This window comes from Micrasema longulum, unplaced genomic scaffold, assembly GCF_059751315.1.
Source record: "Micrasema longulum isolate JH-2025_06_02 unplaced genomic scaffold, ASM5975131v1 h1tg001888l, whole genome shotgun sequence".
Classification (NCBI taxonomy): domain Eukaryota; kingdom Metazoa; phylum Arthropoda; class Insecta; order Trichoptera; family Brachycentridae; genus Micrasema; species Micrasema longulum.
The window spans coordinates 1-71,207 of record NW_028279062.1 but is presented as its reverse complement, the minus strand read 5'-3'; the positions used below and the strand labels follow the sequence as shown (position 1 = coordinate 71,207).

General features: G+C 36.1%; 8 protein-coding genes across 10 annotated transcripts in view; 5 read left to right on the top strand and 3 right to left on the bottom strand.

Annotated features, from left to right (window-relative positions):
- LOC148273650 (transferrin-like) overlaps positions 1-15,184 on the bottom strand; it is a 37,701-nt gene extending 22,517 nt beyond the window's left edge. Inside the window, exons 1-8 of the mRNA XM_088238406.1 lie at positions 14,828-15,184; positions 11,516-11,606; positions 9,663-9,802; positions 8,281-8,432; positions 6,489-6,627; positions 4,431-4,624; positions 3,096-3,232; positions 1,162-1,331 (exon numbers count right to left, since the gene is read on the bottom strand). Of these exons, the coding sequence (XP_088094532.1) occupies positions 1,162-1,331; positions 3,096-3,232; positions 4,431-4,624; positions 6,489-6,627; positions 8,281-8,432; positions 9,663-9,802; positions 11,516-11,606; positions 14,828-14,906 (1,102 nt within the window). The 5' untranslated portion in view covers positions 14,907-15,184. The remainder of the gene's footprint in view (positions 1-1,161; positions 1,332-3,095; positions 3,233-4,430; positions 4,625-6,488; positions 6,628-8,280; positions 8,433-9,662; positions 9,803-11,515; positions 11,607-14,827) is intronic.
- An 8,475-nt stretch (positions 15,185-23,659) lies between these two features.
- On the top strand, positions 23,660-28,231 carry LOC148273649 (uncharacterized). Its single transcript, XM_088238398.1, has 2 exons — positions 23,660-24,527; positions 26,999-28,231. Exons 1-2 carry the CDS (start codon positions 23,867-23,869, stop codon positions 27,490-27,492), a joined length of 1,155 nt encoding a protein of 384 aa, XP_088094524.1. The 5' UTR covers positions 23,660-23,866; the 3' UTR covers positions 27,493-28,231.
- A 6,940-nt stretch (positions 28,232-35,171) lies between these two features.
- On the bottom strand, positions 35,172-39,677 carry LOC148273648 (uncharacterized). The gene is made up of 4 exons (XM_088238405.1): positions 39,543-39,677; positions 38,372-38,675; positions 35,656-36,003; positions 35,172-35,353 (listed from the first exon to the last, which is right to left on the bottom strand). Exons 2-4 carry the CDS (start codon positions 38,631-38,633, stop codon positions 35,331-35,333), a joined length of 633 nt encoding a protein of 210 aa, XP_088094531.1. The 5' UTR covers positions 38,634-38,675; positions 39,543-39,677; the 3' UTR covers positions 35,172-35,330.
- A 1,226-nt stretch (positions 39,678-40,903) lies between these two features.
- Positions 40,904-45,455, top strand: LOC148273647 (zinc finger BED domain-containing protein 4-like). Its single transcript, XM_088238399.1, has one exon. The coding sequence runs from the start codon at positions 41,365-41,367 to the stop codon at positions 43,894-43,896; it is 2,532 nt and encodes an 843-aa protein (XP_088094525.1). The 5' UTR covers positions 40,904-41,364; the 3' UTR covers positions 43,897-45,455.
- Positions 45,456-47,110: 1,655 nt separating this feature from the next.
- LOC148273646 (uncharacterized) lies at positions 47,111-51,414 on the top strand. Its single transcript, XM_088238404.1, has 3 exons — positions 47,111-47,225; positions 49,544-49,836; positions 50,183-51,414. Exons 2-3 carry the CDS (start codon positions 49,584-49,586, stop codon positions 50,887-50,889), a joined length of 960 nt encoding a protein of 319 aa, XP_088094530.1. The 5' UTR covers positions 47,111-47,225; positions 49,544-49,583; the 3' UTR covers positions 50,890-51,414.
- Positions 51,415-53,644: 2,230 nt separating this feature from the next.
- Positions 53,645-57,972, top strand: LOC148273645 (uncharacterized). The gene is made up of 4 exons (XM_088238402.1): positions 53,645-54,593; positions 55,268-55,463; positions 56,654-56,896; positions 57,776-57,972. The coding sequence occupies exons 1-4, from the start codon at positions 53,773-53,775 to the stop codon at positions 57,932-57,934; spliced, it is 1,419 nt and encodes a 472-aa protein (XP_088094528.1). The 5' UTR covers positions 53,645-53,772; the 3' UTR covers positions 57,935-57,972.
- A 1,903-nt stretch (positions 57,973-59,875) lies between these two features.
- LOC148273644 (uncharacterized) lies at positions 59,876-62,577 on the top strand. The gene is made up of 3 exons (XM_088238403.1): positions 59,876-59,890; positions 60,271-60,759; positions 61,222-62,577. Exons 2-3 carry the CDS (start codon positions 60,315-60,317, stop codon positions 62,091-62,093), a joined length of 1,317 nt encoding a protein of 438 aa, XP_088094529.1. The 5' UTR covers positions 59,876-59,890; positions 60,271-60,314; the 3' UTR covers positions 62,094-62,577.
- An 85-nt stretch (positions 62,578-62,662) lies between these two features.
- On the bottom strand, positions 62,663-70,001 carry LOC148273643 (uncharacterized). 3 transcript variants are annotated; one of them, XM_088238401.1, is made up of 5 exons: positions 69,915-70,001; positions 69,662-69,804; positions 65,379-65,698; positions 64,313-64,459; positions 62,663-62,955 (listed from the first exon to the last, which is right to left on the bottom strand). In XM_088238401.1, exons 3-5 carry the CDS (start codon positions 65,638-65,640, stop codon positions 62,939-62,941), a joined length of 426 nt encoding a protein of 141 aa, XP_088094527.1. In that variant the 5' UTR covers positions 65,641-65,698; positions 69,662-69,804; positions 69,915-70,001; the 3' UTR covers positions 62,663-62,938. The 3 variants fall into 3 exon arrangements, 1 of the variants encoding a protein (XP_088094527.1); XR_015824517.1 differs by lacking the exons at positions 62,663-62,955; positions 69,662-69,804 and having other exon boundaries at positions 63,593-64,459; positions 69,915-69,984; XR_015824516.1 differs by lacking the exons at positions 62,663-62,955; positions 69,662-69,804; positions 69,915-70,001 and adding an exon at positions 69,559-69,605 and having other exon boundaries at positions 63,593-64,459.
- Between the last annotated feature and the right edge of the window lie 1,206 nt (positions 70,002-71,207).

Here is a 71,207-nt window from a genome sequence, read left to right as displayed (position 1 = left end):
TATTCACATACACATTTTAAGAGATTCAAAGAAACAAACAAAAAACAAAACAAACAAACCATCACGCCGTTTCCCCGTAAGGGTAGGCAGAGAGGATAGAACGCCACAACACTCTATCTTTGCATACAGATCTCGCTTCCTCTACATTCATACATCTTCTCATGCACGCGCGCTGATTATTCCGACTTTTGACATGTCCATCTTTAAGTATTTGTTGGATTTGGTCATGCCATGTCTTTCTCGGTCTTCCTCTATTTCTGCATCCATCAACATTCGCATTGTAAATATTCTTAGCCGTTCTCTCGCTGTCCATTCGTTCTACATGTCCAAACCAGCGCAGAGCTCCTTTCTTGATTTTGTCGATAATGCTTGTCTCAGCCTTACATAATGTACCGATCTCAACATTTGCGCATCTATCGTACATAGTTTTACCACACATTTGCCTGAGAGATCGCATTTCGACAGCATTCAGCCTACTTTCATCCCTGTTTTTTCAAGTCCATACTTAGCTCCCATACATCAGGGATGGGACCAGGACTCCGTTGTGAACTGCCAATTTTGCCTCTTGTGACAAGCATTTATTTGCCAAGGTCGATTTAAGATAATTTTTTTTTTTTTTTTTAATTTAAAATAAAGCTAATAAATCTAGGCGGTAGATAATGCGTTGCTAGCGCGTAATTTACATACTGACTATGACGATACAATATTTTTATATAATGTAATAATGAAAATGAAAGTGGAATTTTACAATCTCAGCACTAGCGCAGACAACATTAAGAATCCAAAGCACATTCATTTGAGAGAAAGAGATATAATCTAATTAGGTCACTGAGCAAGATACACATATAATTTTAATAAGATGAAAACAGCCAGTGATGATGATATGTTGCGGAGGGCACCAACAGCCGTGAGTTTGGCAGAGCCGAACACCGCTCTGGCCCGCAACGCGTAATCCAATGCAACGTCAGCTCGGACAAGTTATTAAACGTCGTGCATCGGAAGAAATCAAAATCAATCCACGTGCACCCATCTATACAATGTTAAAGGTTTAAAAGGAAAAAAAAGTTAAATGAATGTAATAATCCGTAAGGGTTTATTAAAAGAGGCTGATTGCAAAAGAGACGAGAGACCACTGATAGCATTACCATAAACTGTACTTACCAGCGGTGATGTAGGTATTCAGATCCTTGGGTATAGTTTCGTAGGTCATCAAATCTGACGCTTCACGGAACATGATGGCGTCCAGACTCTCCGTCCACGTCCCGGTAGAGTCGTCTCGTCCGGTAGGCATCCATTTGCGGAATCCGTCTAACAGCGGAGCCGCAATGTCCCTGATACAGATATATTATAGTTATTAGAGCGAAAATTTGCTTAGGCGCACTGCGTCTAACCATGCTTCGTGAATGAGAGGTTCAATGAGAGGTTCAATCGCCTAAACTCGGAAAAGCCGAGTGAAGCGTAAAATAATGACTAAGCGCGTACCCATATTTTAATATGCGGTAGTGAGGGGCTCATAGTTTATTGATCGATGACACACAGACGTGCAATCGTTTCACCTGAAATATAGATCAACGATCGGTGAAGCAAGTCATCATTTTAAATTAAATACAACAAATTATATTTTGCAAGACAACAGAAGAGTGCAATCCTGCAGTGCATTCGCGCCATAAAGACATGAAGAACAAAACCTATAAAGAGAGAACAGGGCGCAGTCAATGCCCAGTCAGTCCAACAAGTCAGTGCAAACCAGTCACTCAGTTCCAGCATGAAGTCCAAGTGCGGTCAGTTCGACTCCTCACCGCCGTAACATAATCCAATTTATTGTTCAACAATGTTTTGAGTATGTCCAAATATTTGTAGTAAAAAGCTAGCAGATGGAAGAGTTGGGGAAATTCGGATGTTTAAAATATGGTCAGAATGGTGAATGTTTAATGTGTATTGTATTTATTACATTGCAAATTTGATACAGCACTTGGTTAACGTAGCGCGAGCACAGCGGCGATGATGGGTTAAAGAGACTGCACTTGAACTACATGCTGGAACTGAGTGACTGCGCTGAGCTGAGTCTTCGGACTGGCTGAGCTGACTGATGCTGAACTGAGCTGGGCGTTGACTGCGCTCTGTGGTCTTTTTATAGGCCACATTCCTTTGTTGTTCATTTATCCATGGTAGGGACGATGTTAATGAAATACAAGACGATACTCTCGTCTTTCTGTGCAATACTGTTAGAGTTGCATAATTCGTTGTATTGGATTCTATAGATAACGCTGATTTGCTTCATCAATCGTTGCTATGACAGATCACAAGCCCTGTAAATACCTAGACTTCACGCTTCCCGGTAGCATATTCGTATCTATCCGAAGCATTATCCGTTGGGGATGTTTCGGAATCCACCCAAAGTGACTTCGTAAATAGCATACGCGACGGATGGAGATTTCTGATGCGTTATTCGACAAAAATGAATGTTAAAAAAATAGAAGAAATGAATTAATTAATTTATTTAACTTTTTAAATGGCAATTTCTTCCAACCAACCAATAAAATAGTAGTTTTATTTTTATAATTCAAGTTACAGAACATCAATAGAAAATAAAGATTAAAAAGCTAAAGATATATAAAAATAGAAATGAACGTATTTGTTTATAAATTACCTTAAACTAAAACTATGGAAAAAAGGAAAAAGAGGAAAGAGGAAAGGAGGAGATAGAGGAAATGTGTTTTCGGACATGATTTAAACAGAGATAATGTAGTAACATCTTTGATGGTGGATGGGAGATGATTCCAAAGTGGAGCCGCATGGACCATATGAGTTAGAGAAGAAAGAGGAATTGCGGATGGGTATTAAGAGAGTGCCTTGAGAATTAGAACGAAGAGGTAAACCATGAACTGATAAGCGTTGAAAATTTTCACGCAGGTATATAGGAGCGTTAGGACTATGAAGTACATTGAACAGAAGTGAGAGGGAGTGATAGTCTCTCCGCTGTCTAATTTTGAGGCATTTCAGTTGCCTACGATATTCAGAAATGTAGTCATATTATCTTACAACATCAATAATCATCAAACATCAACATCAATCTTACGACACGAAAGACTTACTTTCTCGCCACAAGCGCGGCCCAGGGCTGCCTGACCCAGGCGCAGGGGGCGCTGGAGGGGGCGAACTTCCCCCCGAGGGGGATCGTCGTGCCGTTTTCGCAAAGCAGCGCGTAGTCGGCAATCTCCGTCACATTATTCTAGAAACAACAACGACGCTCGAGTAATACTCCATACTAAGTCCATGCAAAGGTTGTGATTCTGCCGTGTGTTCGTTGTGAAGAGAATGTGATTCGCACATGCTCATCACATAATATTGCTAAATTCAAATTCAAATAAATTCTTTTTTCCAAAATAACATTACAAATAACATAATATTTAAGGCGTTATATTGGGACAAAATATCAAACCAGGAGTCCTCGAGCAATGGTTCAACATTATTAACTCTTAAAAGACCGTGGTAAATAATCCCTTTGCGCGCAGTAATGTAACATCGTGTCACCAAAAACAAAAGACGGAATATTCTAAAGTTCAGACATTTGAAAAAAAAGGTGGAGACATAACGTTTAATAATTCCTTTTTCATAATTTATAAAAATAAACACATAATTTAGCCCTGTTATAGCAAAAAAAACATCATTTCGCCGCTCATAATTCACTCGCGCGTCCCCCATCACTGTCAACAACCGACTGAATTTGTTTCACACAACACCGGCTACGGCGGTTATAGAACGTCTCTGCCTTCCTTGTTTCGTGTTCTATCTCCGTTCTCTCTCTAATACGGATGTATTGCTGTATTTGCGGACATCATTTTTCGGGTAGTAAGGTTAAATATTTTTTGCATCAAAATCCAGCATAATTATACAAATTTTACTTTCCGAATCTGGTGTGAACCCATCCCTTCTTAGTTGCAAACTATTGGTCCCAATGACGTCACTGCGACCTGTGAAGATACATTATGATGGGTCTCCGTGAATAGTTATCTCCCTCCACGCCCAGGTCTTTAAAGAGCCTGGCTACTGTGTGGAGGACGAGAGGTTACATTTTGCTAAATCTCCACCTCCAAACCCAGAACCGTAAAGTATTGGGCTATTAGGTAGGGGACGAGCTTTTTAACATCCTCAGGATTAACCAGCGGTCCCCCGAGGGTGAGGCTCTTTTTATGATGTAAAGTATCACATTCACATAGAACACATATAGGTGTTTCCTCATCTGCACTGCAGAACCTACATCAAGAACTTTGGGAAAGGTTCATTCTAGCGCGGTGTTTGTTCAATTTGCAGTGCCCCGGGCGGGTTCTAGTGATTACCCTCACTCGACGAGGCTATGCTTTATCAGGTCAAAAGCAAAACTTTGCGAGTACCAATAGGAGGATGCTGAATTTATTAAATCTTTTTACCTTGAAGAAGTCCTGGAAGTGGTTGTAGGCCATGTAGGCTACGGAGCCTTTGCCCATCCTCAGGCACGCCATGGCGGACAGGTGAGGATTGGCGGCGCCGCCGTAGAAGGCCCTCGGCTCGAAGTAGCTATATCCTTCACAGTTTGAAGTCCCATCCATCGTGCACAAGGAACACAGCTTGGGGTATTTCATTTCTGTTAGGACATAAATGATTAAAGGTCAGATATTTTTATTATTTTTTATATATATTTGGACCCCTGTATTTAGTAGCCTAACGTATCGTGTACAAGGCTAAGGTACTTGGAAAAAAATGTTTTTGTTTGTCTTGGAAATGGGATGTTCCATCACTGATTTTGGTTTATTACCTTTATGAGTCCAATCACCATTGTTGCAAAGTCCAAGAACAATGGCGCGTGATAACTACTTTTAACGACAGTGTGGATATCAGTTAAGGATATTCCATCTTTCCTGCATTCTGCTTCAAGATTATGGCGTTGTAAATTTAAAAAAGGGCACAAAAATAAAAGATGTTCGATACTCTGAAGAAATATCATCGCATGGACAATAGTCATCTTTAGAATATTTTGATTTTACCTGTAGAAGAAGCGCGGTAATGATCCTCCCGACGTTTAGCAAAATAAGGGGAAATTCTAAGAAGAAAGGTGTCGTTCTTTTACAAGTGGCGGCTCTTGCTCGTTCACCCGCTCTCTCATTTCCTACGATACCAGCATGTCCTCTTATCCAGCATATTTGAATAATCATCCTTCTGATTTTTAGATGCTTAATTTTACTCTGAATATCTACAATTAATGGATTTACCGACCGATTTACGATTTTTTTAAGGTCAGATATTAGAAACACCGCTTCGTCTCATTCCAACAGAAGACAAATTCCTAATGATTGAACTGTTAATTCTAACATTTTTAACCACAGATAACTGATTCACGAAAAGTTGGACTATTGATCGACATCGATAGGTCTTCCGTTACACTTTTCCATATTCCCTTAAAAAATGCTGTCCATCTTGTTGTGATTCGGTATTTTGACGTCTTGAATCGCGCAAATTGTATATTCAAATGCGGCCCGGAATTTCTAATTCAAAAGAACTGGAGATTTTAAATCTACGAAAACGGGACATGCCATTCAATTGTGACGCCAAGATTCATGACGATGTCCTATTTTCTAAATTTAAACAGTCACAAACGAAGTTCAAAATTTAACTGAATCGTGGAGTGTTGGGGGCGTAGCCAATGCAATGAACCGTTTTCGCGGGAATTGAAAATTATAAATTAAAAATCATTTTTTATGCTACTAATTGGTATAAAAAAATAATTATTTTTACTCGTCAGTATTTCATAGAACCTTTTTAATTCCCGCAAAAACGGTCATTGCATTAGCGTCCCGATTCATGTTAATTTTCAACTTAGTTCCTAACGGTTCAAATTTTTAATAGAACATCTTCACGAATCTTGACGTCACAACTATCAATGCCAAACTTGTCGCGATTTTCTAGTGGCATATTTTTTATAATTAAAAAAAAAGTTATACATGAAAACATTTTTCCACAATATCCATATTGATTTTGAAAATATAATTAATTATTCTAAATCCATTTCATGTTGTGGAGGTCATCACCATCAAGCCGTAAAGTTGGCAGGGCCGAACACAGTTCTGGCCCGCAACGCGCAACCCGACGCAACGTCAACTCGGACAAGTATTTAACGGCGTGCAGCGGAAGAATATGCACATTACATCTTGGCATTTCGTGTCGCCCGTCCACCAGATCCACTGAGTTGACGTTGCGTCGGGTTACGCGTCGCGGGCCAGAACGGTGTTCGGCCCTACCAACTTGGCGGCTTGAGTGCGATGACCTCCAAAATGTATTTTTATCGGTATTCGTAATATGTGATGTTTCCCAACTGTCAAACAAAAATAAATATGAAGCGAAGTGTAAACGCATACAAAAAATCAAAATCCCCAAATGAATCACTCTCTACGGAGTAGAGATTCAGAATAGGGATAAAACCAATTTTAGGGATTTGTATTCGACTGACTCACTGAGTTTTCTGTCTTCTTCAGGGTCTAAGAGCCAGGGTCCCGGGCGGCAGGCCGCCGAGTAGAAGGCGCTCAGAGCCGCGGCCTCATCCTCGGCGGAGGATTTAGAAGTGGCTGAGCACTTTTGCGAACTCGCCACGGTCTAAAAAGGGAAACAGCTTGATGTATAAAAAAACACCAAGGCGGCACTTTTTAAAACAAATCTTTGGCAAAAAGAAATCTTTAAATATACCTAACTAGTGGGCCCGACAGACGTTGTCCTGCCTGAACGTTGGCTTGCCTGCTATTACCTTGGAATAAGACTTTTCATTGATAAGTAGGTACCCAGGTAATTGTTTGTGATTAAATTCCAAAACTAAAAATTTATAATATTCAAATATTGAATTTAAGTAGGTACTTGTTTATGGTTGAATTCCAAAACATAAAATGATTATTTTTTCAAATATGGCATTCTTTTTGCAAACGTTAAACACCGGTCTTCTCACCAACAGAGGGGTGTACTTATGTGGAATACCATTTTTTAAATTGTATCGAATTAATATTATTTTAGTATAACCAAAAATCCAGTAAAAATAAAATAAATGGATAGAAATTATAAGGAATTTAAGGAAATAATCTGATTGAAGTCCACAAAAACAAATGCTGTTTGTAAACATAAAAAAACTTTTTTTATACACAAAAAAAACATCATTTTTCAATTTTTCGTAAAACCCTGGTAGATCGATTAATAAAACATTTTTGCTCCTAACTTATTTTTTACAAATTAGATTGAAGATTTAAATGTCTACAAACACGCACAGCGCAATGATCTACATTTCGCAGAAAATTGCACGTAAATCGGTTAAGCCGTCTAGGAGGAATTCAGTGACATCACACGTACAGAGGAATTATAAATATAAAGATTCTTCTTTACGTGTGATGTCACCGAACTTCTCCTAAACGGCTTAACCGATTTACGTGCGGCTTTCAGCAAAATGTAGATTTTTATGTTTTTTTTGTTGTATAAAATTTTCAATCGAAATCGTAAAAAAAAAGTTAGAAGCATAAATCGTTTTTTCATCGACCTACCATTCGACGAGAATGCATATACAAAAAATGGAAGGATGTGGTTTTTTTGTGTTTGCAAAAACTTTGTATTTCAATGTTTACAAACAACATTAGCTTTTGTGGATCACAATCAGATTTTTTCTTTACATTCCTTAAAAAATTTTCCCAACGATTTCTAGTCGATTTTTTGCGGTACACCGGCTATCATTTCGTACTTAAGTAAGAAAATCAGCAAAACTAAATTTCATAATGAGCATTAAACCTTATTAAATAAGCACCTAAGGGCGTGAGTCGCACTTTAATTTGTAATAAATTTGAAGCATTGTTTTAACGAGCCATTGTTTTTGTCAATATTAGCCAGGCGCTCAACGGAATCAGTTCCGCGGAGTGTAAACTTTTTGCATTTCGGTAGTTTCAAAACGTGTTCGAATTTGTAATGTGATTAAGTTATATCTTTACCAACAAAAAAATAATTTCATCAATATAGATAATTAACAAAATGTTCAGACAGTTATAAACTTCAAACCTCGGTTGAGGGCCAATAGTAGTATGGAATATTTTTTTAAATATTTTTTACGTTCAATGTGATTCATAATGCAACTGTTTATACCCTTTTCACTTTGATATCTGAAAAAAAAAAACATGCATCATCTGCCTACTCTATTGTTAAGAGTATAAAGCATATTATAGCTGTATTAGAAATTTAGTAACAAAATCACCACCGACACATTTATTCATATTTACTAACCGCTTTCTCAAAGTGCTTGAGGACCCTGTTGGACCAGAGCTGTTCCTTGCTCTTCCCATAGCCCGGGTGGCACAGCCCCCCCTTGGACAGTCCCTGGAGGCCCCCTTTGTGGTCCGCCTTCACTACGGCGACAGCCTCGAAGGCGAAGTTTTCTACAACAAAAGTGCAAAGCTGTAACTCAATCAAAATATGAGTTTTTTCCTCAGAGTAATGATGCGTAACCCAGAGAGAAGCCTTATCACTATGTTTCATAGAACGCAAGCGATGTTGGTTTGTCAGTTAGCAACAAATTGGTGGCTATTTTGTTTTATTTTACAACATAAACATTATGGTTCGATCAGATGCTTTTGTAGCTGTGCTTGGCTTTATTTGTAAATAACTTGGATATATACGTTGTAATAAATTAAAATCTACTATGGTGAATTGCAGTATGTTTGGTTGCAGCAGTAGGAGCGTCAAAGCTGTTAAAGGAGTCAGTTTTCACAGGTAATTGATTCCTAATATTTTCCCATGATTTACATTGATTTTTGTCATTTATTGTCCCGACACGTGTATTTTGTTGCTTAAAAACTTTCCTTATATCAACATATTTATTGTTGATAATGATAGTTGATTACGGGCAATAAGTCGGGGCCGCGCACTAGGCATCCATATAAAATTAAGTCTTTATCGAGTAGAGGTCGATTAAAATTTTACTCGAAATTAGCAATGTTAACCTTGAAATCGCATCTTAAATGACGTGTCCAAATTTTAGGCTGCCGTTTCGGAGATGTGACGGACAAACAGACAAACTCAACACAGGACTTTGGTTCCACGGAGTTGGGATTTATGTCTCAATAAATGTAACATAAGTATATTGTGAATAAAATGAATAAATAAATAAAAAAATAAACACACACATGTATTTTCAGTTTTATAAAATAAATATAGGCGAATTATAGAAAAATAAATTGGAATAACCCTACTCAGGTACATATTTAAAAGTATTTATAATGCAAATTAATATCCATTTGGAAATTCTGGACCTGAGTTTTGCTGCGAACTGTTGCTAACTTAATACCCAATAGTCATAGAATGGTTTTCCTACGTTTGGGCTCCTCTCTAGGTTACGCATTATTATTCTGAGGTTTTTTCGTGTAAATCTTTATTTTTATAAAATAGGAAAATACTCGAGTTCTTATTATTTGCAGAAACATTTAAATTTTCAGAAAAAAATTGAAATCGAGTTGTGGAAGAGTGGGAACAACAATTTGCAACTCCGCGCCGGTTAAATCACAAGAACGGACGGGTTAAGAGTGAATAGTAAATTCGCATAAATTTTTCCTGTTCTTCAAAAGAGTACCAACTAGGAGCGGACACTGAATAGCGAACACCAAACTCACGGTAAGTTCTGTCCTGGTGCCTGACGCTGGCCAGCACGCTATACTTCTCCGGCTGGGCGGCCGCGGCCAGGAGAGCCTCCTCCGCAGTCAGCACCACGAAGTCAGCCTCCTGCTTCTCCATCTTCAGCAAGCAATTGACCCTAGGAACACATTCGCAAAAATTTAATAAATAAACTAACACCACTTTCGAACAAAGGGATTTTGAGTATTATTTAATTAAAATCTTGAACGTACTTCCACTATCTATTAAAACAATTAGTAACGAGAAAATGTTTAAAAAGGCTATAAAAAACCGGATAGTGGAGCTAGGTAGAAGTAAAATAGATTGTCTCATTCGCCCAAACCAATATTGAATCAACTGCTCCACAATTGTATAGCTTATGTTAGGTTTTTGTTATTTTCATTGTGCGTTTTGTAATATAAATAATATAGATGTCGGCACGGGTAACCATCACTCTGCATCACGCCTCTATGTTATGTCTTTTGACACTTAAAAAGGGGCAATGTATCAAAATGTGGAAAGCATCTTGATGTATTTTGACATCAGGTGAACAGATTATAATGGCGTTTGAACTTTTGGGCCGCAATAATAAACGCTCCCTTTATCGTTACATATCGAGACGGTATCTATAACTTTTCTACTGTTTCTACATTCTTCAGCATGACGAATTCTGATCTACCGACATGTCGATAAGTGTTTTCATTACGTCATCTTAGACGTCATATGATCGAATTCAAACAATAGGTTACGCTGAAACTTTACTCCGCGTTCAATGCTAAATAAAAAGTATTTTTCTTTCGTAAATCGGTTTGTGGTCCCGTGCCTAGCATCCAGGGCTGGTATTCCGAACGCGTTTACAGCGCGCTATAACGCGTATTTAGTACGTAAAAACGCGCTATACCGCGCTATAATTTCGTTTGGAATACCAGCCCAGGACTCGGATAAAATACTTATAGTCCATAAAATATAGCTTAATTAGAATGACAGTTGTCAAACAAATGTCATTAGCGATGGAAATTATAGATCACTGATCAAATCAATTTTATCAGTTATTTCATGCAATCATGAAACTCTGTTTCCAAAAATTGATATAAAAAACGCAAAAACAAGCCTATTATATTGTGTTTAAGACAATTATTCACCAAAAAATAAGACATTTATACTTTTTTCATGAACAACTTAAAAATGATTATTTTTTTATTCGATCAATTGACATTGATCAATTTGTCCATCTCTAACGTTTTTGAAAATGATGTAACCTTGTAAGAACGTCGTTAATAATGAGGTTTATTTTAGGTTTTTTCAGTTTTAAAGCTGATTATATATATTTATGTTGATTTATGTGTCAAGTATTGTATTAAAAAAATAAATTAACACGCCAGATACAAATGATTTTTCGTGTGTCAATATAAATTACTCCTTTGACGTTACTACAAAGTCATGTCGTCACTTTTTCTGACAAATGTCATTCTAAGAAAGCTATGTTTAAGGACTTTAGTTTTGAGAATAGATGTTTCCGAAGAATCTCGGATGTGCGGTGGTTTGATATTGTGAGGAATGGAGTAATAAGAGAACGGACGCAGCAGATAACTGCAATCAAGCGGAGGTGATCCTGTCGGATGGATCATATACTGCTGATGCCTCTCGAGAGCCTTAACCACGCTTGCCTATAGGTTATCAGGTTCTCGACGTCCTGAACGTTCGCCGCTGACTGTCCGTCGGCAGATTACACCAGGACTACGGACGCGAACCTGACTTGGGAGGGTGCGCAGGAGCCGGGAGCCGACAGAGATGCCCGGAGGCTCTCTGTGGACACCGCATTCGGACACGGAACGATGATGATCAGACTCACGTATCGGACACGGTGACGCACTCCACGGGACTGTCTCCCGTCTCCACAGCTTGGCATAGTTCAGCGTAGCTGGGGCTTGAGCACACCCTATCTGAAAACAACGAAATCAAATATTTATGTAACTATGGAGCATAGAGTTAAGAATAGTCCAGAAGGAGCGTAGAATAATATTTGAATACATCGGACTGTGTCCAATAATTCCCCCACTATGCCTCACTTTCACCGCGCGCATTCGTGATGCCGCCGCGTAATGTTGCACGATGGGAAAAAATATAATTATAACATAAATGTAAGTAAAAAAAAATATTTGTTAATTTCTCTAAAATTTGAATGTGCACGCGGAAACATTGATTGACACAACAGACTAGATAAGTAAAGGGTCATTTAATAAGAGTAATTTAATTATTTAAGTTCATATAATATTTTAAGTTCAAAGTTCATCTTTGAACTTAAAATATAAAACAAATTTTATTTTACATAAAACGGATATTTTTATATCGTGTTAAATAATATTTGACGTTTTAAAAATAATGTCGGTCCACGATAGAGTTGTTTTAGCGAGAATCCAATTTTCATTAATTCTCTCATTATATGAGAAAAGTAGGGTAAAAAAAATTACTACCCTGGCAACACTAACGAAATGTTCATTTTGTTTCTTCGACAATTTGACGGATGGAAAAATAATTCAATTTTTAGGTAATGCATTTGTTAAATACACATTCATTTGCTAATTACAGATGAAATGTAATTGCATCCTGTTTCTTTAGGATCCTAGCATTCAACACTTTAAAAGGACACAACACGGCATAGTTGAATTCAAATCAGGAGTAGCGTACTGAGCGACGTCTACAAAGAAACTAATGGGTCAAAACGTAAACCTACTCATTTATGAGTAGTTTAGTCGCCTTCTGTTTGATGTGCGTATGCGGTTTCTGGACTATTCTTAATTCTATGCTATGGAGTAATATCAGGGTTTAAAAATATCATAATGTATATGCAATTATTAAAATCTATATTCAAATGGTTGTCCTCGATGGACCGATTTACGTACGGTTTTCAGATAAATGTACATCTCTGTCAATGCCTCGAGAAGGTTTATAGCTCATAAAATCTTCAATTTATAAAAAAATGTATATAAATTATACGAATTTAAGGAAATAATCTAATTGAGATCCACAAAAAACAAATTCTGTTTGTAAACATTCAAAAACATTTTTTTACACACAAAAAAACAACATCTTTCAATTTTTCGTAAAACCCTGGCAGATCGATGAATAAAACATTTGTGTTTCTTTCTTATTTTTTACATATTGGCTTGAAGATTTTAATATCTACGAACACGCACAGCGCAAATATCTACATTTCGCAGAAAATCGCACGTAATTCGGTCAAGCCATTTAAAAGGAATTCAGTGACATCACACGTACAGAGGAATTATATATATAAAAATATACCGTTTACATACGCATAAGGGCGCACATATTGCCTTAAGGCAATTTCTTCTTACCTACCCAAACCGTTCAATTTTAGAAAATCAGTGGTATAGGAGTATGAACATATTGTTGGTTAATTAAAAAAAATATTTTTTTTAGTAGTAAAAATTGACTTAACATCTACACTATACTATGAAGGGAAGAGGTGGTAGGAAAAAGGAGAAACTTAAATATTCAGGAAGTGATATTTTATACGCGATTTAAAAAAATAATATTTACAATTTTAAAAAACCCGTTAGGGTTACATTAGAAATTTAATATCGTCTAGTCATTTTATGTCTCGTCTAGTCTAGTTAGTTCAGTCATCACGTGCTTATTCAGATTGATTTTAAATTTGTCTCCAGTAAAAGTTTTCAAGTAGTAAGGTAAGTCGTTGTAGTGTTTAAGTCCATTATGTAGTATTTTTGACTGTGCTGTGTTTGTCTTTGCTTTTTCAATATGATAGTGTTGTTGTTGTCTGGTGTTATATTTGTGTATGTCAGCATTTTTGGCTAATATTATGTCGTCGTCTTGTATGTTTCCCGGTGTTATTTTGTGCACAATTTTTAAGGTCTCAATTTTAGTCAAGTAGTTTATGTCAAACTGGTGTGTTTTTTTGTACAGTTCAGTCGTAGAGGTCAGGTGGGGTAGGAAAAGAGGGTAGGGTTTAAATGTAAATAAAGAAAAGCCGTCTCTGACATAAGGTTATGAGATTTTTTCGTCTGGAAAATCCAATCATATACGACTACTCACTGAAAGATGAAATATTATCATCTGTGTCTAGTATACGAGATTTGGTTATTATACTTGACACTAAACTTTCTTTTAAAATTCATATTGAACATGTCATCAATGAATCCTTAAAACTCCTTGGATTTATTAGAAGCACAGCTGACTTCAAAAATATCAATACCCTTAAAGCTCTCCTCTGTTCCCTAGTTCGCCCGCACCTAGACTATTCCTCTGTTATCTGGTCTCCGTATTATGATGTTCACATCAAGAATATTGAATCAGTTCAACGTCGATTTTGAAGAAAGATAGGCTGGAGGTTGGGCCCATCCGGAAACCAATATACGTATAATGAGCTAGAAACTAGCTTAAATATAATTTCTCTTCAAGACCTCTGATGCGCCTGAACTACTGAGCTCGATAAAAATTAAAATATCCCAACTAGAAACCTCAGACAAAACTTACTCTTTCATACCGATAGCCATAGAACTAACTATGGTTTCCATTCCCCTATGCCCAGAATTCTCCGGTCTGCCAACAAACATACCAGTCTTGATTTTTTTGATAACAAGTTGTCTTTTTTCAAACGATCACTGAATCAAATTCAATTATAAACACCTCTCTCCCGCTTCCACTTCCACCGAGTCTACTATATACCATTGTCTTTCTACTATCCTTTATAATAATTTTCTACGTATAAATGTGTCCTTAAAAATGCCCATTGGGCGTATATATAAATAAGTTGGTAGATTATTCCATAATCGAGCAGCTACTACTGTGAAAGAGAAGGCAAATAAATTAAAGCGGAGAATGAGTATTGAAAGGGTCTCTCGTTACTATAACGAAGAGTTAGCCCGTGCTGTGATAGAGGTTGGAAAAGCTCTCTCAGATAAACTTTTTGTAGATTTAGTAGATTGGCTGTGGGTAGATTATGGGGCATCCCTGAGAATCTCCCATTTCTTAGCCCTGAGTAGATAATCTGAAATTCCTACTGTCGTGTCAGGTGACATTCATTACACCAACCAATACTATTTCTCTTTCTTCATCAATACTATTTTTCTTTCTTCATTCAGAAATGCAGTGCCCTAAAACTGTTTTAAAAAATACTTACAAACTGATGATTGTCCGTTCGCGCCATCGCAAAACAGAACAAAAAATATCGACGCAATGCACGCTTTTAAATAACCCATTTTTGAATCGACAAAAAAACGTTTAGTTCATAAAATCACGCAAACATTACAGCGCGGGCCACGCCCAAAAACCAAACGATCGCGAATTAGACGAAAACGTGGAAAAAAAACAATTGAACGTCGAAACGCGGCGCCGAATTGAAACTTCTGCACGAGTTGCGAATTCAAAATGGTGGTTTTTGAATTTGAACGGGGCGCGTTCTGACGTCCGGTGATTTCCAAAACGGCAGACTTTGTACGGGAGTCGTGGAGGGCCGTTATCTGGTCTATTTCGCGCTATCTTATCTGCGTCGATAAGGACGTGTTTGAGGCGTCACATCTGAGAAGCGCGCTATCTTATATCGATCAATCCGCACCCCGCGGGCGGCGCGGGGCAGATCGATGCAATTTTTAAATATTTTTTTATTATTGTTATATTTTTTGTTGTATTTTTTTATTATTTTTTATTATTTTATTATTTGGTCTCCATTCTGCAGGACTCATATTGACCATATCGAGTCTGTCCAACACCGTTTTCGAAGAAAAGTGGCATGGTTGCTCGGATTACAAAGGGGTAATTATTCCAATTTTGAAATAGAGCAATCTCTTAATCTGTCTTCATTGGAGAGACGTAGAACTGAGATGGACCTTATATGCATTTTCAAAATACTTAATGCTTTAAGTGATGTCCCATCTCTGTTGCAATCAATTTCTTTTCATGTTCCCAACCGTGTCACCAGAAGTCAAAATCTGCTATTTATAAAATCTTCTAAGGGCAACTTTGGTTTGTATGCCCCAATGTCCAGAATTTATCACCCGACTTGGATTTTTTTGTTTGTTGATAGTTTGGAATCAATTCGCAGAGTCTGAGGGGTTAATGGTGGCTGTTAGATGGCCAACACATCTTTAAATTTAAATTGTTTGTATATATTTTTAGTTTTTTACTGATTTAATATTTAAGATCCTCATGACTTTTTAATTTGTTTTAACTATGTATTTTTTTCTTTATTACATCTTTTACTTTATTTTTTAATGTGTTTTTTTTCTCTTTCAACTCGGTATTTCGCTGTTTTTTTTTCTTTCTTTAAATATGCTTTTTGCTATACACGTACATAATTTTTTTTATTTTGACAAGTCATAAGCCCTGTAAATGCCTAGACGTCCATGTACCCTTCTCAAAAATGTTTTCCCTCTATTGAAATAAATTTAAATTATGAATAACTCCCTAGGGAGGAAATCCAACCAGTCTGCAAGCATTTGGACATACTCAAACATTGTAGGTTTTTGTTGTTTTTTTTTAGTTTTAAAGCTGCTTTTATATGTTTATGTTAGTTTATATGTCAAGCATTGTATAAAAAAAATAAATTAACATCCCAAATACGAATAATTTTTCGTGTGTCAATATAAATCACTCCTTAGACGTTACTACAAAGTTATATCGTTACTTTCTTTAAATATGCTTTTTGCTATACACGTACATAATTTTTTTTATTTTGACTTTAAATTTATTTCTGACCATGTATTCTGTTCTTATTCCGCATTCGACTGAGTTTCAAAATATTTTTATAGACATATTTATATATTTTAATGGTTTTTACTATGTTTTCACTGCATTCATTACTTTGTTTTTATTATGTTTTTGCTACGTTTTTTTAAACTACATTTTTACAATGTTTTTTCTACGTTTTTATTTTGTTTTTACTACAATTTTACTTTTTTTTTCACTTTGTCCTGTATCTTTATAACTGTTTCTATATATTGATTACTGTTTTCTATATTTTTTTGACTGTCTTAGAACGGGGTAAATAATCCTAGTTAGACAGTCAAAGCAACTTTGCATAAATGATAATTTTGTGTATGTAATATAATGATAATTAAATTATTTTTTTTTAAATTGATATGTTTTCAATTAAATTGAATTAAAAATTTTAGGCCTATAAAATATGCATGTCTCTGTGCTAGCTTCGTTTTACAATGCGGTATTTCTAACACACGATTCCTTCTTTGACTTATTCTATTTAAATTGCTTGTAAATAAATTTTGGTTCTTAAATATATATTTAAACATTGAAAACAATATATTTGTCTAATTTCCAAAAGTTTGGCTTCTCGTAAGAATTGGAAAGAGGAAAAAGTGAGATTTTTGTGAAGCATGAAGCAAATTTTTTTCAGTTTATAATGGTTTAATATGGTTGTTAAAAGCTCCCCCCCATCCAATTATTCCATAGGAAAGCGATGGAAATAATAAAATCGTAACGAAAATAAAAAAATCGTTAATCCAACCAAGGGTTTATCGATACAATTATAAATATTGAAAAAAAAATACTTTCATTATTGGTGTATCGCTGTGCCCCACTCCGCCCTACCAAATTAGCACCAGGTAAATGCGTAATTATTACTATTAGCAATTTAAATGAAATGAATTATCAAACTATGAAACGACCTGCGAGGCGTGACAAGCAAACGCGCCGACCACTAGACCAGGACGCAGACTATCCGTGCTGGTTTTTTTTAAATGTTTAATGTTCAAATAAATGCAATGCGATACAAAAAAGCCATTTGCGAATGAATGTTGGTGAAATGCAAGCAATGGTTTTTGAAAGGGATGAATTAACATCATCATTCCATGCCCGCTCCCTAGTTGGAGCATATGGTGTCCACAAAGAGCCTCCTCCCTCATTCTAATCAAGCTATATTTTAACCTGTTTTAAGGCAGACATTTTTATGCAAAATAAACAACAACATGACAACCTACTAGTTCATTTATTATACAGTTAAACTAACTAACTAACCATCACGCCATTTCCCCAGAGGGGTAGGCAGAGAGGATAGAACGCCACACCACTCTGTCCTGGCACACTTCCTTTGCTTCCTTCACATTCATACATCTTCTCATGCACGCACGTCGATTATTCCGACTTTTCACATGACCACTTTCAAGAATTTGTTGTACTTGATCATGCCATGTCTTTCTCGGCCTTCCTCGACTTCTACAACCAGACACATTCGCATCATAAATCTTTTTAGCCGTTCTTTCATCATTCATTCGCTCCACATGACCGAACCATCGCAAAAGACCTTTCTTAATTTTGTCGATAATGCTTAACTCAGTTTTGCATTCTGCTCTAATTTCGACATTAGGGCACCTATCATACATTGTTTTTCCGCACATTCGCCTGAGGGATCGCATTTCAACAGCATTCAGTCTACTTTCGTCCCTTTTTTTCCAACTCCATGCTTCGCTTCCATACATTATAATTTATACCATTTAATATTTAAGAGTTTTTTGAGTAAATTTTCCGATTTTTCTCAACCTAAACCCAGAAACCATTTTTTACAAATTTATTCATTTAAATTTGGGTCAAGGTTTTGCAATCTTTGGGTCACATATTAAATATTTTGGGGCCCAGAAACCAGTAGCTCAATCACAAATAACTATCGACGTGCTTAAAAACATGCTAAGCATTTGAGCGATCACAACGAACAATAATGAACATGCTTAAGCTATCGCAGTCATAAGTCAACGCTCGTGTCGGTTAGTTTTTTGTATTCCTCGTAAATAAATACGGTTCACTGGCGAAAAATCGGCGTTTACTATAAAAAATAATATAATATGTTGCATTTGCAAAATAGTAAGGAGTATTTATTTATTTAACTTTTTGTACATAATGTTATTTGTACATTGGCGGGCTTATTGCCAAATGGCAATTTCTTCCAACCAACCAATAAAATAAAAGTTTTATTTTTATAATTCAAGTTACAGAACATATTCAATAGAAAAAAAAAAGATTAAAAAGTGAAAAATATATAAAAATAGAAATAAACGTATTTGTTTATAAATTACCTTAAATCAAAACTATTACTCAATGGGAAAAAGGAAAAAAGCGGAAAGAGGAAAAAGGAAAGGAGGAGAGATTAAGGAAGAGAGAGGAGATGTTTCTTCAGACGTGATTTAAACAGAGATAATGTAGTAACATCTTTGATGGTGGATGGGAGATGATTCCACAGTGGAGCCGCATGGACACTATATGAGTTAGAGAAGAAAGAGGAATTGTGTATGGGTATTAAGAGAGTGCCTTGAGAATGAGAACGAAGAGGTAAACCATGAACTGATAAGCGTTGAAATTTATATACAGTATCTAATACAAAAAAGTGAAAATGTAATTACAATTACTATGGCGACTGCTTTTCTCGACATTTGGCTCGCCAGCCGCCGGCTAAATGCAATGATAAAAAAATAAATTTAGTTATTATGTTTTTTCCATCTATTTTACTATTTTCTTGAGTGTACGTATCGAGACATAAGAGGAACCGGCTTTGTAATCGCTCGGTAGTTATCTATCGAGATTTATATACAGACTATCGCTAAGCATACCATCTTGGTAATTGTCAAAAGTCATATAAAAAAAACACAATAAAATTTTTGAGCATTTTTTTATTGAATTGGGATTTATTGGAGTTTATAATGGCTTTGAAGTGGGCACGTTTATATTTATGTTTATTGTTATATTTATTGTTATATTTTTGTTTATATTTATGTTCATGTTTATATGTTTATATGGTAGAATTGGCTCTGCACGTTATTGCCATTTTACTGGAATAAAAATTAAAAAAAAAAAAAAATGAATATCGTTATAATAAATAAATAAAAATAGCAGTTTTGGAATATTTTCCATATTTACACCGGCGAAATTCAAATATGTGATTGCCCGGCAGGATTATACGTCGCTAAACGTAAATATTTTGTCATTTAATATTCGATGTTCGCGGATGTTCCACTGTGATCTCGAATACGATAAACAACCATGGTAAGAAATTGTTATCACGTCGCTTATTAGCACGTCGATAGTTATTTGTGATTGAAAAACTAAATATTCACATTTTTTATGTTCAAAGCATGAACTTTGTGGTGGTTTAATTAATGTTAATATATATTGTCGGCCCCGTGGTGTAATGGTCAGCGCGTTAGCCTGCCATGCAAGAAGTCTCGGGTTCGATTCCCGACATGGTTGACATGAAATATTCATTTAAAAGGGTGTTTTCACACTAGAATATTTCATAGCCCCTGAAGCGTAAGACTGATCATCTCACCTTCATGTAACAAAAATGATCAAGATACGCCGCGATCGGTGTACCAATACAGTGCCCTATGCACCATTGGGTGCGGAAAGAGACCGATGATGATGATATATTAGAATCGTCTACCGGTTTCAAGACGTACCCGTCTCTTCGTCAGGACACTCGCTACACCAACACGCAAATACTAAATGCACTAATTTTACCGCCCGTAAAAATGTTTTTTAAAACACAATTTCCATAGTACTGAATTTCTTCATTGCAAAATTGCTACTCAGATTTTGAAACTGAATTTAGCATGGAAATTCGCAAAATAATTTCACACGTTACGTTGAATTATTTCGCAGACTAATTCAGTGAAGCGGAAATAATATTAATTTTTATTATCTAGTGATGATTAAGTTCCCTGTAGGGATTATTTCTTCTGGGAAATAAATGACTGTGTGCACAGAATTTAATTCTATGACTGTGTATTACTCATATTGATATGCTTATCCAAACCACGTACCGTAAAAGCACACAAGTTATTTGTCAGTTTCCACACAGTTTTCAACTTCAATTGACTATATCTTTTTATATTAACACTTGTATCTTGGAGCCGTGTAAACACGTGATTATATAACCATGCGTTGTGTCCCGGTCCCGTGTTTTCACGTGGTTTACCAGCTGTCTAAAAATGTGCATTTTATTGACATCTACTGACTTTTATTAGTATTCTTTTGCTGCTGGTAAACCACGTGAAAACACGGGACCGGGACACAACGCATGCTCATTAATTTCACGTGTTTACGCGGCTCCGGGATACAAAGCACAAAAAAAGAAGTGACGCCTGTATATGTTCGAACATTGCAATGCACAATGTGGCTCTCCATAAAGGCCAATGTTGGCAAAACTCTCATACAAAAATGACTTATTTAATTTTTATTTATATCACTACAGAGATGGGTAGAATTTTTGTTTCAAGATTATGGATATTCGAGCGTTTACAGGGCTTATGACCTGTCATAGGTTGGGTTCAAGTGGCCACTTTTATGTAGATACTACAACATTCCCCATTCCGCTTATTAGCGAATATCCATATCGGTGACATTTTTGGTTTTTGTACATATGTCATGAAACAAGGAAAGCTTTCGCTAGCGCGTTTGGAGCGCCATCTATGTATTTGATTAAAGTTCAGACTTTAATCTCCAACTATGACGTCATACTGAAGCTATGTCATTTTAGAGCGTTTATATGTGTACCGTGACGTACGCTTCCACTTGTTTCATATCGATGTACCTACCCAAAACTTAAAGGCGGGGGGTCGGCAGTATATCTTTATAATCGCTAGAGAGAATTTATCTTTGACTATACCGTCAAGGTGAAGGTATGACGTCTTTCTCTTCCCATCATAATCGTGGCCCTGGGCGATTCTGCGACTGCCAACATTTCGGTCTATCTCGATAGTTCCCCGATTTTATCGACATTTTCGACGACAGGCCTGCCAGAGCCATGCGTGGTGCATCATTCACCTCCACTACACCAGAACAAAATCACTCGAACCACTGTTGTCAAGCACGAACCAAAAGAGTATCGGCCCCTTATACATCGCATTTTGTTTGGGCGCTTTCGATGCGTTTTTCCCTATCAAATAGTTTTTATTTATTTATTATTTACATACAATATTACATTTTAGTTATTTTAAAACATTTTAATATATTTTTTTTTTACAGGACTCACCGAGCCAATAAATATGGCTTGTCGGTAAAAATCCTTTACAATTAATCATAAGAATATATTGAAATGTTTATATTATTTTTAATATGTATCTTTTTAAGGTAAAAGGCACTGCGTGCCGTGTATGTTTATAAATAAATACTTGAATTTCCACAGATTGGGGATTAAATATACATCATTGAAAGATATATATAAACTTTTCAATAATATCATGAAATTCTATGGTCATAGTTTATCAAACCACAATATTGTACATTTGAAAATAACCGGGAATCACCATTCACCAATACTTACCAATTAATTTCATTAATAAGTATATAATTCATTATATATTTATGTACAATAAATAAGAAGTTTTTTCAACAATCAACAGATGGCAACCTAAGGGAGCAAACAAACAATAAATTATTATAACTTGTATTCGTTTTATTTGTATTGAAATTTCGTTCTATAAAAAAAAGAGGAAATGTATAGAAATCGGTAGAATTTCAATATAATTCGGTAGATTGCTCCTAAAATCTGTAGATCTACCGAAAAATCGGTAGTAATGACAACGCTGTTCACGACTGAACCGACCAAGCGGAATACTGTCAAAGAAGCGTTTGTAAAAATATAAATAAAATTCTCATATGTAAATTACATGCCTTGGGAATAAGAGATCCATTACTCTCATGTATTAAATCGTATCTTACTGGTAGGAAACAAAAAGTTTGGATAAATAACTATTTGTCAACCAGTGTTGATTTTACATCGGGTGTACCTCAGGACGCTCATTTGGCACCCCTGCTTTTCAATTTGTTTATTAATGATGTTGCTAAATCATTCTCTAACTTTCGCTTTTGGCTCTTCGCGGACGACAACAATATTCTCAAAATAATTCAAACTTTACAAGACTGTTTTCTTCTTCAACCAGACATCAACTCTTAACCAATGGTGTAAAGTCAATAAATTAGAACTAAATATTAAAAAATGCAAAATAATGTAATTTCATAGAACAAAACAACCGATTTCCTTCGAGTACCTAATAAAAAACTCCAAAATTGATTTACACAAACGTACATTATAATAACATAGTTTCATATTTGTACATGTAGTTCTTCTGTACGTGTGATGTCACTGAACTAAACTGCTTAACCGATTTACGTGCGGTTTTTAGCGAAACGTAGATCTTTGCGCTGTGCGTGTTCATAGAAATGAAAACTTTCGATCGTATCTCTAAAAAAAGCTAGAATCACAAATCTTTTTTTTATCGACTGCCAGGCTTACATTCGACGAGAATACATATACAAAAAATTAAAGGGTGGTATTTTTTTCGTGTTTAAAAAAAAAATTGTTTTTGAATGTTTACAAACAACGTTCGCTTTGTATGAAGCCCACTCTTTCCTTACATTCCTTGTAATTTTTTCCCATTTATTTCTTTTTACTAGATTTTTGGTAAGCTAAAATAATATTAACTGACATTAAAAACATTTTTGAATATCGCATTCATGTATAGAGTCCACCCCCGTTGGTGAGAAGAGCCGAGTTTGACATTTGCAAAAAGAATTATGTATTTGAAAATGAATTATTTTATGTTTTGGAATTTAACCATGAACCTAGGTACCTACTTAAATGAAATATTTAAATATTAATGATTTTTAGTTTTGGAATTCAAACATGAACAAGTAAATTTCCAAGCTAAAAGCAGGCAAGCCAACGTTCGGGCAGGACAACGTCTGTTGGGCCAGCTAGTATAATAATATATTCTTAACTTTGCTTGCGTTAAAAATAGCTATTACCATAATTATTATTTTTTCGCACTTAATGGTGGCTCCGCATTGTTACATCAATCGCAGCGTATCTCGATTGTTTTTTTAAAATAAAAGTAAGTTAATGATAAAAGTAGCTGACGCTAAATAAATTATTTTATATCAGAATTTAAAAAATGATAAATTAGGAACTTTTAAATTAAAGCAATGCCCATTGTCTGTGGCCGTCTTCGTTGTCTATGGTTCGTTTACAAAATGGTCGCCAGTAGTGACAGTTCGGAGTTAAACAGATTGTGTCATTTTACGGCGTAACAAAGCCTGTTGGAGAAATAATAATAAAATCAAAGGACAAAACGACACTGAAGCCGCCATTAGAATATTTTTTGTAGGTTAGAGCACCGGTTGTAAATAAAATCAAGTCTAGTAATGGTACGAGTTTCTGATGGAGCTCGCTTCCGTTAGAATCAAGCTTGAACCGGAGACTGGCGACATAGATGTTTTATATATTCAGAAAAATGATACATGTCCCTACAAAAGCGAAGAGATAGCTTTTACCACAGTCAAAGATGAACGAGAAATTAGCGATGGGAGAAGATATGTTGAGAAGCCACGTCTCGACATAAATCGATCAGGTGTTGGTATCGTTAAAGAAGAACCTAGGATTGCCGAAGAATCTAAATGTATATTATATGCTGACAAATCCAAGGAGCCATGTTCGTTAAAAGTCAAGGTAGAACCCCTGGAAAACGATGTGGAAGATAATATTATATGTTCTGAGAAAGACGCGCCAGAGTCACGTGTTGCTAGAATCAAAGATGAACCTGATTCTGGCGATGAGTTAGATGTCTCCCGAATCCCGGTTAAGGAAGAAGCCTGGAATGACGAAGAATCTAGATTCCTCCGTACTGGGGAAGGGGCGCCGCGTCCCCACGGAAGCGAGCAGCCAGGAGTTGCTGGAGTCAAGGCTGAACTTGACAATAGTACTGAACAGGACGGGGAGAGAACACGAAGTTTTGCTTCGGTATTTACAGAAATAGATGTTGAGGATTCCGATATAAAAAACATTTGCTTGAAGTCTTCTGGTAACTCTGAAAGTTCCTCTGGTAAGTAAAAGTAATAACTTACAAACAAAAAAACAAAGCATTTATTTACTAACGGACATTTTCCATTTATACAATTTACAGGGTTTTAATATTACAATAAAATAATAGTTTAAAAACAATTGAAAAAAAATAAGAAAAGAACCATTGACAAACATAAGGGACATCGATACAAGATCTGGACTATTTATTTAGTGCTCGTTTAAATCGCTGTAAACTTAAATAAAAAAGTCCAGATCTTGTCTCGAGTTAACAATACGACAAGAGAATTAAGGCCATAGCTATGCTGATCGATGAACAGTACTTCATTGTTTTTTAACCTACGAGTCGGAATATGGAATTTTACTTGTCCCAGTAATGATGGAACATCGATTGTACCATTTTGTATGCCGAACATATATTTGAAATCAATACCAGTTCTACGTTTTTGTAGACTAGAAATATTTAACATTGACTCTATTTCAGCGTAAGAATAATTATCTCTCTCTAGAAAAATAGCGTGGATGCTCGGACTAGTCCGAGCATCCACGCTATTTTTTGAAGCGAGCGATGTTGGACTGATTCAATGTGATTTATGCGATTGACATAGAATGGAGACCAGACCACTATTCTAGGAGACATATTCTAGAAGAGGGCGAACAGTCGAGCAATAAAGAGTTTTGATTGTACGGACATTAGTAAAATCAGAGGATATTCTGTTGATGAAGCCAAGTAATTTCAGTGATTTATTTACTGTATTATCTATATGCTCGTTGTATGTCAGTTTATAGTCCAAAACAACTCCTTAATCTCTGATGGACTTAACTACATCAATTTTGGAGTTTTTTATTAGGTACTCGAAGGAAATCGGTTGTTTTGTTTTATGAAATTACATTATTTTGCATTTTTTAATATTTAGTTCTAATTTATTAACTTTACACCATTGGTTAAGAGTTGATGTCTGGTTGAAGAAGAAAACAGTCTTGTAAAGTTTGAGTTATTTTGAAAATATTGTTGTCGTCCGCGAAGAGCCAAAAGCGAAAGTTAGAGAATGATTTAGCAACATAATTAATAAACGAATTGAAAAGCAGGGGTGCCAAATGAGCACCCTGAGGTACACCCGATGTAATATCAACACTGGTTGACAAATAGTTATTTATCCGAACTTTTTGTTTCCTACCAGTAAGATACGATTTAATACATGAGAGTAATGGATCTCTTATTCCCAAGGCATGTAATTTAAATATGAGAATTTTATGATCTACGAGTACTTTGTCAAATGCCTTAGAAAAATCAGTATAGAGAACGTCAATCTGCTGACCATCCTCAAGTGCTTTGACAATAACCTGGTTATAATCTACCAGGCTAGAGGTGGTTGATCTGGCAGATCTAAATCCACGCTGTTCATCGATCAGTATATTCTTAAACATGGCCGTGATTTTGCTAGCATTATTGCTAGCTTCAAACATTTTAGGTATACAAGATAATGTTGAAGTATTATCCATATGCTCGTTGTATGTCAGTTTATGGTCCAAAACAACTCGTAAATCAAGCATTCTAAGCATCATGCCATGCAGACCTGGCTTCCTTTACATACATACGTCTTCTCATGCACGCACGACGACTATTTGTTGAGTTCGTCTTGCCATAATGTCTTTCGCGGTCTTCCTCGTGTTCTGCATCTGTCAACATTAGCATCGCAATTCTTTTTAGCATTTCTTCCGCCATCTATTCGCTTTACATATCCAAACCAAAGCAGAACTTCTTTCTTGATTTTGTCGATAATGCTCGTCTCAATCTTCACAACGCATGGATCTCGACAGCGTTCTGATAAACCTTAATAGCTCGTTTTGGTAGGTACATTTGCGCGCTTACCGTACATAGTTCAACCACGCATTCGCCTGAAAAACGACTACAATTTGACAGCATTCAGCCTACGTTCACCCTCATTTTTCCAATTCCATACCTCCCTTCCTTACATAAAGCTCGGCCCCGAGACTCCACTGTGAATGACTAATTTCACCTTTTGCGACAATATTTATTTACCTAAGTTTTTTTAATTTATTTCAGTTTTTTTTAGTTCACCGTTCACCCCTTTTCCATCGCGCACCCACCTTTTGACACCTTTTTTTATTTTATTTTATTTATTTATACATACATTTCATATATAAAAAAAATGGTACAGAACACTCTGACAAATTTTTCTTGTACTTGGAGTAGGCTCAGTATATGAAGGGTCGGCAAGCCAGAAATATTAGTAGATATGCCTAATGTTGCAATCGGTTCCTATATAGGCAAATGCTTGTTCTAAGAAACCGATTTGTTGCGGCAAATATGGTTATCGAATATGTTTCCCATAAATAAAAATAATTTTGAAGAAATAGAAAAACAATTATAGCCCAAAAGAGAAAAAAAATATATATACAGTTGACGTTATATATATAATTCCAGCATGTGCGCGGGTATACAACTTATGTTAACTTATTTTCTTTCAGCTTCGGGAAAATGCAGAAATAAATCTTCTATTTCAAGAAATAAAAGCGATTTGCCGGTCAAGTATAACTGCCCTATGTGTGCATACACATGTTATCAGAAAAGCTCTTTGAAACTGCACGCTCTAACTCACTCGGGCGAGAAACCATTTACGTGCTCTCAATGCGGTTTCTCGTGTTCGGAGCGAGGGAACTTGAAGAGACACATGCGAACGCACTCGGGCGAGAAACCGTTCTCGTGCCCTGAGTGTAGCTACAAGTGTGTCCAGAAAGTGTCTATGGACAGACACGCGCTGACCCACACAGGAGAGAAGTCGCTTTCGTGCGCGGAGTGCGATTACACGTGTTCGCGTAAGGAGTATTTGGCTTCACACAGACTCACACATTCCGGTGTGAAGAGGTTCGCGTGTCGTTTGTGCGCTTACAAATCTCTGCGCAAGTCTTCTTTGAAAAGGCACTTTAAAATATCTCACCCTGGCGAGGAACAAAACTTCTGAACATAGAATTATAATACCAGAAGGCGCGTAGAATCAAGTTGGCATTCATCGCACTGTGTCCAAAAAATGCCAAATGCCCCCCCTCCGCACGACATCCCTCCTGCGCACATGCGTGAAGTGGCCGCGTAATGTTGCCAAACCGCGAACAGTATATTATCTATATACAATATAAGATAATTTTGTGTTATATTTTACCCCAAAAATATTTTACTGACTGGACTATATAAAAAAAACAGGTACTTTTATTGGGCAAACATAAAAAACAAAAAATCGTTTATTTATTTAACTTTTTGTACATAATGTTATTTGTACATTGGCGGGCTTATTGCCAAATGGCAATTTCTTTCAACCAACCAATAAATCAAAAGTTTTATTTTTATAATTCAAGTTACAGAACATATTCAATAGAAAAAAAATATTAAAAAACTAAAGATATATCAAAATAGAAATAAACGTAAATAAAATTAATTTAGTTTAATATACGGGTTGCTTTACTAAAGCTTGCGCGTTCGCAAAACTCACACAAACGCATTTGAAATCTACAGGATGTTGATTTTAAAAAAATGTTACATTAAATTTTAACCAAATGTGCTATTTTTATTGTTTATTGATACATGTGTGTATACATATTTTCTCCAATATAATTTGTCCTGTGCATTTTAACTAAACCGTCTTAATTAGCATTATAATAAACACAAAATATTAAATACAAAAAAATGATTGTTTAAAAATAAATAAATATATTACTTTTTTTAAAATTAATATCCCTACAGAGATGAGGTGGAATTTTTTTTAAATTCAGGATTATGGATATTCGAGCGTTTACAGGGCTTATGACCTATTATTGGCTGGGTTAAGTGGCCACTTTACGTTTTACAACATTCCCCATTCCGCTTATTAGCGAATATCGACACAGGTAACATTTTTTTGATTTTTGTATATATGTTATTAAATGAGAAACCAAATATATACCTACTCCCCCTTGGGAGAAATCCAGATTTGTGTATGTACAAAATACACGTACCTAAAATAATGTTGTGTAAATATATTACATTTTCTTAATGTTTTTTTCGCTCTAATCCAAAAGAGATTTATAAAAAACATTTAATACAATATCAACATTTATAAAATCAATATTCTGTGCATTTTTTTTGTGTAAGTTTTGCGAAAGCGGCAGCACCAGATAATCGACCTAAACATGATTAAATTAAATGAAAATATGTATTTATAAACCAGTATTTTTTTATCCATAGCTTAATACATATACATCAAATAGATGTTATTATATTTTTACTGTTAAGAAAAGCAGCGAAATTCAGACGAACGCAGGAGCATCCTGTGTATGTTTTATTACCATATCATTAGCAACTAACAAAGCAACAGTTGTCTAAGTCACGCTTATAAGCGCGTCTGAGTGCGAGAGAGATAGAGATTATTTTCATAGGGCGTATGCCGTGCGATGTCATACCACGGGCTCATTCACAGATACTACACAATGCGTTTGTGTAAGTATTTCGAACGCGCCAGCTTTTGAAAATCCATCAGTACTAAGGCTTATTAACCCTTACGCTGCTACGCAGTTTTTCAAGAATCTAATCAGAAATCCTCTTATTTATACATTTGAAAAATATTTTATCGAATACGTTGTTTTACAAACACACTACTGTTTTATCAATTAATAGCAATTCCAAGAAAAATCTTCCGTTTCATAAATATCTAATTCAAGCCCAATGGAGTAAGCAAGATAGACAATTCGTGCCGCAAATAGACAATTTTCGTACAGCGGTTGTAAACCCTTTCTTAATTGAAAATAAAAACAAACAAAACTGATCTCGTACTGCAATCTCAAGGCGCATTGTTATTATTGAAACGAAATAATTATGATAGTTTTTTTGTTGATTGCGGGGCAAAGTGCTCTGTTATATATTATCAAACCTACCACTTCCATCAATGCATCTAAACAAAAATTGAGTAAAATATATCTTGAAATTTGTTGCAACAGAGAGGAAAAACATTTTTGCCAAGGGAATATGAAATTCTAGGCATTTACAGGACTTATGATCTGTCATTGGCTGGTTTAAATGACCACTTTACACACTGCGAAATATTCACTATTCTGGGTATGTTTACACATCCACATTCATGATTATTTTTACATTACCTCAACTCTTCCATCTGTTGACTTTTGCAAACTAAAAGAGCTAAAATCTTTATTGATGTCGGTGAGTTTCATCTGGATAAATTATTTCACCTCCTAGGTAATGTCTAGAATTACTTTAATTTTTTTATGCAAGTTATCTTAATCAACAATATTTTGAGTATGTCCAAATGTTTGTAGGGAGTTATTTAGATTGAAACTTAAAGGTAACCGGTAAATGTACTAAGAAGTGATATTATTTCTTGGTAGTTGTTTTAATATAATTTTAATTTAAAAAAATAATGTTTTTGTACAACTGTCTCACAAATTGATATCTCTTCTAAGAAAAATATTCCGTTTCACTAATAGCTAGTTCACGCATAATGGATTGAGCGAGATAGACAACAGTTGCCGAAATTACAAACAGCTGAGGTAAATTACATATTGTTTACATTTATATATATTTTGAATCTTACTTTGTTACTCTAACTAACAATTTAACTCTGCAAAGCGTCCTTTTTATTATGAATAAATTTACAAAATATATAATTCAAAATGATAACGGATAGTGAAAGTGATAAAGAAATAATAGTACCTCGCCGAGAAACTCGGAGACTTAGCAGCTCAACCTATTCCGAAAGTGAATAAGACAAAAACGATATTTTTTAATAATTACTACCTAATGAACAGCTAAAACATTTTGATTTCCCATTACTGTGGGTACCCATTATAATAAATTAACAAATGATTTTTTTAATATTCAAACGTCCTAATAGACAATCATTAGGTTACATGGTGAATTATTTGTATGTTTTATGGCTCTTTACTTATTTGTTTATATTCTTAATTATGGGGTTTTCCGGTGATATAGGGACTTCACTAGATAAGAGTTATTATAATAAAGGTAAAGTATTCAATTAGTTATTCATTACGGAAGTACATCAATATTTTCGTAATCACTGAATCGGGTTCAATAGCGGGGAAAACACCAAATATAATTATTTTCCTCAAATATCATATAGGTGATTAAAAATCTAACTATTAACATTGATTTATTTTTTATTTCACTGTTTTTGGAATGTAAAAAAGTTCACTGTTTCAGGTCCCGATTAGCTAAGTGTTTCCTGTGTTTAGTCGTTTCTTTTTTCTTAAAAGCACTGCGACTTTAAACATCATAAGTAAATCTATAATGAGGATGTTTAGTGGTTTAAAAAAAAATGTTAATAGACAAAGCTTTTTTTTCCATTTTTTTGTATCGTACTATCAGCGCTACGATCTTTTAAAGTTTTGTATTTCTGACATAAATCCGCGCGTGACGTCGCAAGTTCTCTTCCGCTTCTTCTCGGTTAGTTCTGCTGATTGGTCCATTGACGATTAGCAAACCGGAAATCTTACACAACCCTCTTATCATTGATTGATTCATATGAACAAGTGACGTCGTTCAAAGTTGTTCGTTTTCATTAAAATATTTTTAATGATTTTTTATTCATTTTCAAGAAACTTTGCCGTAAATGCTTAAATTTTTACTGCGCGTAAGAAAACATTTTTTGTATAAAATTTTCCGTAGGGCTGAAATAGGTACGAAACTAAATAATAACCCGTCGAATAAGTAAGTTTTATGTTTTGAAAATGTTTTATACCACTGACGGTTAAGTGCAACAAGCAGTTCCCGAATTTATTTACCCTTTTGGGGATTATGACGTCAGCATCAGTCTAGTTAGAACTTTATGATAGGGATTAACAACAACGATATATCGTTGTTTAGCAGTATAAGGGTTAATAGATAACCGCGTAAAAAATCGACTACCCTGGCAATATTAACAAAATGCCCTCCAAGTTTTATTTAACAATATTTATTTATATACGGGATTTCTGCCATTTACGTATGTGTGGTATAAAGAGTGCTTAAAAATAAAAATATAAAAAATCGAGTATGATATATTAATAATAATATACCTGTACTATACTAATTATAAATTACTTGAAATAAATTCATATTTTAAAGAAATTATACAATAACAAAATACATTAATCAATCAAATTATAACTATTCCAACCCAATCTCCTGAAGTTGATTTGCTCTTTTTGATTAAAATATGTTGGTCACTTTATTTTTTAAGTTAGGCAGAGATAAACTAAATATATCAAAATATGATGCATATTCATTCCCGGTATTCTGTAATCCAACAATAGGTGAGTTATATTGAGCTACCGTTCGACAATTTTGACAATAAAATATTGTAGATGTTCTGCTTAATCTAGGTGGTACATAGAATGAAATCAACTTCAGTAGATCAGGGGTATCAAACATTGGTTTTATTATTTTATAAAAAGTCGTAAAATCGGTCGATGTTTTTCGTTCTTGCAATTTAGTTCATTTAAGAGAGTCTAGATTTTTGTTTTAATTTAATTGATTACTAGAAAAACCCATCTTAAAATGAATACACATAAGAAAATTATTCTGAGTTCTCTCAGTAGAATCTGAGAAAGTGATATGATAAGGTGACCATATTGGAGAATTATAATCCAGTTGGCTTCTAACTAGAGATGTGTACAGATATTTTAATGTGTTTATATTATTAAAATCTTTTCCGGTTCTAAAGTACAAATCCTAATAATTTTACAGCTTTGTTAGTTATTTTAATAATGTGCTCTTTAAATAGTAATTTCGAATCGAACAAAACACCCAGATCGCTCACGGTAGAAACATCAGTAATTTTAATTTGATTTAACATTTAATTAAATAGAATTGGATTTTTTATTTTATAGAATCTCATAGCTTGACATTTGCTTATATTGAGATGCAATTTATTTTGTTGGCACCATAGGTTTAATTTGGACAAATTATGGCACAAAATGTTACAATCGTTAATGTTTTTTATCTCTTTGAATATTTTCATATCATCTGCAAATATGAGAACATGTACATTATCAAATATATAAATTACATCATTTATAAATATTAAAAACAACACTGGACCAAGATGCGAGCCTTGGGGTACTCCACTAACTGATTTTAATTTATATGATGATATAACATATATTTTCACTGACAGGTTACTATCGATCAAGTATGTTTTAAAGCAATTTAGCAAATTACATTTAATTCCAGATCGTTCTTATTTGTTAATTAGAACTTTATGGTTTACTTTTATTTATTTTTATTACACATGAAATGTGATATCACCCTATTCCATTTTAATCCCAGCAGTATTTTGAAACTTGAAAACGACACAACACGGAGTAATAATATTTCAATCGGAAGTTGCGTACTTAGCGACGTCTACAAAGTAACTGTGGCCAAAACTTTAATCTAATCATTTACGAGTTGTTCTGTCTGATGTGCGTACGCGGTTTCTGGACCATTATATTTCTATGGTTCTGAACATAGTAAATTTGAGAAAAGCAACACAATTTGAAATGGGTGGAGATCCCCTGAGAAGGCACTAGTGTAATTGCGATATGGTTACAAGAAGGAACGACAATATATGAAATGCGCCCTACATATAATTTGCCAAAAGTTAGTTAATTGGCAATGAAAGCAGTAGAGCACAGAATTAAGAATAGTCCAGAAACCGCATACGCACATCAAACAGAAGGCGACTAAACTACTCATAAATGAGAGGGTTAACGTTTTGCCCCATTGGTTTCTTTGTAGACGTCGCTCAGCACGCAACTCCTGATTTGAATTCAACTATGCCGTGTTGTGTCATTTTGAAGTGTAGAAATACTGCTAGGATCTTAAAGAAACAGGATGCAATCACATTTCATGTGTAATTGGCAAACGAATGTTTAAGTAGCAAATGAATTACTGAAAAATTGAATTATTTTTCCATCTGTCAGATTGTCGAAGAAACAAAATTGAAATTTTGTTAGTGTTGCAAGGGTAGTATTTTTTTTACCCTACTCTGCTCATCTAATGAAAGAACTAATGAAAATTAGACCTCGGATTAAACAACGCCGTGGGGGGCATTTGAATCACATCATCTTTAAAACATCATATATTATTTAACATGATATAAAAATATCCGTTTTGCGTAAAGTAAAATTTGTTTTATATTTCAAGTTTATTAATTCAATTACTCTTATTAAATGACCCTTTGCTTATTTACTCTGTTGTGTCAATCAATGTTTCCGCGTGCACAACAAAACTTTAAAGAAATTAACAGATTTATTTTTTTACCTTACATTTGTGTTATGATTATTTTTTTCCCCATCAAGCAACTTCACGCGGCGACATCACTAATGCGCGCGGCGAAAGTAGGGCATAATGGGCTATGGGGATTATTGGACACAGTCTGATGTATTCAAACATGATTCTACGCTCCTTCTAGACTATTCTTAATTCTATGCAGTAGAGCTTAGTTTAATGATAATCGTGATTTAAAATTGAAATTTTCAAAGATTAACTGTCAAAATATAAAAATATGTTTTTTTAACATGAGGGAAACCGATGGGAAGACTCCACGGTGTAATTTATGAGTTTCATATTACTTATTATAGTATGACATGAATAAAAATATATAATTATTTCGTATTAATGTGTTTTATTGAAGCTGAAAGTTTTATGTGTTGCATATGCAAATCCATTGTGCTGTTTAGCCATGGTTGTGTTCGAAATGTCAATAATCAAGAAAGTATATTTTTTTTATTTTTAAAACCCTTTGCCATAAGCTTAAATGACTTAATAGACAGCGGAGAGACTATCACTCCCTCTCACTTCTGTTCAATGCACTTAATAGTCCTAACGCTCGTATATACCTGTGTCAACGCTTATCAGTTCATGGTTTTTACCTCTTCGTTCTAATTCTCAAAGCACCTTCTTAATACCCATCCACAATTCCTCTTTCTTCTCTTACTCATATAGTGTCCATGCGGCTCCACTGTGGAATCATCTCCCATCCACCATCAGAGATGTTACTACAGTATCTCTGTTTAAATCACGTCTGAAGAAACATCTCCTTTATCTCCTCCTTTCATAGTTTTGGTTTAAGGTAATTTATAAACAAATACGTTCATTTCTATTTTTATATATCTTTAGCTTTTTAATCTTTATTTTCTATTGATGTTCTGTAACTTGAAATATATGATTTTATTGGTTGGTTGGAAGAAATTTCCATTTGGCAATAAACCCGCCAATGTACAAATAACATTATCTACAAAAAGTTAAATAAATAAATAGCAAAAATGATCAAGATACGCTGCGATTGGTGTGCCAATGCAGTGCCCTATGCACCATTAGGCGCGGAAAAGGAATGACGATGATGATGATACATTAACATATAATGCACGGACACTACGTCATCACTACATCATGTCAAATTATTATTTTTAATTTACACTCTTTTTGTACATAATATTATTTCTCTCAATATTTTTATAATTTTCATCTAAAAATAGTCTGAAAATGACATTTTTGGCCTGAAAATAGGTATCAAGTTGTGGAAGAGCGGGGTTTAAAATTATTTCAACTGTTAATAAACTTGAATAAATACATAGGAATATAAAATATTAAGAATCACCGATCAGTTACAGGTTTAACAAGATATTAATTATTAATAATTTCACGGTTAGAATTATTTTTAAGGGCATTAAACCAGCCAATGACAGGCTATAAGCCATGTAAATGCCTAGACTTTCATATTCTCATCTCAGAAATGTTTTCCCTCTCTGTTGTAACAAATTTAAATCTTAATAACTCTCAAGGGAGGAGATCCAGCCCGTCTGCAAACATTTAAACATACTCAAAACATTGTTGATCACAGTTAGAACACTCTCACCAATGTGATTTGATGAATGACGAATTAAACCTTCATTTTTTTAAACCATGTTTCCACTATCGAAGTATGGTATTTTATTGGTATGAGTTGACATGTGTGATTTAAGATGACCCTTCTGAGAACATTTAAATTCGCACTCTGAGCACGAGAATGGTTTTTCACCAGTATGAATTAACATGTGTGATTTCAGGTGACTTTTATGTGAAGATTTGTATTGGCACTCTGAGCACGAGAAAGGTTTCTCACCAGTGTGAGTCAACATGTGTGACTTCAAAGACTTTCCATGTGAAGTTCTAAATTGGCACTCTGAGCATGAGAATGGTTTTTCACCGGTATGAGTTAACATATGCGATTTTAAATGACCTTTCTGAGAACACTTGAATCGGCACTCTGAGCACGAGAATGGTTTCTCATCGGTATGAGATAACATGTGTCTTTTCAAAGTACTTTTCTGAGAACATCTAAATTGGCACTCCGAGCATGAGAATGGTTTCTCGCCTGTATGAGTCATCATGTGCGACATCAAACTGCTCTTCTTTGCACAATTATATTGACACTCTGGACAGGCGAAATATTTCTGTTTTGTTTGTAAACCTGAAACAAAAACAAGAAAATTGTAAAAAAAAAAAAAAAAACTTTTTTATCTTTTAACAATTAACGGAAATTAAAAGGATAAAAATCAAACTATATATTTTAATGATTTTTTTGTATTAGGTTTACATCTTACGATTTGGAAATTCGCTATTTTTTACATGCCAGAAGAGTGTCGAAAGTTTTTATTTGCATATTTTTTCATCATCTCAAAAATATTATAACAAGTAATATTATTTTGCCAACCATTTTTTTATATATCTATATTTGAACCCCTGTATTTAGCCTTACGTGTCATGTAACAAGGCTAAGGAAAAAATCGTTTTTGTTTTTCCTGGAAATGGGATGTTCGATCACTGATTTTGGTCAATTATCTTTATGAGTCCAATCACCATTGTTGCAAAGTCCAAGAACAATGGCGCGTGATAACTACTTTTAACGACGGTGTGGATATCTGTTGAGGATATTCCATCTTTCCTGCATTCTGCTTCAAGATTATGGCGTTGCAAACTGAAAAATGGGCACTGAAATAACAGATGTTCGATACTCTGTGAAGAAATATCATCGCGTGGACAATAGTCATCATTCCTCAATTTAAACCTATATAGGTACCTTCTCATAGCTCCGTGTCCGGGTCGTTTCGAAAGTACTTTGGTGATGACGACGGAAGTTTGCCGCATCAGCCAGCGTTGAGTTTAGTGATTTTACCTGTGGAAGAAGCGCGGCAATGATCCTCCCAACGCTGCTGCGTATTTTGTTTTATACAGCGTTTAGCAAAGCTAAGGGGAAATTCTGAGAAGAAAGATGCCGTTTTTTTACAAGTTGCGGCTCTTGCTCGTTCATCAGCTCTCTCATTTCCTATGATACCAGCATGTTCTCTTATCCAGCATATTTGAATAATCATCCCTCTGATTTTTAGATGCTTAAAAATTTAAGAGTAAATACTCTGAATATCTACGAATAATGGATTTACCGACCGAGTATCAGTTATACCTTGAACGCCCGAACGACAGTCTGATAATATTTTTGCAAAAACCCACCTCTCTAGTGTTTTTTTTTAAATAACCAATCGAGAGCGTCTCGTATTGCGAGTAGTTCAGCCTGAAAAACTGAGCAGAAATAGTCTAATTTAAATGTTCTGCCTGGTAATTCTTTATCACCCTCAAAAGGAACGAATGCCGCTCCCACTTTGCCATCGAGCAGGCTACCATCCGTAAAGTTTCTAATTTCATTGGGAGCTAAGGAGGTATTTCTTTGTTAAGTAAAGTAATAGTTTCGGGGAAAAAATCTTTGAAAAAAGATCTAAAAGAATCTTTGAAAAAAGATCTAAAAGAATCTTTTTTATGACAACCATTGCTGTGATTCTAACTACCACCAGACTGCTTTATTTGATAGCTTTATTCCCGAAGAAGATATATAAAAGTTTAACTGTGATGGTCAAGACTAATGTCATCTGTCATATCGAGCATCGTTCACATATAAAACTGTGGCCCAATTATGCAACGAGTTGTTTTTTTAATCGCAAATTATTTGTACCTTGCTTTTGTTATATACAAGGTGTTTTCGAATATATTTATCTTTAGATTATATTCAGTTGACTTTATCATTTTTCATCGTAGATAATAATAAAAATAACAGCAGAAGAAACAGAATAACTCTAGAAATATTACATTAACAAATAATAAAAATAAATAAAAAATTCGTAAAAGTTGGACAGAAAAAAACAAAAGGAGCTAGATACCACCATTAAATAACTTAGCCTGCTTGATCGTCCCTGTAATGTATCGAACAGTCTCTCTTCGTGTATCATTACAGTTCAGAAGCTCAGCTAGGTTTACTTTGCATTCAAGTTCCATCTCGGCCTATCGAACATTGGACAGTATATAAGAAGATGTTCTACAGTCTGCTCAGTGATGCCATCACATGGGCAGCAACTATCGTCTTGGAGCCCAAAGCGATGCAGATATTCCCTCATGCACCCATGCCCCGAGAGAGCCTGAGTCAATTCATATGTAGGCGTTTCATGCTTCCAAAATGTTTTGGCCTCGTCTGTGCTTCTCAAAAGTTGCTTGATCCACTTATTGGCAATTTTTTCTTCATAAATTTTCCTTCACTCATTTGATTTATCTTTTGCAAGGGATCACCTTACATGGCTTATTGGGACTTCATCAAAGTTCGTCCTCACCTTTTTGACCGCAGCAGCCTTGGCTAGCTCATCTGCTCTCTCATTTTCGATTTCCCCAACATGAGCTCTAACCCAGCAGAATTGAACATATATCGTGTGCAATATAAGTTGAAATCTTATGCGTACACATACATTGTCTAAAAACATAATCTCAGAACAGATAACGTAAAAGGGAGTATTACTTACTTGAGGCTATTTTATTTTTATAAAAGGAATCTGAACACTCTTGTTTAATGTCAGGATACTCAATATCTATCTCTATAAATTTAACTATATCACTGGTCTTCCCAGCCTGGTTAGTACTGGTCCCCGGTTCAGACTTCACGGTAGCAACACCTGGCTCTTCGCTGCTGCAGAGACATGGCGCCTCTTCCCCGGTTTGGAGAATATCTTCTTCTACATCGCCAGTTCCCGGTTCAATCTTAATATTCACTGAAGCGATTTCCATTTTTTTTTAAAGTAAAAATTTTAAGTTAATCTTTGATTAATCCTGGAAATGAAATAATTTATCACTATTAATTAAAAAATATTTTTTTTTTCCAAAGAATTAAGAATAGTCCAGAAACCGTATATGCGCATCAAACAGAAGGCGACTAAACTACTTTTAAAGCAGTAGTTTTACGTTTTGACCCATTAGTTTCTTTGAAACTCCCGATTTGAACTCCGGAACTCCAGAACTCCGTTGTGAACTGCTAGTTTAGCCTCCTGCGATAAACATTTGTTTGCCAAAGTAGATTTTAGTGCACCGTTCACCCTGTTCCCAGTACTCACCCTCCTTTCAATATCTTTCTCGGCCTTTCCGTCCCTAGTAAACATACTTCCCAGGTACACAAATTCTTCTACCCGATTCAGAATATCTCCGTTCACGCTGATCTCACATTTAGTTATATTTTCGTCCCTTTAAAAAACCATCACTTTCGATTTATCAACATTCATAACTAAATCACTTTTCTTGCATACATCGTAGACTTTTGTTACCAAGAATTGAAGGTCTTCTTTGCTGCTAGCAAGAAGCACGGCATCATCCGCATACAGAAGACAGCTAAAAGTTATACCACTCATTTTAGCTCCCATTCTTAAATCTTTCAGTTCTTTCATACAGTTATCGAAGTATATGTTGAACAACCATGGTGACATTACACATCCCTGTTTGACTCCTTTCGGAATATTAAACCACGATGTGAATGACACATTTACCTTCACACATGCTGTGCTGTCCTTATACAGTGACGCAATAGCCCTTGTCAGGTTACCATTTACTCCATACTCCGATAAAACCTTCCACAATTTCTCTCTGTTGTATTTCCCAAATAACTATAATAAAAGTGCTGTGCTCACCAAAAACGGGAAAACCTACCCAGAAGCCGAGCGTTCGAATTCCTGTCTCTGATTCCCTTTCCTGTCTTCCTAAAGGTAGGATTTTTGTCTGCTGTAGTTTGTTTGGCTGCATACTGATCTTTTCCGTTCTTGCCATAATCGCGCAAGCGCATCTTTTTATTCCCCGCAAAAATAACAAAGATCAACAATTCAGTCAAATAATACTCACAAAATTATAATCGCCACCCCATTTTATGGTTTATTTAATTTTATTCAGCTCGCCACAACATACCTGCATCAGATACCGTCAACTGTCAGACACGAAATGGCGGCCATGGCGAAATACAGTGGACGAAGTTGCCAGTCTAAAGGCCTTACTGAGTACTTGGAGTGTGACGTGCTTTCATAAGTAATGTTTGAAAAGTTTTTTACACATTAATATGAGCTTTATATACGTGTCTAAAATATTTTTATGAAAATAATAAGCAGGTATTTTCACAATTCATCATAAAGACAATTATTTTCTGTATCGGGAAATAACGGGGTGGCATCAAAAAATGTTTCAATATGAATTAACACAATTTTCCAATAAATCTATTGCGTTTTACGATTTCTCAAACAATAAATCATTTTGATAAAAATAACATTCTAGTTCACGTTCCATTTCTTAAAGGATCCGCATTTTGATTACCTACCGCGTTCATTATTAATTAATTTTAGAACCACATTAAAATAGTGCATACTGTATTTCACAAATTTTTCTGCTATTCCGTTTTTAAAAACTTCTAAAATGAATGTACCTTCTCGTATTCAATTACATTTAAGATCTGCTGGTAATTTTAAAGTTAATTGATTGTAAGATTAGCGTTACTAGTTTAAATTGCAGTAAATGCCATTTAGTATATTTTACTTAGTTAAGTAGAATTTATTGGAATATTTACACTAAAAAGAAAGAAAGACATTGACTTAATTACTAAATAAAAAGGGGGTTTCTAGCCAGCAACGTCTTTTCATTGCAGTAAAACATATTTTATTGTATTTTTTTTTACCAAAAAGAAAATGAAAATGTTCATTTTTTAATATATAACGTAAAAAATATTACATTTGATATCTATATTCCGTTAGTGCAAACCATAATACATACTGTAACGTAATAATATACTTAATTTTTACAGCATTTTTCACACAGCGAATTTTTCAATTTCCGAGTTACAAAATGTTTATTTTCTTCGTTTTTTGTTTCATGTAGAACGACTTTGCGAGACTAATGCGAGATAACCGTAGGCGATTCATTTGTCGTTAGGAGTAAAAGAGACAAAGACAATATTTCCGTAGCGAGATACGAAAAAAAGGTAGCGAGTATCTATGGAAGTAGTGAGTATCTATGGAATTACCGAGTCTAGCGTCGAGTGACGGCTGACAGCTCGTGTTCCAAACATCAAAATATCGTATATATTTGTTCCAAATACTTTCGATGTGAATTTCTATGTGCAATATGTAATGTGTGGCTAAATTATATTTTTTATCGTAATAAAGCTGTGTCAGCAGTGAACAACTGTGACGCACTACGGTAAACCGAGTGACGAGTCTAGAACGGTACCCGTTACCTACCGCATTTAACGTTTTAATGATGAAGCAGGGTGAAACGTCGATAGTTCCTACTCTTATTATGAAGCGAAAAATTAAACTAGCTTGGTATTGAGATTGAAGGCGAGCCTGAGTCCCAGATATTAAAATTCTCGAGGAGATCTTCACGACACCGCTGCAGAGAGTGACGGACGAGCTCGAGGTGCCGGTAGAAGCATAGGACCTATGCGAGGTCTCAAACTACTCGGAGGACCTTGGCATCACATTTCGAAGTCATGCCCGGGGAGAGCGAAGAGATATGCGACGCCTACGAGACTGAGCCCAGCGAGGGCTCGTCTTCCAACCTGAAGAGACACTCAGAGTCTGCGTTCTCTTCCAGCTCGGATGAGTCAGACTACGAGGAGTCGAGGTCTCCCCGGCCCAGGAGGAAGGGCAGCGTGGTGTGGGCTCATTTCGACACTTTGGAAAATCGCGTGGCGTCCTGCAAGTATTGTCACAGCTGCATCTCGTACAAGTCCACGATCACGAACTTAAAGACGCATTTAAAAAGAAAGCATCCGAAAATTTATCTCGGTATTGATCTTAAGGGCGAACTCGGAGCGTCACGCGCACATAAACAACGGCAGGACGGGAGTCCGAAGGCAGAGTGTACTGCGAATGAACAGCCGGCCGTTACACATGAGCTGAACCCACGGAGAGGCAAGATCTCCCAGTCCTTCCCGCCTGGGAGGAAAGTCAGCGTGGTGTGGGGTCATTTCGACACCTTGGAAAATAACATGGCGTCCTGCAAGCACTGCAACAATAACTTCTCGTACAAGGCCACGATTACGAACTTGAAGACGCACTTGAAAAGAAAACATCCGAAGATTTGTGTCGGTATCGACTTCAAGGGCGAACTCGCAGAGGAGCAGCTGCAGGGCAGGCGTCCGCAGACAGAGATCCTCGACGTGCAGATCGGGAACATCTCGCAGTCCTCCGCGCCCGGAAGGAAAGGCAGTGTGGTTTGGGCCCATTTCGACACTTTGGAAAACAGCATGGCGTGCTGCAAGTACTGTAATAATAGCTTCTCGTACAAGGCTACGATTACGAATTTGAAGATGCATTTGAAGAGAAAACATCCCGAAATTGGTGTCGGTATGGATGTAGAGGGCGAATTTGGAGCGCCCCGCGCGCAGGAACAGCTGCTAGACCCACAAAGCTTGCCGCCGCTCAGCCAACCGCTAGTTCCACCCGAAAGCAAGGTCACATTACCCGCGCATACTTTTAAAAGTTTCGGAGCGCACGATAAAAGGGTATTCATCGAGAACGTCATATCGAAGCTTTTCATTTGGGATTTTCATCCATTTACCATTGTAAAAGACAGGGGCTTTCGGGAGCTTTTAAGCGCTTTCGTCCCATCCTTCGTCGTTCCGGACGAGAAGTATTTTTCAGATTCGTTGATGCCGTCGTTATTTAATATTTGTCGAGCCAAAGTTCGAGAAACGATACAAGCAGCGAAAACCTCGTGTCTCACTACGGACCTCTGGACTTCTGTGGGTAATGACACATTCCTGGCGGTTTCCGCGCATTACGTATCGTCGGACTACGTCTTCAAGACAGTGCTGCTCGAGTGCGTGCCGCTGCTCGGCAGCCCCGGCAGCGCGACGGTGGCGAGAGAGCTGCAGAGAGTCGCCCAGGAGTGGGACTTGAAGGAGAAGATCCAGATGGTTGTGACCGACGGAGAATGTAACGTTAAGAAAGCGGTCGAGTCGCTCGGCTGGAGGCACTTCGTGTGCTATGCGCACACTCTCAACGCCGTCATAGAGGATTCGCTCAAACAGGTGGAGCAGCTTCTGAAGAGGGTGCGGACGATCGTTGCCTACTTTGTGACGAGCCCGACGGCCACCCAGACCCTGGAAATTGTCCAAATAAGGTCGGGAATTTCAGAACCAATGTATCTTATCCAAGATGTCCCGACGCGATGGATGACTACTTACTACATGCTGAAAAGATTCTCAGAAATCCGAGAATCGGTAGGTCAAGCTTTCAGTTTATTAGACGCTGACATAGCGGCGCTGTATACACCAGACCTCGAATCGTGCGCCGGCATTTGCGAAATATTAAGCCCGTTCGAAGAGATCTGCACGATCATGAGCCAACACCCAACGTTTACTGCGAGTCAAGTTATCCCCGTGTCTCGGGGCCTAAAGAAGACCACGAAGAGGCTTTTGTGTAGCGACGCGTACAGTAAAGAAGCGTGCGAAGTCCTGAAAAAACTGCAAGACGGTTTGAAAGAGAAAATCCCTAATCTGGAGCAGGATGACATATTCGCCATGTGCATGTTCCTCGACCCGAGGTTCAAGCATTACTACGAGAGCCAAGAAGCGGCAGCCAACACCAAGCAGATCGTCATAGCGCTGGTGACGTCCATCATCGCGGAGAAGGAAGAGCGCAGCGCCGCCGCGGGCGCGAGCAAGAAGAGGGACGCTGTGGCGCGGAAGATCTCCATCTGGGAGGAGTTCGACGAGGTGACCGGCGACATGGTGAAGCCCGCGGACGCGCTGACCACCCTGGCGAGCCTGGAGGTGGAGCAGTACTTGCGCGAGGACGCGCTCCCGCGAGACAAGAGCCCCCTCGACTGGTGGAGGTTCCACGAGCACCTGTACCCGAACCTGTCGCACCTGGTCAAGCTGAAGTTCTGCGCGTCGGGGACGTGCGTCCCCAGCAGTGTGTTGTTTTCAGAAGAGGGCTTTGTTTTGTTGGAGCGCCGCAAGAGACTGAATTCTTCGAAAATAAAAGAACTTATGTTTTTGAATGTCAACTCTTAAATCTACCAAAACGGATTCGCATCACTTACCTTTTTCCACTAATGTAATAACAAATGTACAGTATTGCAATGCCCTCAACAATTCAGTTCAGACATTTGAAAAAAAAACATGAAGACATACTGTTTAATAATTTATTTTTCATAATGCAAATAAACATATAATTTAGCCCTGTTATAGCAAAATAAATTTAAAATCATAAAAAAGCCGCTCATGTTACGCGCACGCGTCCCCATCACTGTCATCAACCGACTGAAGACTGAATCTGTTTAACGCAACACCCGCCACAGAACAGCGTCTCTGTCTTCCTTGTTATGAGTTCTATCTTCGTGCTCTCTCTTACACAGACGTGTTGCTGAATAAGCGGACATTCATTAATCGCGTAGCAAGGATAAATATTTTTTGTATTAACATCCAGCATAGTTGTAAACAAATTTTACTTTTCGAATCCGGTGTGAAAATGTCCATTCGAAGATTAGAAAAAATACGAGTTCATCATTTAAAAAATTAAGAGAGATATATCAAGTCTTGTGCCCTATGTCGACTTGTGTGACACCATAGCCACACAAGAACTAAAAAACATAATACTCATTTATTTATTTATTTATTAACGAACATTGTCCATGTATACAATTTATAAGGTTTAAATATTACAATAAAAGAATAGTTTAAAACATTTTAAAAAAAAATAAAGAAGCATTGACAAACATAAGGGACATCGAGACAAGATCTGGACTATTTATTTAGTGCTCGTTTAAATCATTGTAAACTTAAACCAAAAAAGTCCAGATCTTGTCTTGAGTTAACAATACGACAAAGGCGGGTCATTGGAGAATTTAGTCCATAGTTTGTTCTATGCTGATCGATGAACAGTACTTCATTGTTTCTCAATCCACGAGTCGGAATATTGAATTTTACTTGTCCCAGTAATGATGGAACATCGATTATACCATTTAGTATGCCGAACATATATATGGAGTCAATATTAGTTCTACGTTTTTGTAGACTAGAAATATTTAACATTGACTCTATTTCAGCATAAGAATAATTATCTCTCTCTAGTCCAAGCATCCACGCTATTTTTTGAAGCAAGCGATGTTGAACTGATTCAATGTGATTTATGCGATTGACATAGAATGGAGACCAGACCACTGAGGCATATTCTCGAAGAGGGCGAACAGTTGAGCAATAAAGAGTTTTGATTGTACGGACATTAGTAAAATCAGAGGATATTCTGTTAATGAAGCCAAGTAATTTCAGTGATTTATTGACTGTATTATCTATATGCTCGTTGTATGTCAGTTTATAGTCCAAAACAACTCCTAAATATCTGATGGACTTGACTACATCAATTTTGGAGTTTTCTAATAAAATTAAAAAAACCGCAAGATAATCCTAAGGTAGGTTATTAACAAAATTAGTTTAAATTCTTCTTAAATATCGAGGATGACTAGATTTTAAGTATATTTTGTTTGAATTAAAAAATATTGTAATATCATATATGTGTATAAATGGCAAAGTTACCGATGGTGGACCCTCGCTACACTCACGATTCTAGCCAGTTTTTATTTCATGTTATTATATACATATTTTATTAAAACTGTTTTTTCTTTCTTGAGATAATTATGTGGGGGATTTGTGGAAAATCAAGACTTTGTTTTTTCCCCATTTAAGTGATTTGATCTAGATTTTTGGGGAACTCGGAAAATTAGCATTGGCAACGCTGTTGTATAGATACTTAAAAAAAGATTTAAGGGGTATGAAGAAAAATAATCTAAAATGATTATTCGTTGCATTATTTACGAATTTACTTTAAAAATCTAATTTCTACTGTACAAAGTCTGTCACAATACGTTGATAATTTAAAGAAATATCAATTATGTCCTTCGCAAACAAGACATGCTCACATAAATCTCAACAAATGTCAAAAATATATCTAATTAATTTTACAACGAATCCAAACTATAAATATAACAGTGAACAAATCTTAACAATCCCAGATTCACTTGATGTGTTGAAAAAAATTTCCACTTCGTTTCTTTATCTGGAAGAAGTCAAAATTTCACAAAAACATATTGTGTTATAATAAACAATACTCGATACACGCTGTACGCCATTTTCAATCTGAGTAACCATGCCATAACAATATTGGTAAGTACAAAACGCCTTTTAGACAAATTTCTTCAAACACCAAACAATGGCAGTGGACTGAAATAAACCGCAACACTCCAATACATACAAATGAATATGTGCCATTTATGCGTGGTGCTATATCGTACCACCGTCGCGAAAAATGGTGGCAGCACATACCGGGAAAATTTTAAAAATTAAAAAAAAATATATCTGCGTTCATATTTCGTAGTAAAATAATTTTATTTTTAGATAGTTTTATAAAAATAATTCAAAGATATCACGCAGTTTTTTATTTTTAATTTATTAAAAAAAATATTTTGTTGTTTCACCTTATTTTCCATTTTTAAACTCTTGTGTAGTTGTGATGTCACATTTTCACACCGGACTTAGAAAGTAAAATTTGTATAACTATGCTGAATTTTAATACAAAAAAAAATCTTACCACGCGAAGAATGAATGTCCGCTGATTCAGCAAGACATGTTTAAGAGAGCACTGAGATAGAACGCATAACAAGAAAGACAGAGACGCTGTTTTGTAGCGGGTGTCGTGTCAAACAGATTCAGTTTTCATTTCTTTGATGACAGTGATGTGGGACACACGCGAGTAATATTTATGATTTTTTATTTATTTTGCTATAATAGGAGTTAATTATATGTTTATAAGCATAAATTTTGGAAAAGGAATTATTAAACAGTATGTCTCCATGTTTGTTTTTTAATCAAACGTCTGAACTTTAAAATATTTTGTTTTTTACTAGTACATCACCGCGCGCAAAAGGATTATTTACCACAGTATTTTAAGAGTTAAGTACGGTTTGAAATTTTCTACATAAATATTTATTTTCAGAAATCAGCTACTTTTGAATTAATTTTTTTCAAATACCTCATTACGCCATTTACCAACATACATTACTTGTCGTCCGAAAATCTTCCATAAAATAAATCGATAAACCTTTATGTGTAAAATATGCATATTTATATATATTTCCAATGTGAATTATTATGGAAGCACGTCACATTCCAAGTACGTATTACGGCCATTAGATTGGTAACATTGTCTACAGTATTTTTTAATAGCCGCCATTTCGTGTCTGACAGTATCTGGTGTACGCAAGTGGCGAGCATTCCCCTAATTAAGTATACCCACAATTTAATACATGGCCGGTGGAATCATTCCACTAACAAAGAAACCACTTTGGGTAAATTTATCTTTGTTTCACCTAATATCTATCTAATAATGGCGGGCGTTCGGTCCATATAAACAAGTCTGTGGCCGTAGAATTAAGAATAGTCCAGAAACCGCATATGCGCATCAAACAGAAGGCGATTAAACTACTCTTAAAAGAGAAGTTTTACGTTTTGACCCATTAGTTTCTTTGTAGACGTCGGGCAGTACGCAACTCCCGAATCAAATTCAACTATGCCGTGTTGCGTCGTTTTATAGTGTAGAATAACTGCTGGAATCCTAAAGAAACAGGATGGGATCACAGCAAATGTATGTGTATGTGGCAAATACATCACTTTAAAATTTAATTATTTTTCCATCTGTCAGATTGTCGAAGAAAACAAAATTAACATTTCGTTAGTGTTGCCAGGTTAGTATTTTTTTTTACACTACTTTGCTCGTCTAATGAGAGAACTAATGAAAATTAGACGTCAGATTAAACAACGCCGTGGTGGACATTTGACCGACATTATCTTTGAAACATCAAATATTATTTAACATGGTATAAAAATATCCGTTTTATGTAAAATAAATTTTGTTTTAAATGTAAAGTTCATTAATTAAATGACTCTTATTAAAAATGAAGCTTTACTTATCTACTCTGTTGTGTCAATCAATGTTTCCGCGTCCACAATAAAATTTTAGAGAAATTAACAAATCGGGTTGTGGTCCTGTGGCTAGTGTCTCGGACTCACGGACCAAAGGTCCGTGGTTCGAATCCCACTCTAACCCAACTCGATTTCATTTTCTAATAGTGAGTTATTTACAACTCGTTGAAAATGGCCCTCAAAATGAAATATTTGGGTAAATCATAAGACCGCAAATATTTCTTTAAAAAATAAAGTTGCTTTTTTTTAAACTTACATTTGTGTTGTGATTATATATTTTTTCCATTTGGAAACATTACGCGGCGACTTCACGAATGCGCGCGGTGAAAGTGGAGCAAAGTGGGGGGATTTTCGGACACACTCCGATGTCTTCAAATATGATTCTACGCTCTTTCTGGACTATTCTTAATTCTATGTCTGTGGCATTCCATATATATCATCAGCTGGATCAGCTTTGCTAAAGAATGGAGTCATTACTTTGTGTGGTTAATCTATCTTCGGACGGAAGCAAGGAGGAAAATATTTAATAGTGACGATTACCTCTGATACCGATTGTGGAGCTCTTCAGTCAAATTTGGTAAGGCTGTACAACTGGTGCCAGAAAAATGAACTTTACTTAAATGCCGACAAGTGTTGTGTAATATCATTTACCAGAAGTAAAAAACCCATAATATTCGATTACAACATTAGTCATATCAATCTGGGAAGAGTTACACAAATAAAGGATTTGGGGATAGTTTTTGACGAAAAATTGACATTTACTCCTCACATTGATACCATCACTGAAATTTCATAAGGCAATGAAATGTCTCCGATATTTGCAGCGAACTGTAAAGGATTTTAATTCCATCACTACCCTCAAACTGCTATTTACCGCCTTGGTTAGAAGTAATTTAGAATTCAATTCAACAATTTGGTCACCTTATTACAATGTTCATATTTTAAAGTTAGAAAGAGTACAACGTAAATTCCTTAGATTCATCAATTACAAACTTAATATACCCACTGAAAATATTGATTACGATAATTTATTATGTACACTAAATATGTCAACTCTTTGTAAAAGAAGAATTATAAATGATTTATTAAAATTATATAAAATGGCAAATGGCGTATTGGACGTCCCGGAATTAACTAGTGTTATCAGCTTGAAAGTACCTGTTCGAAATACTCGGCAGCTAACGTTATTTTTTTAATCTCCTGGCAGTCACAATTATTATTACAATTCACCAATACCTAGACTACACCGACCAGCGGCCAGCGGCTAGGTAACGAGTATGGTGAAGTTGATATATTTCGTCTGTCTTTATATAAATATAGGTTAAGTATTCAAAAGGTTATAAATTAATTTGTATAAAATTTCTTAATATTGTTCTTTATTTACTTTTTTTTCCCTCATGTATCTCTATAGGTAATAATGTATAAACTTATATGTATGTATATGTATGTGTGTATGTTTTCATATGTGAATTTATTAAATATTTTTCTATGTGCCCATAATATACCTATGTTGGTACATTTCCTGATTTTTACTTATTATTGTATCTTTTAGCTTTTCTTATGTTATCTTTAATTTGAACTAAATTTACATACTTATGTTTCACTGCTGCACTTGAATGTAATTTCTAATATATATAAAAGCCCGTAGGGCGTGTAAATTAATAAATAAATAAATAATTTCCAGGATAAATCAAAGGTTTACCTCCTGTACTTGAAAGAAAAATATGGAAATCGCTTCTGTGCATATTAAGGTTGAACCGGGGATTGGCGATGTAGAAGGAGATATTCTCCGTACCGGGGAAGAGGCGCCATGTCTCCTCATTAGCGAGGAGTCTGGTGGTGCTACCGTGAAGGCTGAACCGGGGACCAGTACTGACCAGCCTAGGATAACCAGTAATAAAATTATATTTACAGAGATGGATATTGACTATCCTGACATTAAACAAGAATCCTTTCGTAAAAGCGAATTAGCCTCAAGTAAGTAATATTTCCTTTCACCTTATCTGTTCTGAGATTATGTCTTTGGACGATGGATGGTGGTATGCAGAATATTTCAACTTATTTTGCATAGTTGGGCTATAGTTTTAGATGTGAGCGTAACTCGATATTTAAAAAAATTAATTGAAAACGTACTATGCATAATTTTATATTTCTCCTAAGTGGAGCATGTGGACATGTGGCCTCTAGGAGACCCATCGCCAGCCAGCATTTTCGCCTCTTCCACGTCAATCCAGCCCCAAATATTTTGGATTATTATTACAATTATTGTTAGTTTATCATAAGATAAAAGCTGGTTTCATACATTGATCTTTTTTTATTTTAGGTTTAAACGACAGAAGACAGAAATACTTCGCCGGTTCGGAGTGTAAATATGCATGTCCAGAGAAGAGTGTTTTGTCAATGCACATGGTAACTCATACCAACGAGAAACCATTCTCATGCTCAGATTGCCAATTCAAATGTTCTCATAAAAGTACTTTAAAAAGACACATGTTATCTCATACCGATGAAAAACCATTTTCATGCTCGGTGTGCCACTTGAAATGTTCTCAGAAAAGTAATTTAAAATCACACATGTTAACTCATACAGGTGAGAAACCATTCTCATGCTCAGAGTGCCAATTTAAATGTTCTCAGAAAAGTTCTTTAAAATCACACATGTTAACTCACACCGGCGAGAAACTATTCTTATGCCCAGAGTGCCAATTTAAATGTTCTCGGAGAGGTTATTTAAAATCACACATGTTAACTCATACCGGTTATAAACCATTCTCATGTTCAGAGTGCCAATATAATTGTTCTCGGAAAAGTGATTTAAAAAGACACATGTTATCCCATACCGATGAGAAACCTTTCTCATGCTCAGAGTGCCAGTGGAAATGTTCTCAGAAAAGTAATTTAAAATCACACATGTTCACTCATACTGATGAGAAACCATTCTCATGCTCAGAATGCCTATATAAATTTTCTCGGAAAAGTTATTTAAAAATACACATGCTAACTCATACCGATGACCGAGTGCCAATTTAATGCTTCCCATAAAATGTCTTTGAAATTACACATGTTGGTTCATACCGGAGAAAAACCATTATCATGTTCAGAGTGTCAATATGAATGTTCTCGGAGAAGTAATTTAAAATCACACTTGTTAACTCATATCTATAAAATATCTTTCTCATGCTCGGATTATAAAAACACCTTTCCCAAAACGGGTATTCAATTCGCTATTCTTTAAATCACATCGTCGTTCCTACAGCAAAGGCGAGCGTTCAAGAAGCAGGTGGTCCTACCACTTCTATAACTAAAAGTGACACACTTAGCATATTGCCAAGTCCGCCTGGATCATGCTTACTATACTATAGCATATTACAATCATACTGTTAAAAAAAATAACGTTGTTTGGGTTCAATCTTTAGTTCAGTTCAGACGGCATAATAATATATTACCTATGATGCCAATTTGGCTCCTTTTTAGTCCGTCGATTGACTAAAATAAAAAAGAATCTCAGATTTTTTTGTGTATCACTACGAAATAAAAATATCCAAATTTTATTGCTACAGTTGTTTTTATGCCCCCCTCTCCATTTCTAAAAGTTTATTAGTCGCCTTACTCGGAGTACTTTTGAATAGATCTTACCACTTTTCGTAGATTTTTCTGCTACTATCACCTTGTAGGGTGAAGAAGGATTAGCATGACTTAGCTTGAAGTCTTATAGTAGATCATGTTTTTTTAAACCATTATTTAATTGCTTCATCTTTTTATATCCACTCCTTATTTCCTTCAATCATCCTCCGCCACTCCTTATTAATTTCTTTCTTTTCCTTTCTCCTTATTTGGTCCATATTTCTTTCATTTTAATACATAGTATATTTTTATTCTTTATGTAGTTGAAACTTTAAGCCGTCGTCGCTTTATTGCAGTATAATTTAGCGAATACATAAAATTTTAATTTTAGTTTACATTTTTAATAGTTTTTATTTATATTAATTTAACCTGTATTCGAAATAAATAAAATAAAATATTCCTTTTTATCAGTTTTTTGCATATAATATGTTTCTTCTCGCTGAGCCAACAAGAAAATTCCTTCACAGAGGCGCGTTCGTCTTGATCCATCGGTAAGGTGTATTACCCTGATCGCCAGCGGGATCTTGGCAACTAGTTCAGCAGCTGCGGTGAAGATAAGCAGCTTGCGTTCTTCATCCGTTCCAGAATGGTGACCATGCTCCTCAGAGCCACTGAAAACTCTACTATTCCAGTTGAATTGGTGCTCTCCACTAGGGGGGGTAGGCAGCGCGCTCTCTCAAGTATGTGCGCCGTCACAATCTCCTCGTGGCCGAACTGCAGCTTCTATGATGAAGTCCGTATTCTGAGGATCCACTATTAAGAAGGAAACAGCTTTCCTGGCTTCATGGTAGGGACGGTGTGAATGTACTGCAGAACGATGCTCCCGATTTAATGTGCAATACTGTTAGAGTTGCTGTATTGGATTCTATAGAAATACAAAAGCGCGTATTTATTTATTCATTTAAAATTACATTTGTATCAATATGTTAGTGATAACATTTTGTAGTTTTTAGGCTTCAAAACAAACGTATTAAATCATGGTGTATAAAAACGACCCCTCTCCGAGGGAAGACTAATCACAATGTTTTTTTTTTCTCGGCCATATAACATATTGTCTCATGAAAAAAAAAATACAGTTTGCCTTTAACTCTTGTGTGGCTGTGATGTCATACTAATCGACATAGGACGCAAGACTTGATATATCTTTCTTATTAAAAAAAAATATGAATTCGTATTTTTTGTGATCTTCAAATAGACATTTTCACACCCGATTTGGAAAGTAAAATTTGTCTAACTATGCTAAATGTTAATACAAAAAACATTTATTTTTGCTTCGCGAAGAATGAATGTCCGCTAACTCAGCAACACATTTATACATATACCTTATACAAGAGAGAGCACGAAGATAGAAGGCATAACAAGAAAAATAGAGACGCTGTTCTGCGGCGGGTATTGTCTAAAACAGATTCAGTCTTCAGTAGGTTGATGACAGTGATGGAGGATGCACGCGCGTAGTATGAGCGGTGTATTTATGATTTTAAATTTATTTTCCTATAACAGGGCTGAATTATATGTTTATTCGCATACATTATGGAAAAGGAATTATTAAACAGTACCTATGTCTTTATGTTTTTTTTTAAATGTCTGAACTTTAGAATATTCTGTCTTTTACTAGCAGTAACACACTGTTACATTACCTCGCGCAAAATGATTATCTACCACAGTCTTTTAAGAGTTAAAAAACATATTTATCAAGGATTGAAGTTTGAAAATTATCAGTCACCATACTTTGTAATAATCATACTACGGTATTTTATAATAATTATGGACATTTTAACAAATTATAACTTGTGACGTTACACAGAATCAGTAAACGCCATACTTGATAACGTCATAAATGATTTATTTTTAGCTGTATTTAAATGATCAAATTTTAATCTATAAGCAAATACAAAAATCCACGAAACCTGCCCATTTGATACCCGATTTCATCATTCGTAGCCCTGCCGTGCATTTATTTCCCGCTCATCCGTCTTAGAGATCACAATTCGACCGCATTCACCGCGCAATTATCTTTCTTTGCACGTTCCATGTTTGACTAAATGTTTTTTTTTGTACGATGGTGAACACGCGTGTTTTTTGGTGAAAAAGCCAATAAAAGAAGAAGAAAAAGAAAAATCTTGTCTATTGAATAAATAATCGGTTTGGTGGGTTGGTTTATGGATATATTTTGACGTTTTCTTGGCGTTTGACACTGCTTACTTTCGGACAAGCTTAAAAGTGTGTTTTTTAAAAATGAAAAAATGAAACAAATAAGCTCATTTTAGTGATGCAAGTGCGCGCTTTAAAATGAATGAACTTTCCGAGGATGATTTTATCAAATGCGAGCTCGAGGACTGTCCTTTGCCCTCGGAATTTGACAAAGTCTGCCGCGTTTGCATGTCGAACAAAAATTTACACCAGATTTTCAAGTACAAAGACTCCTTCCACCGCAGCTCTCAAGACCTTTCTGTGACTATCACCAGCTTCACTGGAGTCGTGGTCGCCAAAGGCGACGGCTTTCCCAGTAAAATTTGCGAAAATTGCATCAGTTTCCTACAAATCGCCTGCCGCTTGAGAACCCTCAGCGAAAACTCGGACAGAAAATTCAAACGAGCCGTCGAACGATCGAAACAATTGAAAAGCGGCGAAAAAACAAATGAATACGAATTCAAGCCGAATGATTCCGACTGCATTCCGAGTGATTTAAAATCGCGGGAATTCGAACATTGCAACGAAGATTCTACAGCGGATAATTTAGAAAACGCAACGTCTGAAGATGATGGGAAAATGATTGTAATACTACAAACAGCTAGCGACATTCAAAACATTGAAAATAACTCAGAAAATAACGACATTTCACAAAGTTCAATAGAAAATAATGAAAATATCCAAGATGGGCTAGAGTTACCGACGTCCAATTGGACGTTGTTCGGGTGCCTGCTTTGCGAGATGCGATTCGCGAATAAATCTCTCCTGCAGGAGCATATGGCTTCCACACACGGGGAGCAGTACATCGAGGAGTTTGCCTGTCACGGGTGCGGGGAGAAATTTGAAAACAAATCCAGCAGACTTAAACACGAAAGAAAACATTGTTCGCAGATGCCGCAAGGATCAAAATATAAATGCAGGTAATATTTAAGTAAATATAACCACATTTTTTATTATAAAAGGCAACTGAAATGGCTCAAAATTAGACAGCGGAGAGACTATCACTCCCTCTCACTTCTGTTAACTATACTTCATAGTCCTAACGCTCCTATATACCTGCGTCAACGCTTATCGGTTCATGGTTTACCTCTTCGTTCTAATTCTCAAGGCACTCTCTTAATACCCATCCACAATTCCTCTTTCTTCTCTAACTCGTATAGTGTCCATGCGGCTCGACTGTGGAATCGTCTCCCATCCACCATCAAAGATGTTACCACATTATCTCTGTTTAAATCACGTCTAAAAAAACTCTTTTATCTCCCCCTTTCCTCTTTTTTCCTTTTTTCCATTGAGTAATAGTTTTGATTTAAGGTAATTTATAAACAATTACGTTTACTTCTATTTTTTATTAACTTTAGATTTTTAATCTTTATTTTCTATTGAATATGTTCTGTAACTTGAATTATAAAAATAAAACGATTATTTGATACATTTATCGACATTCATCGGCAAATCGCTTCCCTCGCATACATCGTAGACCTTTATAACCAAGAATTGCAGTTCCTCCACACCAAACAGATTTCACTTAACTCTCATTATGCGTCTATATTTATTTATATGTTTAGATTATAAATAAATACAATCGACCTTCCAGGAAATGCCCGGCACAGCTGACGTCACGCCCGGCCCTGGAGCGCCACGCGGGCCAGCACGCGGGGGGCGCGCGCAACACCGTGGAGCTGGGGGAACTGTTCGCCTGTCCGGTATGCCGCAAGACCCTGCTGACGAGGTCCACCCTCCGCACGCACGTGCAGTCGCTACACGTGCAGTCGGCGGGATGCGTCTGTCCCGTAATTCATTTTATCCTATAACACCAGACAACAACAACACTATCATATTGAAAAAGCAAAGACAAACACAGGACAGTCAAAAATACTACACAATGGACTTAAACACTACAACGACTTACCTTACTACTTGAAAACTTTTACTGGAGACAAATTAAAAATCAATCTGAAAAAGCACATGATGACTGAACTAACTAGACTAGACGAGACATAAAATGACTAGACAATATAAAATTTCTAACGGGTTTTTTAAAATTGTAAATAAATAATAAATAAAAAATAGGACGTGATGGTTTTCGAGAAATAATTGCATGACTCGTAGAATTAAAAATAGTCCAGAAACCGCATGCGAGCATCAAACAGAAGGCGAGTAAACTACTCTTAAAAGAGTCATTGAAAGTTTCACTCATTAGTTTCTTTGTAGACGTCGCTCAGTACGCAACTCCTGATCTGAATTCAACTATGCCGTCTTGTGTCGTTTTTAAAGTATAGAAATACTGCTGGGATCTTAGAGAAACAGGATAAGATCACATTTCATGTGTAATTAGCAAATGCATGTGTAAGTAGTCAATGCATTACTTAAAAATTGAATTGTTTTTACATCTGTCAGATTGTCGAAGAAAACAAAACGGACATTTCGTTAATTAAATTTTTTTACCCTACTTTGCTCATCTAATGAAAATTAGACCTCGGATTAAAAAACGCCGTGGTGGACTTTTTACCGACATTATCTTTAAAACATCGAATATCATTTAACATGATATAAAAATATCCGTTTAATGTAAAATAAAATTGTTTTTATGTTCAAAGTTCATTGATTCAATTACTCTTATTAAATGACCCTTTACTTATCTACTCTGTTGTGTCAATCAATGTTTCCGCGTGCATAAAAACATTTTTAAGAAATTGACAAATTGCTTTTTTTTAACCTTACTTTGCTGATTAACGTGTTCATGCGAATTGTCCATGTCAATTGTCTGTCTATTGTTAGTCCTAATTATTTAACATGTTCAATTTCAGTTTGTCGTTCATCATTTTTGTAAGCCTTTATTTTATGTCATTATTTTCTAATAATAAGCCTACCCTTACGGGGAAACGGCGTGGTGGTGTGTTGTAATAAATTTTCTAATAACAAATATTTGAAAACGTTAAATCGAAATTTAGCGGATTCAGATGTTCGCGTGTGTTTTAAGATTTGCAACAAGAGGCTCAAGAACAAGCACGCGCTGTACACGCACGCGCAGACGCACGCGGAGCGCGCGTTCGCGTGCGACGAGTGCCCCTACCGCACCAACCTGCGCACCTCGCTCACGCTGCACAAGCGCACGCACAGCGGCGACCGGCCGTACGCGTGCGAGCGCTGCGCGCACCGCGCGGTCAACATCAGCAACTTGAACCGCCACCGCCTCACGCACACGGGGGACAAGAACCACCAAGTGAGCTCCTAATCCAACTGCCCAAATCTGTTCAGACAAATCTCGTATTATATTATTACATTCATCTGAAATTCATCAAAGTGTAAAGTAGCCACATAACCAGCCAATGGACAGGTCATAAACCCTGTATTTTTTTTCAAGCGTGTTCATTACTGTTCATTGTGATCGCTCAAATGCTTAGCATGTTCTTAAGCACGTCGATAGTTATTTGTGATTGAGCTACAGTGCTAACATTATATCTCGTCATGCCCTAGTTCTAGGCATTTACCATAACTCTATGTCCGCTTCCTAGCTGGAGCATACGGTATCCACAAAGAGCCTTCATGCATCTCTATCGGCTGCCAGCTCCCAAGTCAGGTTCTCGTGCCGAAGTTCTGACATAAATTGACTGATAAACAGTCAGCAATAGACGTCCAGGTCGTCGAGAACCTGATGCCTTGTAGAGTGGTTAGATTTTAAAAATATTTTTATATGGGAGTTGCATTATTTTTTACCTCGCTTATACAAGGTTATATTTAAAAAAAAGGATTTTTCTGCAGTTAAATTACTTAAAATTTTAGCTAAGTTTTTGGGATCAGGAAGAATATACTAATGTGGGCCAATCGGAATTTTCTCAGCATTTGCTCATGTGGAGAGGAAACCACTTTAAACCCTTCAGGAGAAGCCGGCCTGTTGGCAGTAGTCAACAAACGAACGTAGGCCATACTTCAACATGTGTTTAAGCCTTCCTGAACATTTTTTGATTAATATAATATTTAAGTATTTAGTACGATTTGTTATTTGACAGCCGATGGCTTGCTGGAATTTCGCTCTCTTACAATTGGTACAGAGATCTTGGATATAGAAGTGTTAATAAAAATACTTTTGTGTGCATTGCAGTGCAAGGAATGCGGGAAGAAATATATGGACAAATCTACACTGACTGCGCACGTCGACAGCTTCCACCGCGGGCTGCGGCCGTTCTTCTGCGACAAGTGCGCCATCACTTACGTCCGGAGGAAAGACCTCACCAAACACCAAAAGAAGATGCACCCTTAAGAACTGTTGTAAATAGAATAAATATTTTAATTGTGTTATTTTATTTCTTTCTTCTTCCGGTGCGTTGTCGGGTACCACGACGTTGGCGAACTGAGGCGGAAGCATTTCCGCCCCGCGCTACTTTCATATTCCGCAGCCAGGACGACTGCCTTTTGATGAAGTGATTCCAGCGGTCTGATTCTGAGTCCGTGTTCTCGCAAGTTAACGCTGAAATTAACACGGCCACGCTTTGCTTCGAGCGTAAACTCAAATCCGTATTCTGAGTGCGCTTCAAGCGGAGCCAGGAGTGGTGGTGACGCGAGAGAGAGGTGCGTTTAATTTTATTGTTTCCTCGATAGCCTAGAGAGCGCATGAACTAACCCAAGATGGTCCAACAAGGTCAGCCAACACACACGTTATTAAGGGCGTTTACTGCCACTTAATATACAATGGAAATCGACTCACCTGTTTTGAAGTGTCCCCCCTTGCTCCGTCAGATATTATATCTGCGGGAATGATGCGGATGTTAGGTTCTTTCTTTATTCGGCTTTATGTATCAGGATTTCTATTGGTGCGGTGATGATAATCATTCAGAGCGTTTAGCGGTAACTATATATAAATAGTGGTAGGAATATTATTTTTCGTTGTAAGTTTATCGTGCGGATCACAGAAGTCATGTCTATATTTTGTCGTTTGATGTGCATATTAAGTATTTTAAATTATTATGTATTAGTGTTTTGGATAGTTAGAACAGAATGATACACCTCCCCCCCCCCCTTCCCCTTCAGCCATCCTACGAACCCACTCCCAACCCTACCCCCGCGAGCCCCTTGTTAAAGAGCTATGACGTTTCAAAGCGATAACCCACCGCTCTAAGTTAACACGGACTACTGATGACCACAACTCAATCCACCGAAAATCCGGGAGGCAAAATTAAAAACAACTAAAATGAAATATTAGTTAGTAGATTGGGATTAATGGATACATGCAACATCTTTTTAATCCTTTCCCACATTCATTTTCACCAGAGAAGGCGGATGGAAAATACGTTTCTGTGGGTGAAATAGATCCAGTGATCGCGCCACTTACGCGTTAGCAGATGAACGCTCGAATCGCTGGTTCACGGGATGCGTTATCCTTTATTTAATTTGCCGCTGAACCCTAAATACAATAATTGCAATTACCTACCATATTCTGGGTTCTGGCACCTCGATTGTCTGGAACTTCTGTCGCGGCAGACAGGATCAGATCCAATCTTGTTGGCAGGAAGGAGGGGCACTTGACAAATTACACAATGAGTTGTGGATTTAATAGTTATTGATTGCAAAATATCTTCTTTGCGATCGCGGTAAGAATATCAAAAAGCACATACACACACGCTCAGTTCAGTTGTTACTCTGGCGCTGGCACAATATCGGTACCCAAGGTAGGCAAATGCAACATTTTAACCAGAGCCCCGTAGGTAGCAAATAAATCCGAGCGCCTCATCCTAGCAAATGGGCTATATAAATGGGTGCACATAGAGTTAATGCGGCGTAACCAACCATAAAGTATACTTTATTGCATTTTATCACGTTGTATATTATTGATATTTCCCTCACTTAGCATCTAAAAATTCACATGATCCAAACGGGGGGACCACACGACCCCAGCGCCTACTTGTATATGGCGTCAGAAAAATAAAACCTTGGAGGTGTTTATGACCGCGCAATAATTTATTCATGTTTTCGCGTACACATATTTTACTCATTCGTGTATTTTATTCAGTTTTGTTAGTTTACCGAATGCTCAAGTACATAAAGTGAAATTGACCAAATCGGTCTATCTACCTTTGGTCCGGCTAGGTAAAAAACTTTATAAATGTGAATAATAAAAGTACGTCACGCTCCAAGTACGTACTAAGGTATTTTGATTGGCAACATTGTCTGCCGTGTTTCACGATGGCCGCCATTTCGTGTCTGACTGTAACTGTTGCAGGTATGTGGCGAGCCTTAATCCCTGGTTGAGTGTACCTATTATATAATACACAGGCGGTGGAATAATCCACACCAACAAAGAAGCAGCTTTAAGCAAATTTTCTAATGTTTTACAGTAGAATTACTCGGAATATAATAAGAGGTGGCGGTTCATGCGGACATGACAGGCCTTGGGTTATTTATGTAAACAAGTCTGTGGCAAAATTCACAAACGATTTAAAAAAAAATTCAATCTATTATTTTTAAAGCAAATGTTTTGGTTACATAAATCTTTGTAGCTGGATCAGTCTTTTAAAAGAAAGTAGTCATAATTGTGTGCGGAAAATCTTCAAGAAGAAAGTCTTTATACAATTTTTGAAGTAATTATTTTTATAATTCCAGGATTAATGAAAGATTCACTTTGTATCCATACTTGAAAGAAAAATATGGATATTTCTTTAGTGGATATTAAGGTTGAACCGGGGACGCAGAAAGCAGAAATTCTCCATACCAGGGGGGAGGCGCCATGTTTCCTCAGCAGCGAGGAGCCTAGAGGTGCTACCGTGAAGGCTGAACCGGGGACTGATGATGTAAAAGCAGAAATTCCGCGTACCGTGGGAGGGGCGCCATGTCCCACCAGCAGCGAGGAGCCAGGTGCGGCTACCGTGAAGGCAGAACCGGGGACTGGTGATGTAGAAGCAGAAATTCTCCATACCGGGGGAGGGGCGCCATGTCCCCTCAGCAGCGAAGAGCCAGGTGCGGTTAACGTGAAGGCGGAACCGGGGACCAGTACTGACCAGCCTGGGATAACCAGCGACGCGATTACATTACCAAAGATAGATATTGACAATCCTGACATTAAACAAGAATGTTTGTACTCCCCTAATAAACGTGAGTAATCCCTTCTCTTTGCGCATAGCTAGCGCACGTTACTTTTCGATGCGAGCGATGTTGGACTGATTCAATGTGATTTATGCGATTGACATAGAATGGAGACCAGACCATTCTAGGAGGCATATTCTAGAAGAGGGCGAACAGTCGAGCAATAGAGAGTTTTGATTGTACGGACATTAGTAAAATCAGAGGATATTCTGTTAATGAAGCCAAGTACTTTCAGTGATTTATTTACTGTATTATCTATATGCTCGTTGTATGTCAGTTTATAGTCCAAAACAAAACATAAATTCCTTCAATATACTTTATTTCTCACCTGTTTCGGGTTGTTCCTTCAAAAGATAAATGCTTAATGGTGTGAAGTGTCCGCTTAAACCTGCTAATGACAAAAATCGTTTTTTTTCGCTGTCTGCTTTTCCATAAAGCTCGTTTTCATGCATTTTTCTCGATTTGTTTCAGATTTCAAAGCAAGCCAGAAATATTTCACCTGCCCAGAGTGTCAATATAAATGTCCAAAGAAGAGAAGCTTGGTATCGCATATGTTGACTCATAGCGGCGAGAAACCATTCTCATGCCCACAGTGCAAATATTACTGCGCATTTAATAGCCAATTAAAATTACACATGTTATCTCACACCGGTGAGAAACCATTCTCATGTTTAGAGTGCCAATTTAAATGTTCTCGAAAATATGATTTGAAATTACACATGTTAACTCATACCGGTGAGAAACCGTTCTCATGCTCAGAATGCCAATATAAATTTTCTCAGAAAGGTAATTTAAACGCACACATGTTAATTCATAGCGGTGAGAAACCATTTTCATGCTCAGTGTGCCAATTCAAATCTTCACTAAAACATCATTTAAAAGCACACATGTTAACTCACACCGGTGAGAAACCATTCGCATGTTCTGAGTGTCAGTTAAAATTTTCTCAGAGAGGAACTTTAAAATTACACATGTTATCTCATACCGGTGAGAAACCGTTCCCATGTTCAGAGTGCCAATGTAAATTTTCTCGAAAGAATGATTTAAAAACACACATGTTAATTCATACCGGTGAGAAACCGTTCTCATGCTCAGAATGCCAGTACAAATGTTCTCAAAAAAGTTCTTTAAAATCACACATGTTAACTCACACAGGTGAGAAACCATTTTCATGCTCAGTGTGCCTATTTAAATGTTCTCGGAAATGTCATTTAAAATCACACATGTTGACTCACGCCGGAGAGAAACCATTATCATGTTTAGAGTGCCAATTTCAATGTTTTCGAAATAATGATTTAAAAGAACACATGTTAACTCATGACGGTGAGAAAGCGTTCTCATAATCAGAATGCCAATTTTAATGTTCTCCGAAAGGTCATTAAAATTCACACCTATTGATTTATATCCGGAGAAAAACCATTCACGTGTTTACAGTGTCAATTAAAATTTTCCCAGAAAAGAACTGTAAAATTATTTATGTTGATTCATTCCTAAACTAAGTAAACTAAATATTAAGTTTTGCCATGGAACTATCAAAATATACTTACCAAATGTAATTTTTATGATACCAGTAACTTTTCTTACTTTAAAACTTGATTTTGTTAAGGATTTCGGCATTGGGCAAAATTGTCATGGCTGGGCAAAATCGTCATGTTTGACGGTAACCAAAATTATGTTATTTATTTATTCCTTGTGGTTAAATCCATAGTAGAGTAGAGTAAAATACCTCTACAGCCTCATAGAGTTTGGGATAAGTTATTTTTTAAAAAATATATATGTTTTTATATGAATAAAAAAAAGACTAAATAAAAGAAAGTTTTGTGTTTGTAATTATTTTTATTTGTTTTAGGAAGATATTTATTTTATTTATTTAACACTATACATATACAATTTATATACATAAAAGGGCGGGCACATTGCTACAAGGCAATTTATTCCTACCTACCCATGTTTGAGAAAATTACAAATACATAGACATATTGAATCTTACAATTTTATAAAAACAATTAGAAACAAAGATTAACAAAATAAAAATACATAAAAATTAACACTATACTATGAAGAGAGGAGAGGGGAAGGAAAGAAGACAGATAAAGGAACAGCTTAAATATTTAGATAGTGACATTTCAATCTTGACTTGCATGTAATTAAAGAACATAGTCTCTAACAGTAGTGGGTAGATATTCCACTATCGAGCGGCTACTACTGTGAAAGAGGAGACAAGAAAATTAGAGCGATGACAGGGTATTTAAAGGGTTCTTTCGTTACTAGAACGAAGAGATAGTCCGTGTTGTGGAAGAGGTTGGATGAGCTCTCTCAGATAAACAGGCGAAGTGGGATTATTTAAAATATTGTGAAGAAGTAAAAGAATGTGAATGTTTCTTCTATGCCTGATACTGAGCCAGTGTAGTTGCGTGCGATATTCGGTTATGTGGTCGAATTTGCAACACATGTATTTTCAGTTTTATAAAATAAATATAGGCGAATTATAGAAAAATAAATTGGAATAACCCTGCAATAATCAATACTCAGGTACATATTTAAAAGTATAAAGTATACAATGCAAATTAATATCAATTTGGCAATTCTCGACCTGAGTACGGCCCATTGTTTGGCTGCGAACTGTAGCTAACCCAATAGCCATAGAATGGTTTTTCTACGTTTGGGCTCCTTTACCTATAGCTTGGCGCATTATTACTCTGATTAAATATTGTATATATATTTACAATATTTAATCAATATGGGCTGTATAACTTGAAGTAAAAACGATAAGGAATAACTGTATTTAAAATTAAGGATCACCGACGTTTCCAGGTTTCTAAGACATTGGTTGTTGGAATTATTTTTATTTTTAGAAAGGACTCACTCACGAATGTGCTTTGATAAATAGCGAATTAAATCCCCTTTTTAGGACAGCGTGTTTCTACAGTCTGAGCATAATATTGGTTTCTCTTCAGCATGAGTTAACATGTGTAATTTTAACCCATCTTTCCGTGAACATTTGAATCGGCACTGAAAGTTGGTTTTTCACCGGTATGAGTTAAAACGCGTGATTTTAAATTACATTTCTGAGAACATTTAAACTGTGAGCTCGAAAATAGTTTCTCACCGGTGTGAGTTAACATGTGTCTTTTTAAACGAACTTTCTGTGAAAATTGTAATTGGCATTTTGAGCATGAGAATGGTTTATCACCGGTATGAGTTAACATATGCGATTTCAGATAATGTTTATGTGAACTTTTAAATTGGCACTCTGGGCATGAGAATGGCTTTTCACCAGTGTGAGTAAACATGTGTGATTTCAAATGATGTTTGTGTGCACATTTAAATTGGCACTCTGAGCATGATAACAGTTTCTCACCGGTGTGTGTTAACATGTGTCTTTTCAAATGAACTTTCTGCGAAAATTTTAATTGGCACTCTGAGCATGAGAATGGTCTCTCACCGGTATGAGTTAGCATGTGCGATTTCAAATGATGTTTATGCGAACATATAAATTGGCACTCTGAGCATGAGAATGGTTTCTCACCAGTATGAGTTAACATGTGTGATTTCAAATTACCTTTGAGAGAACATTTAAAAAGGCATTTAGAGCATGAGAACGGTTTTTCGCCGGTATGAGTTAACATGTGCGATGTCATACTGCTCTTCTTTGGACATTTATATTTGCACTCTGAACAGGCGAAATATCTCTGCTTTGGTTGTAAACCTAAAACAAAAAGAAGAATAATTAAACTTAAGTCTTTTTTGAAGTAAAAGAGCTGAAACCATTATCATGGGTGTGAGATTCGTCCGGCTGGACCATTTCTAGGTGACTTTGCCAAGTAGGTCTTGGCAAAGTCAACAGATGGAAAAGTTCCATCAAAGATGTTTAAGGGTCTCTGAGATGGTTGGGGCACGTAGAACGAATGGACGACGAAAGAATGGTAAAACAAGTATATATAGCGAAAATGAACGGCAACGTGAGACGAGGACGACCAAAGAAGACGTGGCATGATTAGATAAACCAAAATCTTAAGTCTGGTCACGTCAAAAGCAGACAGAACCGAAGGGCATGCATGACAAGATGTATGAATGTGGAAGAGGCTAGGATTGTATGCCAGGATAGACGTGTGTGGCGGGTCCATTCTCTCTGCCGACCCCTACGGGGAAATGGCGTGATGGTAGTAGTAGTAAGTTACAGAACATTTTCAATAGAAAAAAAGATTAAAAGCTAAAGATATATAAAAATATAAATAAACGTATTTGTTTATAAATTACCTTAAATCGAAACTATTACTCAATGGGAAAAGGGAAAGGGGGACAGATAAGGGAGAGAAAGGAGATGTTTCTTCAAACGTGATTTAAACAGAGGTGTAATGTTGTAACATCTTTGATGGGAGATAATTCCACAGTCGAGCCGCATGGACACTATATGAGTTAGAGAAAAAATAGGAATTGTGGATGGCTATTAAGAGAGTGCCTTGAGAATTAGAACGAAGAGGTAAACCATGAACTGATAAGCGTTGATTTTTTTACGCAGGTATATAGGAGCGTTAGGACTATGAAGTACATTAAACAGAAGTGAGAGGGAGTGATAGCCATCATCCACAATTTCAGGGTAGACAATGCGTGAAAAACGTACTTACTAAAGGCAATTTCATTTTTACTTGAGGAATTTAAACACTCTTGTTTAATGTCAGGATAATCGATATCCAACTCTGTAAATATAATAATATCGCTGGTTATCCTAGGCGGGTCAGTACTGGTCCCCGGTTCCGCCTTCACAGTAGCACCACCGGACTCCTCGCTGCTGCCGGGGCACGGCGCTCCTTCTCCGGTATAGAGAGTTTCTGCTTCTACATCACCAGTCCCCGGTTCAGCCTTAATATTCACCGAAGCGATTTCCATAATTCACATTCAAGAATATATGCGAAGTAAATCTTCGAATACTCTGACGAGAAAAATCCTGGAAAATATACAAATATAAATTAAAAATAAACTCACAAATTTCAAAAACTAAAATCAAAGTAACGTTTTGCTTTGAAATATTAAAATAACAAAGATAATATTTTTATTTATATCCCTACAGAGATGAGGTAGAATTTTTTCAAATTCAAGGTTCAGGATTATGGATATTCGAGCGTTTACAGGGCTTATGACCTGTCATTGGCTGGGTTAAGTGGCCACTTTATGTAGGGACTACAACATTCCCCATTACGCTTATTTAGCGAATATCCACACCAGGTAACATTTTTGGTTTTTGTATATATGCTACGAATCAAGAACCCATCCACAAGCTCCAGAGCAAGCTCACAAGCTCAAGATCCAGATTTGTGTGCAGGTACACGAACCAAAAAAAGATAATATTGGTTAGGCCACATTTACTTTGTTGGATTTATTAGCTGCATACTGGGCCCTGGTTGAAATGGTGCGTTTCTTACTGTGGGTAGGTACCACATTTCGGTTTCCGGCCCAACATGTCCAATTTGCAAAATTATTCAAATGCATATAACAAAAGAACAATTCAACAATATTTTGAGTTTGTCCAAATTTTCGTAGACAAGGATTGGATTCAACTCCCTGGGGAGCTGTTTATATTAACATATTACAACAGAGATGAAGAACATTTAAGAGAAGGTAATATAGAAGTCTAGGCATCTACAGGGCTTATGACCGGTCAATGGCTGGTTTAAGTGGCCACTTTACACACTGTGTAACATTCACCATTCTGCCCATATTTAAACATCTATATTCCTTCAATTCTTTCATCTGTTGATGTTTGTGAAGTTAAAGAGCTGAAACCTTTATTTATGCGGGTGAGATTCATCATCTAAATGAATTAAAATTACCTGGTCCATGAAGAAGTATAGTAATTGAAAAAATAACATTTTTAGGCGTTGCCTAGTCTAGTATGTAGGTGAAATAATTCATGTAGATGAATCTCACCCGCACGATGCGCCTTCGACCTGCACCGCATCTCCCTTCAATCCTTCCCTGTAGAATGACTTGTAAAATTTTATATTTTTCGCCTCTCATCGCATGCCCAAAGTACTCAAGTTTTCTTTTCTTTATGGTCTTCAGTACCTCTTTATCTTTTCCCATCCGTCGGAGAACATCATCGTTTCGTACTCTATCCACCCGGGAGATTTTTAATATCCTTCTGTAGCACCACATTTCAAAGGCTTCGATCTTTTTTGAAGTGTTTTGAGTGAGTGTCCACGTTTCGACGCCGTAAAAAAGTATTGAGAAGACGTAACATCGAGTAATGCGCATTCGGAGGTCTAAATTAAAGTCTCTACTGCAAAGAAGGTCACGCATCCTGAAAAAGCAGTCTCGCGCCACCTCTATTCTGACTTTGATCTCTTGCAAGTGATCCCATTTATCATTCAGCCAGTATCCTAAATATTTATATTGATGAACTTGCTCAATAAACTGCGCTCCAAGTTTTAAAGTCACTGGGGAAAGTTTGTGGCTTTTTCCGAATAACCATACATTTAGTCTTGGAAATATTCATCTCCAGCCCTTTATTCAAACTTGCCGTGTAAACTTTGTCCAATAATGGTTGCAGGCTTTCCATACTATCTGCTAGAAGGACAGTATCATCCGCGTATCGGATATTGTTTATAATTTGTCCATTTATGCTAATGCCGTTTGTTAGTTCATTTAGTGCATATCTAAAAATGGCTTCAGAGTACATATTAAAAAGGAGAGGAGACAGAATGCATTCTTGCCGGACTCCTCGACATATCTCTATATCTATTTATTTATTTATTTATTTATTTATTTACGGACAAAGTCCATTATAAACATTACAATTAAAAGAAATTTTTACAAAGGAATAAAAAAATATAAGGAACAGAAATAAGCAGCAAAGACAGATGATAGATTTTTTAGATTAAGTAAAAAGCATAGGCTAACTATACAGATTCTTTAGCTGATTTGTAAAGAAAGACATCCTTACACCATAATAATCAAGATCTTGATGATCGTTCACCCGCCTGATCATTCTGGGCAAAGGCGACTGTGCACCATAATTGGTCCTGTAGTGACCGAGGAAAAGCATTTCATTATTTCTTAGTCTACGGGTGGGAACGTTAAAAAGAATCTTTTGCAAAATTTCAGGGGCATCAATGAGACAGTTCATAATTTTATACATGCAGATTATATCTGCAATGCATCTGCGTTTTTCAAGACTTGATATGCTTAAAAACCTCTCCATATCAGAATATGAATAGTCTCCTCTTTCCAATCCCATCTTCCATGCAATTTTTCTTATAAAACGATGTTGAACTGATTCAAGGCGCTTGATATGAACAGCATAATGAGGGGACCAGATTACAGATGCATATTCAAGAATAGGGCGAACTAAAGAGCAATAAAGTGTTTTAAGTGTAAGCATACTTTGGAAATCAGACGTAGTTCTATTAATAAAGCCTAAAATTTTTAAGGATCTGTTTACTATATTATCAAAGTGTTCCAGAAAAGTTAGTTTATTATCTAGGATCACTCCAAGATCTCTTATAGAGGTGACAATCGAAAGAACTTGGCCATTAAGTTTATAATCAAAAATAAAAGGATGTTTACATTTATGGTATGAAATAATTTTGCATTTATCGATGTTAAGTTCCATGTTATTAGTTTTGCACCAAGTATGAAATGCATTTATGTCTTCTTGGAGTCTGACACAGTCATCAATATTTTTAATTAGCTTAAGTATCTTGTTATCGTCAGCAAAAAGCCAGAATTTTGTGAAAGAAAAAACATTAGCAGCATCATTAACAAACAGATTAAATAGAAGAGGGGCCAAGTGGGCACCCTGTGGTACACCAGAAGTTACTAGGAAGCTATTTGATATGAAGTTATTGATTTTTACACTTTGTTTTCTATGTGAGAGGTAGGATTTTAAAAACGATAAAAAGGGATCTCTAATGCCTACAGCACGAAGTTTAGCACATAAAATGTTGTGATCAACTTTGTCAAAGGCCTTGGAGAAGTCTGTATACAGTACATCAGCTTGAAGATTATTCTCGAACGCTGTAAAAATAGTATCAGTAAAAGAAAGCAAATTGGTCGTCGTTGATTTGGCTGTCCTAAATCCATGCTGCTCCTCAATCAGCACATTTTTAAATATAGGTGTTATTTTTTTTGTAATAATTGATTCGAATAGTTTAGGTACAGGAGATATCATTGAAATGGGTCTATAGTTAGTTACGTTAGATTTATCACCAGATTTGAATATCGGTCTTATTATAGAAATTTTCCAAATATCAGGAAATACACTCGTTGTTAAAGACATATTAAACAGTAAAGACAGAGGCTTGGCAAGACTAGATTTACAATTTGATAGTAGTATTTCAGGAATACCATCTGGACCAATACATTTACCATTACCAAGTTTACTTAGAGCGATTCTGACATCCTCAGCTGACACTTCACAATTATTCAGGTCTACAGTATTAGTATAGCTAAATAAGGAATTAACATTGGAAGAATTATTAACATATACTGAAGAAAAATGCGTTGCAAAAAGATTAGCTATGTCGGTACCATTAGATGCGTGTTTATCTTTAAGAAACATACTTATCCGATGTCAGTTCATCATCCACTTTCACTGCAGCTTAAATTTTAAAAAATATCAGTCGATATGTAAATGTGTAATGGAGGAATACTGAAAATCTTAACGCAATATTGATTATATTTATAAAGATATTATAGTTATTAGACGCGGTGTGTACTAGCTACACATCACTGGAGAGGGGGGGTTAATTGGAGAGAAAATGCGGAGTAGTCAAGAAGACCAAATGTTAATCATTTTGTTTTACCTACATTAATTGTTAAATTCAGTTATTCACCAAATGCATCCACACTATCCGACAGCTCCCGAAGAACAATAATGGTATCCGCCAGCAAAACAGTGTCGTCGGCGTACCTGATATTGTTAATTACAGCTCCATTGATCTTCAGACCTCTTTCATTGTTCTCCAGCGCTTTCTTAAGAACACAGTCAGAATACAAGCAAAGGGCACTCCCCGCTGAGTGGGCATTGCCTCTGATACTTCGTAATTGATGATCCTAAAATAGATTTTGCCTGCATATAGGCTATGGAGCCTTAGGGAAGCGGGTCGCGAGTTATTACTCTAAGCCAAATACAATATAATATACTGTACAATATATTTACTTACTTTCACGGCGATTTGTATGGGAAAACTTTGTTTAATCGCCCAATAATATTGTAATTCAGTATTCACGGATAGGGACGCTCAATGCCAAGTGCCTGACAGTATAACCACAGATAATCCCTTGGAATTATCTATGGAAAATTATCATTGCTCACAAAATGCTGCCTTTGACCGAAACACCTTAGAGTTTAGAGTATAAAGTTTAAACTGGATCCACCAGAAGGCATGTATTATTCATATTATTATTTTAAAAACTATAATTAATAATAAAAAAAATGTGACCTCACTGGGGTTACCCGTGCCGAGGACACTTAACGATATACTTTAAAAAAATTAAAAAAAATACATTTGAGAATAAACAAAGAAGACTTACTTAATAAACAGAAACAATTGACAAAATAGTCAAACAGCTTTAAACACTACGTATTTATGTTTATAATTAATTTATGTACATCTATGTTTTTTTTATATTACAAAACGCACAATGAAAGAACAAAAACATAACATAAGCTATACATTTGTGAATCAGTTGATTCAATATTGGGTTGGGCGAATGAGACAATCCATTTTACTTTTACCCAGCTCCACTATCTGATTTTTTATAGCCTTTTTAAACATTTTCTCGTTACTTATTGTTTTAATATATAATGGAAGTAGGTTATAGATTTTAATAGAATAATACTCAAAATCCCTTTGTCCGAAAGTGGTATTAGTTTGTATTTGGTTGAGTTGTCTTTGTGTTGAGGATCTATTGATTATTATTATTATTAATACTCTTTGTTCTCTGTAAACTTCTGTCTATCTATAATTTGTTATTATTTTTGCTTGTTAATCAAATAGTGGCATCCAAAAATCGTTAAAATATTATGTATGCGTTTGCATTTTCAGGTGATTGTCTTCAGTAACGAGGTGTTCGTATTCGACTATGGTATAGATCGCTTCAGTGAGTGTCAAGACGGAAAGAGAGACTGGCGGTGTAAAAGGAGATATTCTTCATACTGGGGAAGAGACGCCGTGTCCCCACAGAAGCGAGGAACCAAGTTTTGTTATCGTGAAGGCTGACCCAAGGACTGGTGATGTAGAAAGAGATATTCTTCATACCGGGGAAAGGACTCCATGTCTCCACATAGGCGAGGAACTAGGTGTAGCTACCGTGAAGAATGAATCGTGGACTGGTGATATAGAAGGAGATATTCTCCATACTGGGGAAGGGACTCTACGTCTCCACAGGAGCAAGGAAACAGGTGTCGCTATCGTGAAGGTTAAACCGGGGACCAGAACTGAACAACAGTATAA

Excerpts from the sequence above, each read along its gene's own strand:
- LOC148273643 (XM_088238401.1), bottom strand. The coding sequence starts at position 65,640 with ATGGAAATCGCTTCGGTGAATATTAAGGCTGAACCGGGGACTGGTGAT. Across the intron at positions 64,460-65,378 it reads TAAAAATGAAATTGCCTTTA|GTTTACAACCAAAGCAGAGA; the intron begins GTAAGTACGTTT and ends TTTTTGTTTTAG.
- LOC148273645 (XM_088238402.1), top strand. The coding sequence starts at position 53,773 with ATGAATGAACTTTCCGAGGATGATTTTATCAAATGCGAGCTCGAGGAC. Across the intron at positions 55,464-56,653 it reads CGGCGGGATGCGTCTGTCCC|ATTTGCAACAAGAGGCTCAA; the intron begins GTAATTCATTTT and ends GTGTGTTTTAAG. Across the intron at positions 56,897-57,775 it reads CGGGGGACAAGAACCACCAA|TGCAAGGAATGCGGGAAGAA; the intron begins GTGAGCTCCTAA and ends TGTGCATTGCAG.
- LOC148273646 (XM_088238404.1), top strand. The coding sequence starts at position 49,584 with ATGGAAATCGCTTCTGTGCATATTAAGGTTGAACCGGGGATTGGCGAT. Across the intron at positions 49,837-50,182 it reads TAAAAGCGAATTAGCCTCAA|GTTTAAACGACAGAAGACAG; the intron begins GTAAGTAATATT and ends TTTTTATTTTAG.
- LOC148273649 (XM_088238398.1), top strand. The coding sequence starts at position 23,867 with ATGGAGCTCGCTTCCGTTAGAATCAAGCTTGAACCGGAGACTGGCGAC. Across the intron at positions 24,528-26,998 it reads TAACTCTGAAAGTTCCTCTG|CTTCGGGAAAATGCAGAAAT; the intron begins GTAAGTAAAAGT and ends ATTTTCTTTCAG.
- LOC148273647 (XM_088238399.1), top strand. The coding sequence starts at position 41,365 with ATGCCCGGGGAGAGCGAAGAGATATGCGACGCCTACGAGACTGAGCCC.
- LOC148273648 (XM_088238405.1), bottom strand. The coding sequence starts at position 38,633 with ATGGAAATCGCTTCAGTGAATATTAAGATTGAACCGGGAACTGGCGAT. Across the intron at positions 36,004-38,371 it reads TAAAAATAAAATAGCCTCAA|GTTTACAAACAAAACAGAAA; the intron begins GTAAGTAATACT and ends TTTTTGTTTCAG. Across the intron at positions 35,354-35,655 it reads ACACATGTTGACTCACACTG|ACGGGCTGGATCTCCTCCCT; the intron begins GTGAGAAACCTT and ends AAATGTTTGCAG.
- LOC148273644 (XM_088238403.1), top strand. The coding sequence starts at position 60,315 with ATGGATATTTCTTTAGTGGATATTAAGGTTGAACCGGGGACGCAGAAA. Across the intron at positions 60,760-61,221 it reads TTTGTACTCCCCTAATAAAC|ATTTCAAAGCAAGCCAGAAA; the intron begins GTGAGTAATCCC and ends GATTTGTTTCAG.